Below are 72,089 nucleotides of genomic sequence, written 5' to 3'. Positions count from 1 at the left end.
TTGTCCTTAGAGATAAGGAGTGAAGTGCCAAACTTCCAGTGAGAGCTGCCTAGCAACTAACCCATCTAGTGAGGGTGATGCAGAAGTTAATCTCTTTAGTAAGCAAGTGTAGCTATTAATTTAATTAGTAAAGTCAGTGTACCATGAATCATCTTGGTACAACAACAACATTTTTAATGAAGATTTTGATATTCTAACCTTGAATGGGCACGTCAGGGATGGCCTCCCTGTTAGAGCAGTATAATAATACCTTAATACTGGGACAGTATAATAATACCTTATTAACAGGAAAGCACAGAGAACTATGCCCTAAAACGGGCTCCTTTGAGAGTTCCTGAAGTGAAATAAACTTTACTTACTGAAAATAATGAAAAGGGAATTCAAGGTTTTAAGAATGGGGGAAAGGGGTGGGGGAAGAGAGAAGCAGGAGGGTGGAAGTTGGGGAGGGAGAGAGGGGAAAGAGTATACCCACAGAAACATTTCTCTGGCTATTTTCAGTCTCTTTCATCATAAGAGTTCAAGGATTTTTTCCCTCCCATACAAACAGATCTACTACAAGTACTTTTCAGTCCTGATACTATATGGTGTATAGCAAATTGTTTAAGCTGGATAAATAGGTGAAGATTTTTAGCGTAGTTTGGAGGTCTATTTCCTTGGGAAAGTTTTCTAAGGTACCTCTATTTGGTCTGTTCTAAAGACAAAAGTGTTGGGTCTTTTTAAGTTATTTTTATGCGTCTCCTGGACAGTCTTGTTAGCTAAGGCAACTATCAGGAAGGGGATGACAGGGATGGGGAAAATCTCAATGACCTTCATTTCAGTTTGCATGGCTCACTGATTCTGTTTTTTGAGTTTTGTTGGAGAGCTCATTGTTTAGTAGGTCTCTCTTCCTTTCTGCCACTTCCACCTACATGTGTAGCCTTTACAACACACCAGGAAATGTCAATCCTTCAATGTAATTGAAGATATTTCTGAAAGATTAACATTTCAACTTTTACGGTAAGGGGTACAGAGCCTAGGTATATTTTACTGAACTTGGACATATGATTTATTTACTTTTCTGGAGGGTCCATTAAGAGATCACAGATCTTTGCACACTTACATCTGCTTTAAAAACAGAGGCAAATCCATCCATAACAATAGTAATGTAGGAACATTTTCAAATAGAAAAATGACATAATTTTCCTGTTTCTGAACAGAACAAAAAATCATCCTTTTCATTTCTCCAACTAGAACATCAAGGGCCATTCCTCTGAAGATTTCTCAAAGCACTTAAGAATAGAAATTAATCATGTTAGGTACTTGTAATTTGAATTTGAACAGAATCTGAATGAAGAATACCATTGGATTCATGGGATTAAAAGAAAGGAAGAAATAAACAATTGAACTGTTATTTTTCAGTAAATGTATGATGTATGCACATGAATACACACATGGAAGTATAAGTATATTGACATGCATATGCATAAATTCATTATTATCATACTAATTATTTTCAGATACATTAGTGTGTGGTACAGCTTTTGCTGGCAATTAATGACCTTTTTGCAAGTGGTGAAAATTATGTTTTAATTAAGCGGCATTAGCTATTTATATATTTAACTATCTAGTAACTACATAAAAGTGGACGGTCTTTAAGCCTGTAGGTATGTTCTTTGAGATTAAGATGAAATGGTTGTAAGAAGGTTCAAACACTGCTTTCTGTTCAGCTGCCAATTAGAGACTGCATGTATGTGTACCTCCTCTCCTTCCCTTTCTATCTCTCTTTCTATCTTGAAGACTGTGGGAATCAAAGTTTCTCATCACCTAGCAGGATGCACCAGCAATTCCCAGGGACTAGACCCTTAAGCAGTTTTTTAAATTCCTTTTAAAGATGAACGATTACAATGAGTATGTGATGAATTGTTATAGATGTGGGTTAAAATATTGAGGTTTATATCAGAGATGAATTTTAAAGAGGAACTTGAATGAAGAAAGGGATTAATTTTACTATACCATATGGACTTTATCGAGAAAGTTTTAGCAAAAGATAGGTGTAGAACAAATAATGGTATGAACTCTTTAATTACTCCTGCATATGTTAAGGCATATGTTGCAATTATGTCTGTTAAGGGTTTTAAGTGGGGAGAGGGCTTTGTGAGTAGGGTGACCATATATCTCGGATTGGCCAGGACAGTCCTGGATTTTGGAGACTGGTCCCAGCCGGCTGGTGAAAATTAAAATAAGTGTCCCAGGTGTGGGGTGAAAAGAAAGAGCAGCAGGAGCTGTGAAATAGGAAGCTCTGTTAACACTAATTGTTACTTCGCATAAGTGATTGTTAATACCTGTGAAGTAAAGAAGACTGGATCATTAGTGGGCCATTGATTCCCTGAAGCCTGCAATAGTGGAGCAGGGGTGGGGAGTGGCAGGCAGGCACAGTCTTGGATTTCACATTGTCCCATACATGTCACCCTATTTATGGGCATGATCCAGCACTTGCTAAAGACGAAGGTAGTCTTCTTGAGTGTGTAGACTTGTTTGCCGCATCTGGTCTACATACACACAGTTCAGTTTAAGCGGCATGAGCATAGACTAGGACTGGCATGTACAGATATTTGCTGTTTCCAGGAACTGCATAGGAAACCAGGATTAAATTACTAAGGGGGGCGGGAGGGAGGAAGAAGGGGCAAGTAGGATCAGGTTGTGGGGCTAATGGGTCCAGGGGGAGCTTGCAGGTCTGTGTTTGTGTGTGTCACAGTGTTTTCCATCTGGGGTTGTGGAGTCAGGGGCCTAAAAATAACCCAGTCAGGTTTGGGGGGTGGTCAGGGGGGTAGAAAGAACACATTGCTGGGGCTGGGGCTGAGCTGAGCAGCTAGGCTTTCCCAGCCCTGGGGCTGCACTCCGAATGAGTTCAGACATTCAATGGATTGGGCTAAGATGTTCCCAATCTAAATTAGTTCACCTGGGGAGGTGAACTAACTTACATCAGGCCCTAAAAATTTTAGGAGGGTGAATTCTGACGCCAATGAAATCAACTTGATTTTGTCTTGATTTGTATGGGGCAAGGATATAATTCTGTGCGTTACTCATTGTTAATGAAGAAATGTCTTTTTTTAAACTAATTTCTATTTCACAGCTGCAAATATTCGTCACTCAGGGTAAAGAATGTAACTTCAAAGTAAAGTTTTGAGATGATTTGCAGTGGTTCACGCAGTGAATGAAAGAATGTGTGTCTTGTCATTCCACACTAACCTTAAGGAAAAACCTTAGAGCCAGAAGTATAGTGTCACATAATACAAGTCCCTCCTGTTAGTCTTGAAGTGTGCTGTAATATTAATGAGGGTTAAAAATGCAAATACCGATATTGAAATTGTTATCCATCATGTATTTTCTTAAGCTGTATTCACAGTTATTTCATGAGCTGTCACCTGTTGCAGGCTTAACCCTTTAGACACCTTACAGCCAACACAAAGCTTTATAATCCCTTTCCAGTAATTTAGGATCAAATATTGCTCAGCATTTCTATGTACGTGCTTTAACTGATTGTAACTGGAGTATAGGTTATTTCAGAGAGTTTGGTGTTAGTTTAGAGGTCTTCTACTGTTATAAACTCATTTCTAGTAGTATAGGTATTGCTAGGGGATGAAACAACATGTTATAAAAAGTCATATCAATCAAAAAGTTTTACTTTAAATCTGGAATCACAACACCCAAACATTTTTCAGTCAGAGGAAGATAAAAAAGGGAAGTTTTTCAAGTATGACACTTTTATGCACACTTGGAACTTAAAGCCATTTCTTTTATAGAACTGAATGCCTCAAGGGTTTGGGACAAGAAGCAGAAGGGTCAAGATGTGACAGTGGTATATAGAACTATAATTGATGATTTATATTTAACAAAAACTAGTATGGAAGTGATAAAAAATCATTATTAGCTGACAACAGATCTCTGGTGCCTGAACAATATCAGTGCAAACAATCCACGTATGTACAGAACTCTCCAAGTTTCATATGCGTAACAACTCAGTGGCTATGTAGAGTACTGGAGTCTGTGACTGCTTAAAACATAAATACACAATTTTATAAATCTAGATTTCTTTTAGGCTGCTTTTTGAAAATATGACTATGCTGGTGTATGAGATGCAAGGGTGTTTTTTGTGATATATCTTTTATTGGACCAAAAGTATAGTTGGGAGAGGTGTTGAACAAACTTTTGGGCATAAAACACTCTTCCTCTGGTCCAAGAAAGAAGCAGACATAGGTTAAACCAAATAAAAAAAATCCTTTTTCTATTAAATCTATGTCAGTGAAAACACTCAGTTAAGTAATGGAGAATGACAGTGACATGGAAGCAAAAAGACGTGATCAGATGTCATTTCAAAACAAGGGAATTGAAGTTGAATGGATAAACTAATTATGTAGGAGAACAAGACCATTCAAAAAGTAGGGAGTTGCTACCTGTGGAATACACAGAGGTTGGCAGAAATAACAGGTAGGTTGAAATGGGTCAGACAGTCATTCTCTATGTTTAGACTATCATTTTTAGTATCCAGTAAGGTTATGGATTTTTTCACCCAGGCCCATCTTTTGAAGCTGTTTTGTAGAGTTCCTTGAGTATGAAGACTGTAAGGTCACAGGGGTAGAGGTTGTTCTTTGAAAATGATTTTCTTACTCGTGATTGTGTGTCTCTGTCTTTTACATTTTTTCCTGTGATTGTTCATTCTGGAGCATAGTTTTTGTTTAGTTTTACCCACATTGTTTCCACAAGGATATTTGGTACATTGTATGAGATATATTGCATTTGGTAATAGATTTGTGTAGGATAGTTTTATTAGGGGTGGGTGTTGATTGTGGTGACGGTGGAAATGTGTTGACATGTTTTGCATCTATTGTTAAAGCAGGGGTGAGACTCATTTTGTTTGTCTGCTGATCATCAAGGAGTTTGCTTCTGATGATGTGCTGTGTGAGGTTTGGGGACTGTTTGAAAGCCAGGAGATGGGGACAGGGGTTGGTAATATTTCTCTCAAGGTCTGATCCTCTTGGAGTATAGGCTGTAATTGTTTGATGATCCTATCAGTCCCAGCGTGGGATTGTATGTGCAACCAGGGGGATGTGGTCAGTGGGTGGTTCTTTTTATAGGTTATTGCCTGATGTTTGGGTGTCTTGTTTAAAGATGTGATCTATCTCTCTGCAGAGGCAGGTGTTGGGAATGTTTTTCTTGAGGCCTGATCCTTTTGTATAGGTTATTTCAGGATGTTGGGTGTCTTGTTCAGAGATGTGGTCTTCCTCTCTGTTGAGATGTCCCCCTAGATAAAATAGTATTAGAGTGCTGCTGTAGCCATGATGGTCCAAGAATTATGTGAGAGGCAAGGATTTATTAGGGTAATATCTTTTATTGCACTGCATCCGAAGCATATCTCAACTATGCAGTTGATCAAAAAATATATCACCCTACAAAATCCTCACCTCTCTGGGGTAAAGAAAGTTTTCAGTTTGAGGTGGGCATCAGAAGTATTTTCTTCAGAGCAGAAGTGGTGGTGTCTGAGGGCCTGACTGCAGATTACAGCTTTCTTAATATGTTTCGAATGATTGTTAGTTTTGCGGATGTAAGTAGAGTGGTATATGATTTTCTTGTATATATTGGTTTGTAGAGCAGCATCTTGGATATGGATCATGGTATCTAGAAAGGTGATGTTATTTTCAGAGTATTTTAGAGAACATTTGATTGAAGAGTGGTAGTTGTTTGAACCTCTGTGAGTCTAGATGCTCTGTTCGGGTACAGTGAAGGTTTGATGATGCAGTTTTCTAAAAATATTTTACAGGTGGCTCAAGAAAAGGTTGGCATATTGGGGGCTATCTGCCCATAGTAGAGATACTCATAGACTAGTTTGGAGGAAGATGCTGATTATTGAGATAAAGTTATGGATGAATATGATGTGGATTATTTGTGAAATATGGTGTGGTTGTGCTGTTACATATTTTGGTTAGGTTAAGAAATTCTTGAAAAACTCTAAGTTTGGAATAGAGGTGCACTGATACATCAGTCCCGTATCAGATTGGCACTGATATAAGGAAAATCAACTGCATAAGCAATCAGCTTTTCTTGGCTGATGTGGCCAATAATGTGGCCAATAGTTGTGCATGTGCAGCCACAGTGGTTTTTCATAGATTTATAGAGTCAGAAGGGGCCTCAATGGGTCATCTAGTCTGAACCCCTGCCCCTGGCAGGCAAAAAAGAATCACCAACCCTGGGATCATGTGACTCTAGCCAGGTACCTTGAAGACCCCCAAGGATGGGGTGAGCATCACCTCCCGTGGGAGCCCATTCTAGATTCTGGCAACCCTGACCGTGCAGAACTTTTTCCTAATGTCCAGCCTAAACCTTTTCTCTAGTGTCTTATGCCCATTGTTCCTTGTCATTCCAGGGGGTGCCCTGGTGAACAGGTCGTCACCTACTTCATGTTGCTCTCCCCTTATGAATTTGTACATCACCACAAGGTCCCCTCTCAGCCTTCTCTTGGTGAGGCTGAAGAGGTTAAGGTCCCTTAGTCTTTCCTCGTAGGGCCTTCCCTGCAGGCCTCTAATCAGGTGAGTGGCTCTTCTTTGGACCCTCTCCAGGTTGTTCACATCCCGCTTGAACTGCGGCATCCAGACCTGGACACGGTGCTCCAGCTGCTGTCTGACCAGTGCCACATGGAAGAGGAGAATCACTTCCCTGGACCTGTGTGTGAAGCACCTATGGATGCATGACAAGGTGAGATTGGCTCTGCCAACTGCTTCAGCACATTGGTTGACTCATGTTCATCCTGGAGTCAACAGTGACTCCAAGATCTTTTTTTTCTGGCTCACCCCCCAGCCTGTAGGGATGATGGCAGTTCTTTTTCCCTAGATGCAGCACCTTGTACTTGTCCTTATTGAATTGCATCCTGTTGCTCTCTGCCCACTTCCCCAGCCTATCTAGGTCAGCCTGGATCTGGTTCCTCCTCTCCAGGGTGTTATCTGCACCCCATAATTTTGTGTCATTCATGAATTTGGACAGGGTGCTTCCCACCCCCTCATCCAGATCACTGATGAAGGTGTTGAACAGCATTGGCCCCAGAAGTGAGCCCTGTGGGACTCCACTGCCCACATCTTTCCAGGTTGACACCAACCCATCCACTACCACCCTCTGAATGTGACCCTTGAGCCAATTTGCTTCCCAGTCTACCGTGTAATCATCCAAGGCAAATCCCCTCAGTTTATTTATAAGGATGGTATGTAATACCATGTCAAAGGCCTTCTTGAAGTCCAGATAGATAACATCCACCTTGACTCCTGAATCTAAACAATTGGTGGCCTTGTCATAAAAGGAACCTAGGTTAGTCAGGCAGGACCGGCCTGCTTAAAGCCCATGTTGGTTACCCCTCCTCATCACATTAGCCAGCGGGCTCCCACAGATGTGCTCCTTGATAATTTTTTCTAGGATTTTCCCAGGGATAAAGGTAAGGCTGACTGGTCTATAGTTCCCCGGGTCCTCCTTCCTCCCCTTCTTAAAGACTGGGATGACGTTAGCCTTTTTCCAATCCTCTGGAACCTGACTCGAGCACCATGACCGCTTATATATCCTCTCCAGTGGATCAGCTATGACCCCTGCTAATTCCTTCATTACCCGTGGGTAGAGTCCTTCCAGTCCCGGTGATTTGAATATGTCCAGTACCTCCAGGTGTCTTTTTACCATGTCGGCACTGACCGTTGGTCAGCTGATGTTCCCTTTGTTGGTGTCCATGATGTATGTTGAGGGTTCGTCTAGATTCCCATTTAAGAAGACAGAGGCAAAAAACTCATTGAAGAGCTCTGCCTTGTCCCTGCTTTCCATCACTAAGCCCCCCTGCCCGTCCTGTATGGGTCCTATGCTACCCCACACGATCTTTTTGCTCCTAACATACCTAACGCAGGACTTTTTATTGTCCTTAATCCCTGACACCTGAGTTCTAGAGCTACCTTGGCCTTCCTGACTGACTCTCTGCAGGTGCGGGCCAAAGAAGTATACACCTCCTTGATAGCTACCCCCTGTTTCCACTTCCTGTACGCCTCTTTTTTCCTTTAAGGTATCTTGGATGCCCCTGGTTAGCTGAAGGGGCTTCCTGGCCCCCCCTGCTCCCTTTCCTCTGCCATGGGATTGACTCACTCTGAGCACAAAGAATGGTTTCCTTGAGGAATGTCCACCCATCCTGGACCCTCAATGCATCTAAGTTCTTAGCTCCTAGCACCCTGCTAACCAATTCTCTGAGTCTATTAAAGTCAGCTTTTTTTAAGTTTAGTACCCGTGCCCTGCTGGGTATAATGCCTGCCCTTCGCTGCATAGTGAAGTTAATAATTTGGTGATCGCTGTCCCCTAAGTTACTTTGAATCTGCAGGTCCCCCACCAGGTCATCCCTCACGGCCAACACCAAGTCGAGCAAGGCGTTGCCCCTGGTGGGACACCTTACCTTCTGTGTTAAGTGGAGGTCCTGAATACCAGTTAAGAACCTGCGAGACTGGTTAGATCTAGATGACTGCTCCTCCCAGCATATGTCTGGGTAGTTAAGGTCCCCCATGACCTCTTTGAGCTGCTTAGAAAATTCCTGGTCTAGCTCATCCTGGTGTGGCAGCCTGTAGTAGACCCCCACCACTGGATCCCTTTCACCCCAAGCCCCTTGGATCCTAACCCACAGAGTCTCTGCTTGACCACCCTCTGACCCTAATTTGATTAGGGAAGATGTGTACTATTTTTTGACATAGAGAGCAACTCCCCCACTTTTTTTTCCCTACTCTCTCTCTCCTATACAACCTATAGCCCTCTATTCCCATCAACCAGTCATGAGAAGAGTCCCACCAGGTTTCAGTTAGTCTCACTAGATCAAAGTTGTTGCTCGCTAGCAAAAGCTCTAGATCCTCCTACTTGTTTCCCATGCTTCTGGCATTTGTGTATATACACCTAATTCCCCTGGTGACTGTCCCTGGTCCCCCCCTTAAACTGCTGTCTAATAGGATATTTGCTACATACCTGGGCTGATCTTGTGGATGTCTCTTGGTTTGGTGTTCTGTGGCTCCCTCTGTACTTGTCCTCCCTTTCCCCCAATGAACTTAGTTTAAAGCTCACCAGAGGAGATCAGCCAATCTGAAAGAGAGCACACGCTTACCTTTGGGGGAGAGGTGAAGCCCATCCCACCTGAGTGTGTCTCTTGTTCTGAAGCATGGGTCGTGGTCCAAAAAGCCAAAGCCCACCTCAAGACACCCTTTCCGAAGCTGCAAATTGACCTCCTTTATGCAGGTCTCATGGTGTCATCCACATCTGCTCACTGGGAGAACAGATGGTAGCCAGGAGTGCATCCTGGCAGCATGGAGAGCAGACAGTTCTGGCTGGTAAATCTGTTGGGTGTGCTGGCTGGGGGCGAGCCGGGCCCGTCTTTGCGCACGCGGGCTGTGGCCAGCAGCCCAGGCACACGGGGTTGGAGGAGACCGTGCGGCGGCAAGGCATGCATGGGCTAGAATTAGTCACAGAGGCATAATGGTTGATTTAAAGATTATTTACTTACACCGAAGATGGTCACGGTGCAGGCAGGAAAACTTGCTTGAGTTACAGTTGCAGATAGAAAAGAAGAGAGGCGGACTAGAGTTCCTTCCCGTGAACACTATTCTAGCCCATCCGGTTGGAGGCTCTAAACCACGAGCCTGTCACGCCAACCGAAGAAAGTACTCGAAACAAAACAAGAGCTCTGAATACACTCACAATTCACTCACACGAAGTTTGCTAGGCTCCATGGATCCTTTTTGCGTGCAGGGAAGAAGGATACGTTGGGATTGTGCTCGGTGACGGGGAGAGGCTAGAGGCTGATCAGACCTCTGTTGCCTGCTTGAAACGCGTTGGTTCCGTAAGGATCCACAGCGCTTAGAGATCTTCACACAGCATGAAGTCTCCTCCTCCTGGTGTTCGTGGAGTCCTCCAACTTGGGCGGAAACCACTCAAACTTTTTATACGGCTAGCAAGCCAATCACTAGCCGCCACATGTGAATAATTTAGAACTAGCCAATGGTGGGGCACAAATTTGAATACGAATGGCGGGAACTTCTTGCAAAGTGCATTTCTGTGCTGCAAAGAAGAAATGCACCCTGCAAAGAAAGCTACTAGTGGCGGGAATTCTTTTGCACCCGGGGTTCTCCTCTGCAGCGGAAAACTCCACCGTGCAAAGAAGCTGCAATTTGGCGGGAAATAATTTAGTGGTGCCAAAGCACACACAAAACAAAAATCACAACTTTGGGTTGTGACATTGGGGAACAAGGCAGATAGAAGAGAAGGAGAGAATGGAGGCATGGAAGGAGGTGGTGAGGGAGGGAGTAGGGCTGGGGCTGGGGCAGGGGCAGGCACTGCATAGCTGGGGCAAAGCGGGGGACAGAATCATGAGTGGCTCATCTGGGCGGGTGGCTCCCACTGCTGCATGCCTCTTGGGAGGGCATGAGGGACATATGCACCCAGATCTGTGCAGGGCACTCTTGCTGCAGGCTGGGGCCAGGGCAGGGCCAGGCTCTTTCCTGTGGGTGGGGAGGGAGCTGGGCCGGGCTGTGCTCAGGGAAGGCAGCAGCACAGGGAGGGGGGTTATGGCAAATTTTGGGGTGACTGCAGTTCCCCCCCCCTATAGCCCTTTCCTGGAGCTGTCACCAGTAAAAATAGGCCATTGGAATTGGCCCAAAAATTCTCTATTGGTGCACCCCTAGTTTAAAATGAAAAAGTTTGCTTAGTAACACATTTTATTAGGATTTTCTCCATCCCTTTCCTCCTCCTCCTTTCCATTTAAAGGCTTTTCCTTGCTTTTCAGAAGTTGAGAGAAAATAATGACCCAAATGTCAAAGGAATATCTATGTATTAAGATTTTTTACTATATCTTTTCATTCTTTGGGGAGTGGAGAGCTTGTTTTGTATGTATATAGCAAACGTGACATGCAGAAATTCACTGTGAACCTATTATCAGTTTGTTACATGCATTCCCAAGTGATGACACTTTTAAAATGCCTAAATTAATATTGGCTTATGTAGTTGTTTGGTTCCCCTGAGATAACTTGTTCCTACTTATACTCTGGTTCTAGTGGGCTTAAGCTTGGATATATAATTTATTTTGATTATAGCTTCACATGTATTACTAGGACTAGTTGAAATTATGATTTTTTCTAACCTGAGCTTGATGCCTTATTTTCTCAGATATAACAACTTGCTTAGGTCCTATTCCTACAAATAGATTAAAGTAACTGCATTTCATGTAAATAGTCCAGTTGAAGTAATTAGAATTACTCATGGAAATAAAGGTATTCATATACACAAGAGTTTGAAAACCCAGGTCTATATGTTCATCTTTCACATATTTTTCAAACAAGAAAGTGGCTTCATTAAGAGAACTTCCAGCATAAATGTATATTACACAATATTAAAATATTATATTCAAGTGAATCCTATTCTATCAAGCTCTGGAATGAGTAGTAATTATTATTCTTAATGCTGTTACAAAAATATGGTTTACTAAAATAAAAAAATGCTGGTGACAGCCTCCAACTATACTTAGCCTTTAAATTACTATTGTAAATATCAGTTTGAAGGCTCTTTCTGGATAATGAATGACTGAAAGAGGAGACAGATGCTTCAATCAAAGTTTTAACCTTGAGATTTATCTCTTCATAGTGCCAGACCTACTGGGAGAAGTCAGTGTTACAAAATGATATTAGAAGTGCTGTAGAGCATTTCTATACTGATATAATTTATGTCATCAACTTCATAGTAAAAAGGTTTAACTTCGCGCTTTAAAGAATGATCATCAAATTATCTCACTTATCCTTGAAAGAAGTTATTTTATTATTGTAAAGAATGTCTTAAATTTTTAAGAGGTAAATTTTAACGTATGCTGGGGTGGAAAAGTCAAACTTGATAAGACTGAGAAATGAAATGTGAAATTGGCTTAACAATATTGCCTGAAGGATAAGTTTTAAAAGTTTGAGAACATTTTTAATGCAAGGGGTCTGGTCTGCAAAATCTTATAAAAGCTCTGAGGTCATTTGAATCAGGTAGGCACTGTTTCACAGACCTTTTTGGCTAATCTTCTTTTTGAACATAGATTACATATAGGATGTGTGTGTATTGGTGTGAATCCATAAAAAAAAAATCCTAATTGTTAGAAACAAGTTGAATAAAGAGTATGCCATACCATATATACACATACATATGGATTTCTCTTATAGTCCCTTTATGCATGCAGGTAAAGACACAATGAGCACATCCAGATGAGCATGCATGTGCCTGTTGTGGCATCTCAAAGCAGTTTGAGATGCCCCAAGAGGCACTCTGGGAATGGAAAAACATTGCAGTGTGGACTCTAAATGTGATACCTGGAAATCCAGGTATCAAACCCCACCCCCCCACGGAAAAATGCAGGTCAAGGCATGGTCAAGGAACAAGCCCTGAAGCAAGCTGGGACCTGGGTCCTACAGAGAGATGCTCTTGTATCCAGCCACAGCATGCCTATGGTGCTCCTGCTGCTCCCGCAAGCACCCTTAGCATGCTGGGGTAAACAGAAGTGGGGAAAGGCTGGGGCATGACCCGGACCCAGGCGCTGTTCCAGGTAAGTTAGCAGGGACATGGGGTGGGGATGTTTATTGGCATGGGGAGTGGCAGAGGGATGTTGGGTGTGGGTGGGTTTGTGAGGGGCTCGAGTGGGGACTGATCCCCACCCGCCCCCTGCGGTGCTAGCAGCAACATCCAGCTAGGCTGTCGGGGCCATGGCCTGGCTGCAGGCAGAGCCTGCAGCAGTGTGGCACTGCCTGACATGGGCTCTGTGCTCAATGGACCAACCCATCCTGGCCCGTCCAGCCCCGCTAGTGCACAGCTTTTCCAGTCCTGTCCAAAGCCGTGCACTACCAGGCCAGGCTGGGTCAGGTCTGTTCAGCGTGTACACATCCTCTATGTGCGTCAGTGCTGTGCCACCATGGGGCTGTACCTGCAGCCAGGCCATGGCCCTGACAGTCTGTCTGGCTGCTGCTGCTGCCAGCACTGCAGGGGGCAGGTGGGGGGCAGGTGTGTGGCAGCCCCTGCTCAAGCCCCCCCACAAACTCACCCACAAACCCCACATCCCGTGTCCCACCCACAAACCCCACTGTGACAGCTGAAAATTATGTCTGTGTGATGATAAAGGTGCTTGCTGAAGGCTCTGAAGTTTAGACCAAGTGTTTTTCTGTCATTTGTTCAAATATTAAGCTATACGTTTTTGCTAAGAGCCTAATTAAAGTTTAAGATATAGTAAGGCCTTATATAAAGTAAGGCCTGGTAAATTTAGCAAAGCCTTGAAGTAGTAAGGCCCTGTGACAGTTAAAATTAACCTTATCAAAGCAGTACAAGCCATGCATTCCTATTGGTCAGTCTAAGGACAGTTGAAGTAAAAAGAATCTGAATGGTTGTAACTTATCAGCACAGCTCAGAAATTATAAATGGCCTGGCACATCCCGAAATCATTCAGAAGGAAGATACAGCTCTGTGAAAGGGACTAATTAGCTGTTGAACTGGATCAGTGGACCCGTGGATCTCGAGGAGCCCAAGGACTGAATACCAGGGTTCTTCCCGATACCTCTCAGACAGCGCTGATCGAGGACGCCTGACTTCGCTGAGCTTTGTGGAAAGAGAAACTTGTCGTACATCAGGCATCAGAGGGGACTGCCGATAAGTTGCCAGCATGAATTATTATTGTCTGTCATTATCTGTCTTAGGATACTACGCGTAGTCGTGTTTTTGTTAAGTAAATAAACCTTTCTTACCTTTCTACCCCCTGACCACAATCTCAATCAATCCCAAACCCTCCGCTGGTGGTTGGGATACCCCACACGCCCCCCACCAGCCTCCCCACACATACCCACCCAAGAATCCCATCCCCACCCCCCTCCTGCAAACCCCATATCCCCCATCTCACACCCTGCATGCCCAGCTGCCAGACAGGGTGGGGCATGCTGGCCTCAGCTTTGGCTGCAGAGGCAGCTTCCCCCACATCCTGGTTAGTGAAAGGGTCAGGGGGGATCTCTGATTTTTCTTTGATAAAAAAAAACCAAAAGCAAACACCAAAGCATATAGATATTTAGAATTAATTTTATTATTATGATAGAGGCACTGGTAGGCTTTCAAATTGATTTAAAGTTGTAAATATATCACTGCCCAACTGATCTATCTATCTATCTATCTATCTATCTATCTATCTATCTATCTATCTATCTAGATAGATAGATAGATAGATAGATAGATAGATAGATAGATATCTGTATATATCTATATCTATATCTCCTGGTGTTCCCTATTTAAACATTGCAAATTCTCTGATAAAAAATCCCAAATTCATTTTTCAAAATACCCCCAAATCCTTGTTCTGTCATGATTAAAATGAAAGCTTCTGCAGATGTATATTACTAACATCCAGTGATCTTTCTGCTGCATATATCACATTCATCACCCTTGCTGTAACACATGAGCTTTTCTTAGTTGTTGGAGGGTCTTGGGGCACAGCCTCTAATCATCTGAAGCAACAAGTTTCAATGATCTGACTTCAAATAAAAACATATTTTTGCTGTTCCCAGAGATTTTTATCTTAGAAACCAAAAATGAAAATAGCTAATCTCATTGGTCATGATATATCAAAGTGGGGAAAGATAACTTTGCAGTTCACAGGTCAGAACCAGACTTTTACAGATTGAAATGCACAGAATATACTGGGAGCAAATGGGTAGCTAGGAGTCTCAGTACCCTTTGAACACTGGCAGCTTGCCCATGATGTTGTAAGCAGCAGCATTAGACGCAAGCTGTAATTTTGTTGCTAGTGCCTCTTCAAGTTTTAACTGTCTGAAAGGGAGCACTAGTGTTGTTACCAGACATGCTCAGAAATTTCTCAGGAGAATGGTTTTCTAACAGAAAAGGTTATTTTATAAGAACTGAAACATTCTGTCACGGTGCTGAATTATCTGATTGACATTATATAAGATTTTGATTTTTCTTTCCTTCATTTTATCAACCAGACTTTGTGAATGTTCTTCACCTTGTTCATGGGCAGCCTAGCATACTTTTCAGTCAGGGTGTGCAAAGCAGGTCCTATTTGATTTTGATTTGGATTTGGCCTGAATTAAGGACAGTGATTCAATTAATTGATTTGGATCACTGTCCCTGATTTGATTTGGCTGAATCCGAATCTGAAAATTCAATGTGGATTCAGAGAATCAGCAATTCAGACATAGACATAGCTTTAAATGTTTTTTTCTACATACCATAAGGTACCAGCACGGCTTGTAAATGCTGTGATGCTGGGGTGCATGGAGCAACCCACAGAAGCATGGCGGGGGGGCCCTCCACGTGTTCAGCAGCGAACCTGGAAGTCGACCAGAAATACTTTTAGTCCGCTTCTGGGTCTGCCGGGGAGCATGCTGGGCTTCTGGTCCACTTCCGGGTCTGCTGCCAAGTGTGCTGGGGAGCCCCCTGCATTCCTGTGGGACACTCCATGCACCCTAGCATTGCAGCATTCACGGGCTGCCTGCTACCTAGACGTATGTAGAAAAAACATTTAAAGCTGGGTCTATGTCCGAATCTCCAAATCTTTCCGAATCTCTCTGAATTGATTCGGAGGGTTCTGATTCAATTCAGAAAGATTAAAGGGTCTCTTGATTTGATTTGGATTTGGAGATTTGGCCACTGAATTGGGCTGAATCTCTGCCAAATTGAATCAGGGACCAAAGCTTCAAACAGCCCTACCTTTCAGGTTGCCTTGAAGTTCCAGAATTTGTTACTCTGAGGCATCCTACAACATTCATTGCTTTAAAATAGGAGATCCAACTGCTTTCAGACTCCTGCTGTGCAGCAGGAGGCCTAGCAGTGAAGCCTAGCAGTCTTGCTGTCTTTCAGGCTCAAGGCTTTTAACTTCACAGCAGGGAATCTGTAAACCGTGGAAGTCACACTACAGTGGGAAGTTCAAAGCTGAGGCTCCTAAAGGCATTTTTGTTGTAATTTTTTTTTTAATTAAAGGTTTTGATTTATTTAAAAATGAAACTGCTTTTGTGGGGGGAATATATATTTTCTGCAGGAAAATCAAAAAAATCTGATTTTTATTCTGGAACTAGGGGATTTATTCCTCCCCCCCCCGCGCCCCCCCCCGCGTTCAGAATTGCCAAAAGAAGGGAATTTTTCTGACTTTCAGCCAGCTCTACCACTTGTGTCAGCAAACTGAACTCGTGAGATGAGGATTAAGTAGAATGTTGCCATTGCTTGAATGGCGATGGAGCAAGACCTTTGTAATTTGCATACTAGTAGGAACCTCCCAAAGGAATTATGACTACATTATTTGGGGGAAAGATTTTCAGTCACAGTGCAACCCATCCATGTCCCCACTAGCAGGTAAATTAGAATTTGACTTTTTGGGTAAAGACAGAGGGCTTCTTTGCATAACTCTTCCTCTTGCTTTGAGCTGCTTCCTTGGATCCTTACAAAAGCTTGGTCATTGACTAACTCCAAGTAGAGTATTAAAACATTCTGGAACATGACTTTCTTTCACTTTTTCTCTGTGCTATAAATGTCTTTGTTACCCTCTGTGAAGGATGATGCTGACTATGAGATTGATTTAAGGCTCTTATTAAAGGAGGGGATTGGGACCAGATCAATGAAACACCGGAGCTAAGACTTTGGTGAGGAGTGTGAATTATTGTGACAGGTTGTAAATATTAAAATTGATATGAGCTCAGAGACATCATTTTTTTGTTAACTGGAGCAAAAGAGTCAATGGAGAAACAGATTAGAAATTGAGCTGGAAGTAGAAAATGTTGTCAAGTTTACTTTTCTATGGCCTATCAGATGCATCTGTCATTGTCTTGAAAAATAAAACTGAAGTTATCAAGAACAAAGGAATACTGTGTAATTAAATGGTATAATAAGTGAAATAAGGGTGGAGGCAGTATCCATAAAGGACTAACATTTCTGAAATAAAACTGCTTAATACATTTGCTGGTCCAAAGTGAGATGATTAGGATAAGGCTATAATATCGGTTCTACTGAGTGAAAAGGAGTTTTGTTGTTTAGTTTGAGTTGAGGCCAAGGTTTCATTCATTCAAATTCCAGGGATTTTTTTTGAGGGATTTTTACTCATCCCTCAAAATTAATCTCAGAGATTGAGGAAAAATGTAAGCATCACATTACAAGCATTAGCACTGTCACTCCAAAACTAGATACAGGGTATCACTAACATAATAATTTCCAGGCAAGTCATACATTAGTTTCTTAATCTTTTTTTATTACTGTTTGAATATCCCCTCAGGCAACCCTTATTTTTTCTCAAAGAAACATTGAAACAAAATAGCTCAACAAAAATTTTGAGTTTTTTCTGAAAGTCCATTTTTAAATTTTGCTGAGAATATTTTTTCTCTTACTTTTATTATCCCTTTCCAATTTCTCCTGAAAAGAGGAGGGGAAAACTTCCTTTTAAAAATAAAACAAAGTATATTCTTTTCATTGTGTTTGTTAAAATAAAGAACAGCAAATAAAATTAAAATATTTTTTTCAGAAACTTTTCACAGAATCTTTTTTCAGCCATCTACTGATTGTCATGGCTTCAGCCAAATTGCTACCAGGAATGATCTTCATGAATATTGCTATTCTGATGGCACTGGTACAGCTCCTCTTTATTTGTTTACTGGTCCTTAAGCAAATTCTGTATACCACCTACTAGAACAGTCTCAGTTTGATTGACAGGTTTGACTCTTCCTCTTGGTTATACAGTATTATAAAATAATTTTTTATTATATAAAGAGATCTGAGATATTGCTAGTATTTTAGATAAATATCGTTTTTCCCCCAGCACGTGTGTTCATTTTCATTATATTATTGTGTGCATGTGTAAATTAATAATAGGTATTTCTTAAGCTTGCAAAGTAAGGAACATGTGTAGATATTAGATCTTTGTTATATTTTAACAAAATAGCACAATAAGAAAGGCTTGTTATATTATGTGCGCTTTTTGTGTGATTTTACTGGAATAGCAAATTTGTCAAGAAGAGGGGGTTTGTCAGTACCAGAGCTCAAAGAAACCATAAGTGGTATTTACTTGTTTAAGTAGAATGTTGTTATCCAGTTGCATGAAGGCATGTTGGGGAATTTAGAAAGAGCAATTAGGTGATCCGCAGGCTTCCTTGATATTTTCTACAGATGGAGGTCACTTGCCTCAATATGAAGCTTTTTTTTTTTTTTTTTTTTTAAACAAACCTTCAGAGAAATTTTCTATTCAGAAGGAGTGGTAGCAGTGATTGAGTGAGTGCGCCAGCTGATGATGTTTAGCTATTCAAAGGAGGAACAGCTCTTGAAGAGGACTGTGAATTAGGCCTGGCTAAAGCTCAACAGTTTTGAGAAGAACAGATTTAGCCAAGAGGAAGGAAAGGATAAGTGCTGTTGATGATTTAATGAGGCAGATGGTCTATTGTTTTGTAACTGAGCTACTACAAACAGCCATGTTTTAACTCCACATTAAAGACTAATTTACTGGGTTTTAAAAAACTGGACTCCAATCTTAGTAAATCTGTCAGTGTAATAATATTTATGTTTATAACAGATGACTGACAGCGTTTGAACAGAAATACTACAGAATTAATTTGGGTTAAAAGCAATATGATTCAATAGAAATTTATAGTTGAATTCAACAGAAACTACTTTCCTCTAAAAATGTGTCACTCAATTTTGTATTCCTGGATTTGGGCATTACCTACTTTATGGCTAATCCAGTTACTTTTGACAAGAGTCTATACAGGGTAGGAACGAGTAAAATGGCAGAAACTAGATAGTGGAATATAACAATAAGAATTAGTTTTCTTTTTCTAGTTTGTGTGGGTGTGTAACTTTTTAACCATGAAAGCCATTTTCCATTTAAACTCTTTATAAGACTTTTCCATATGCAAGAGACTAAGTTAAATTTGATATTTAATATAGTTGTACATAATCTTATACATTTGGTCTTGTGCTCATTTTTAGATTCATGCACAGGCTGTAAAGAAAAAAGGAAACCCCAAAGAAAAAGAAGCAGGCTAAAAAACAGCTGTATGTGAAGTCCATAAAAAATGGAACTGTCAGTAAACAACTAAGAAACACTGAGCTCATTTGAAGATCTGCCATTGCTGTTGGAATGATTCATGTATAGAAGGACAAATTGAGCAGATTAGTGGCACTTGATGTAAAAGCAGGTGGCTCAGTGCCTTGCAGGAAACTATCTGTCAGGGTTTTCTGGCTCATGGGAGCATTTGTAGGCCCTCCTGCTCCAGCATGTCCTGGCTGTCACTTGCCTGTAATGGCTGCTTAGTGGTGACCTCAAAGGCATGCAGGGCCATGTGACCCCAACTTGGACAGAACAGGGAGGGAGGCAGTACAGCTGGAACTAAGCTGAAGTGTTAGGAAAGTGGGTTGGTTTATGTGATGAGGGGTTCTTTCCAGGGGATGCTGGTGAGTCTGCCAGGGTTGGGAGGGGGTGGTGGGTCTGCAGGAATGGGGTGTCCATCTGCAGTGGTATGTACATTTAGGTTGGAGCGGGTACGTGTTAGCCCAATTTATGTGGTTCACCTCCTATGTAATTATAGTTAGATTGGGCTGGCCATTTTTAGCCTTAGCCAACTTTCCTGAATGTCTCTACAATTTGGTACTTAGGTTGACCTAACCCTAGGTAGGACATCTAACTAGGGTTAGGTCATTCTAAGTGTAAGGTCTGTACATGGGTGAAATAAGTTAGTTTGGGGAACCATTTTTTTGCCTGTTAAATCTCTCTCTAAACATGTGTACAGTTTGACATTTAGAGAAACCTAAACCTAATTAGGTTGATCTAAAAATGTCTGTGTATACCCTTAGACTACTTGTCCTAGAATGTCAATAAGATAATAATCTTTAAGCTTCAGTAAGGCTTTTCTGAGATGACTAAATTACTTCCCTTCTCTTGTATAACTCTTCCTGAAGGTCAGTTATATTGCAGTGGGAAAGAAAAGGAGGTTACCAAGCCTGAAGTTTCAGTTTTGAATTTAATTAAAATGAAACATCAGTGTTGGACATAATGATCAACAATGTTGAGTGGTTCTCTATCTTGGCCTCTCTAATGTTTTTTTGATACCAATCATAAAATAAAGCTTAGTAACCAATATGTCAGTTGTAAAATACAATACATTTAGCTGTCCTAAGGTTTTTAGTAATACTCATGGCAAGATCAAATCTCTCATGAACCACATTTGATAGGCCACAGTACAAAAAATGCAAACTTTTACATTGTAGATCTAAAGCATAACTTAGCTGTTAAATATTTTTAGAATTTTAAAACGTACAGTTTCAATGAAGTGGCCAGGCAAGGTCTCATAGAATCACAGAAAATTAGGGTTGGAAGAGACCTCAGGAAGTCATCTAGTCTAACCTCCCAACTCAAAGCAGGACCATTTCCAACTCTGTCATCACAGCCAAGGTTTTGTCTACCTGAATCTTAAACACCTGTAAGGATATAAAATCATGCTTAGCCCAGCAAAGGTCACCTGTAGCTAATAGTTATTTACACCTCAGCAAAGTTTTAAGTACATGTCTGTTTTTAATCCATTATTTCAATATGCAGTTCAGATTTGTTAACATAGAACATATTACTGTGGCTCAGGACAGATTTACTTGTTGGTGCTATGGAATATTAGGCCTTTCAAGATTTCTCTACAATAACCAAGGTAAATTATATACTTTGTGTGTTAAGTAAGTTCTTATTTGATCATGTGGCCTAAGGGCAAAATGAATTCTTTGTAATGAAAAAGGTAATGCTATTACAGGTATTTTTTTAGAATTTAAATTATACTTTTCTAAGCTGAAAATTTATTATCAACAAAATCTGTAACTGGACAAGGCTTTGTTTTTGTTTTTTGTTTTTTTGAGGGCTTTATATGGAGATATTTGTTCAAGTTAGGTTTTAGTGAGTCCAGTAATAATGTTGACCTGTGCATGGGTCAAATTCACAACATTTTAATTAGAACAACTAGTTTAATAGATTCATAGATTGTAGAGTCAGAAGGGTCATCATGTCTAACCCCCTGCCCCTGGCAGGAAAGAGGACCGAGGTCAGATGACCCCAGCCACGTGACTATCAAGCCTCCTCTTGAAGACCTCCAAGTTAGGTAATAGTACCACCGCTCTTGGAAGCCCATTCCATATTCTGGCCACCCTTACTGTAAAAAATTTCTTCCTAATGTCCAACCTGAATCTACTCTCCACTAGTTTGCATTCATTATTCCTAGTTACTCCTAGGGGAGCTCTGGTAAATAGCACATCTCCAATTCCCTGTTGTCCTCCCTTGATAAACTTATAGGCAGCTACAAGGTCTCCTCTCAGATGTGTCTTGTGAAGGCTGAAGAGATCCAGATTCCTTACCTGCCCCCCCCCCCCCGCCCATAGGGTCTTGCACAGTAATCATACAAGTGGCCTTCCTCTGGACCCTCTTCAGATTCTCTGCATCCCTCTTGAAGTGTGGCACCCAGAACTGGACACAGTACTCCAACTGTGGCCTGACCATTGTCGCATACTGGGGGAGTATCACTTCGCTCGATCTGTTGGTCATGCATCTGCTAACGCACGACAAGGTGCGATTGGCCTTGTTGATGGCTTCATTACACTGCCAGCTCATGTTCATCTTGCAGTCAACTATGACTCCAAGATCCCTCTCAGCCTCCTTGCATTTATCTTTGTTGAATTGCATCCTATATTGTTCTGCCCATGGATCCAACCTGTCCAGATTGGCTTGTATTTGCTCCCTGGCCTCCGGTGTGTTAACTTTGCCCCATAACTTGGTATCATCTGTGAACTTGGAGAGGGTGCTAATAAAGGACTGAGATGAAGAACACAGATTAGTTTCATATATCAGTCTTCATACAATATTTCAAATCTATGCATAAACACTGGCATTTAATTCTTCCAACACTTCATGTATGATCCTGGCAAACTAAGTTTTGAAAGGAATGAATTTCATTCCCTAAATTAACATTTAATAAACACCAAAGAAGAAAGTTCCTCTGAACATTTTTTAGAAAAGCATAGTTTAAGACTATTAAAAATTCAAGGACCTCACACTGTGTATAACGAACCACTGTGAATGGCCACAAAGGTTTTCTGTCATTTAGTTTCTCTCTCTGCTAGTAACAATGGAAAAAAAGAATGTTAAATTTGTGTTGCACTCCATCTGCCAAATGCCGTGTGTGTTGTAATATGGATTCTTTGTATCGGTACAAGATTTTAAGTATTTGGTAATAGCACATGTCATAGACACAGACCATACGCCATAGACACAGCTTTATATGTTTTTTTTATGTACCTTGAGGTACCAGATGTGGCTCATGAATGCTGATATGGTGGGACAGATAGTGTCCCATGGGAACATGGGGGAGTCCCCTGGGTGCACGGTGGTGGATCTGGAAATGGACCACAAGTACTTTTGGTCCACTTCTGGGACCACTGCGGAGTGTGTGGGGGACAACCCCCCTGGCTTGGTGACTGGTGCCTCCTGGGTCTTAGGGGGCACCCAGGGCCCCCCCCCCCATGGCCTATCAGCAAGCCAGAAGGGCTCAGGGACTGCCACGGAGCATGCAGAGGACCTTCCCTGCACTCCCGTGGGATGCTCCATCTGCCCCACCATGTCAACATTTACAAGCCATGCCTGGTATCTCAAGGCATGTAGAAAAAAATATATAAAGCTGTGTTTATGGCCAAATTGCTGATTCTCTGAATCAGAATCAAATCTTCAGATTCAGATTCAGCTGAATCGAATCGGGACAGTGATCCAAATCAGCGAATCACCATCCCCCAAATTGGACTAAATCTGAATTGAATACTGCCTGCTTCACACACCCCTAATGTTTGCACACTTAACAATGCTAACACTGCATTGCATCCAGCAGCACCTATTAAAAGATCTGAAAGCATACCAGGGTGTCATGGCATCCTGGTTGTGAATCATTGGTCTAGTCTGTCTTAGTAGGGACATCAGGCAAAGATTTTTGTGGGTGATAAAATTAAACTAAATGTATAGTTGGGATAAAGTTAGATAAGCTTTTGAATGTAAAGCATTCTTCAGATCTGAGGGGGAAAGCAAGCACAACCACAGCAATTTTCCATGCTCCACATTTGCTTAATACTTCTTTTTTTCACTCTTGTAACACTTTTCAGGTCCCTTGAAAAGTTATTTTAAAGGAAAGGATTATTTGGCTGGGGCCCGAAGACAGTGAAGCTGGGACGTGACTGAGGGAATTGCTTGGTTGGGTGTAGGGAATACCAGTTGTTTGAAAGTGAATTAGAGGAATGATTGACTGGGGACAAGGTAGAGATGAAGAAATAATGGTGGAAGAATGATTGGCATGGGCATCCAGTAAAAGGGAAATATGGAGGGAGACCATAGATTACTTTATAGAGCTTTGAGGGATCAATTGGATGGGGCAAAATTAATTTCCTGGAGGTGTTAGGCCCCAGCTCAAGTTTGGGTTCATGCCCGGTATGCAAAGGCCAATAAAGATACCAGGGGTGAAAGTATAAAAAGATTTATTGCTAGCAATAAAAGGTGCAAGCGGAATAATTTCACTCTACAAGCACAGCACATATGCGATACTGAGCCCCTTATATACAAGAGTTTGAATCTTCATAAGCATCCTTGTTTGCTAATTGGTTATAAAGGAGTGACGCAAGGAGTTCTTTACTGAGCATGTCTCTATACCTGTGTTTTAGCTATGTATCTCCTTACCATACATATATGTTTCATTAGCATATATCTTCTCCGCCTAGGGGTGTGATTTTTAATATTTTAATGAGCTCTTTGTTCCAGTAACTCTGATTCTGTTTTTGTTTTCAAGCTTCCTCTATCTAAGACTGTCTGCTCCTTATCATTGCAGATGGGCATTCGACACATAACATTCACTTTTGCTTAGGCTTTGCATAGTAGTTTCTAGGTCGAACCTTACAGAGGTAGGGGATTAACTGATAGGAAGAAGGGGTACACTGGGCATGTCTACATGTGAAATTAAGGTGAATAAATAAACTCTGGAGCATATTGCACCAGAGTTTATTGCTCCCAGGCACTTCATGTGTGCCTGGGACTACAGCTTGTTGAGCCAGATTGGAGCAGCCTCAGCTGGAAGGGGGCCCAGGGGGTCAGCCTGCTAGCCTGGGGCTGCTCTGATCCGGCTCAGCATGCTGCAGATGGGCTGGCTGGGGCACAAGAGCATTCCAGTGCAGGGCTAGCTGGCAGGCAGGTCCTGCACTGAAGTACCCTCATACCCCAGCCAGCCCTGTCAGCATTTACATGTGGGTTGCTGTGTACTAAAGAATGCCATCACAGGATAGTATTTATATTTACAAATACTAATACGCAGTGGAGTTACTTTGTTTCCTGTGGCCTAGTAAGGTCACATGTGTAGACTTTGAGACTTTATTGCAGAGCTAATTAGGCAGCTCCACAGTAAGCATCTTATGTAGATACACCCACTTAGTAGCAAAAGATGGCTTTTTGTAGCACAGAGGATGTGGTATTTTATTGTGATTGCCTAAGGGGCAGAGGATGGATTGTGTGGGGAGAGAGGATAACGAATAATAGGAAATAGAAAGACCTCTACCCAATACACAATTAATTTATGAAAATTATTGCCATATGATATGATTAAAGTGAGCAATTTATAAGGTTTCAAAAAAGGATTAGACATTTAAAGGGATACTGAATACATGTACGGTTACATTTTATGGGATAAAATTAATTAGACCTATAACCCTCATACTTCAAGGCACAAACAAACCACTAAGTGATGGTTTAGGAAGAAACCTCCCTAGAGACAATTTAACTGGGCTGAAATCTAAAATCTAGCCTTTAAGAGGTCATTAATTAACTTGAATCCCAAATCCTAGGCAGATCTAATAGACAGATGCTCCAAGAACCACATCTAATAGCACTGATTGGGGTCATCAGAGATGGCAATGTTGATGATCTGAAGTTGATAACTATGCATTGTTGATCAATTTTCCACTTTTCTGGTTGAACTAACTACCACCAATTCATTTTAAAGCAATAAACATTATTTACGGACTATTAATTCTGAGAGGAAAGAAAAACATGAGAGAAAGATAAGAGTCAAGGCTCCAAAAGGAAGTGTGCGCGGTGAGGGGACAGGGGGTGGGGGGCAGGGAGGAGGGAGAAGAATACCCTAGTTCTTTATATTTCCATTGTCTTAAATGTCTGGACTTCAAGAATCAATACATGAAATAATCACAGACATGCTTTTAATGTATTTATAGATATCACCGATAATATTATTAAACCTGAAAAGAAGTGGTTATTGAAACATCTTCATTTAATAGTACAGAGTCAAAATATTAAGACTCTTTTATCCAGTTTACCCAAAATTAATTATTCAGGTAGTTTCTCCCTTTAAATCTTAATGCTATTGCTTATTTCATCAGATGACATAGCACAGATTTTTCAATAAGATTTTGCCTTGTTCCTCTAAGCCATGCACACATAACTCATTTGCCTCCTGTGAGTAACACTCTTGATCTAGACTATAATTTATTGTTGTCCCCAGCATGTCCTTATAAAGGTAATATATTATTAACATGCTGAACAGTACATTTGGTGCTGGTTTCTATTGTTGTTAGAGACATTTAGTTATCCAGTAGCTGCAAAAATCAAATATACTAAAAAAATTCTAGTCTTCTAATATATAAAGCAACTTTAAACACTTGCTTCACATGTCAAAATATATAGTCACTGTGAATACTTTTAATTTTTGCTCTTTAAAAATTAGCTGAATGGCATGACCAAAACTAATTTCCAAAAATCGCTTGTACTAACATTCTTTTCTCTCACTTATAAGTAGGAAAATCTGTGAGAGATTATGTCAAATTCCTAAGATTATTTCTCAGAGTCTGAAAAACAAAGGTCAATGGGGATATTTTTCAGTAATTTAAAACCTACAAATATTCTCTAATAGAATTTAGCTTTACACCCTAGAAGAGTGGTTCTAGCCTTTTTAGACTCAAGACACCCATCAGAAATGCTGCCTCTTAGCTTCACTTGTTTTTCTGGCTCTTACAAAACAATAGAGCAATTCTTCTGTTGCAACGAACTCAGAAATGTCACAGAAAGTTGGAAAATTTTTGATGCTGTGGATTCCTACTTGAAAGTTCTAGGTTCATTTTGGGAAATCTTTTGGTTTGTTATATACTTGCACTCTGTGGAGTTTGCACCCTGAGCCCTTAGAAGGATCTCATGGCACATCTCATGGTTGTCACATGAGCCTAGCTGAGAATCACTGTCCTGTAAATATAAATTATACCTTAAAATTTCTTTCCACAGCATCTACTTTTCATAGTTTAGTTTGAATGTCATCCATTTTCATGACCTTGTTCTTCAATATTGTAGGGCAGGGTTTGTGAACCGAGGGTACGTGTACCCCCAGGGGTACTTGGGAAGGCCCTAGGGGATATGCATGCGTGGGCACGGACAAAACACTGCTACCCACCTCCTCACACTACTGCCTCCCAGGAGCAGGTCTGGGGCAGGAGGCAAGGGCAGTGGTGCCCCTCTGCAGGCTACATAGGTGCCGCCCAGCTGGCCGGACGTGGGAGTCGGAGGGGAAGCTTGCCGCTCTCCACCCACCACTGTCCTGCTGCCGCTGTCCTGCTGCCGCTCTGTGTCCGGCTGTGTGCTACCCCCCGCCCCCCTGCTCTGCGTTCAGCCACCAGGAGTACACTTATTAAAAAAGGTTGAAAACCCCTGTTATACGCTTATGGTAACAATTTGTGGTGGCATAGTAGTAACTAGTATAGTGGATGTCACTGTAGAATTAAAACAATGCTAATTCATTTGGTTTTGTATCAAGTTAATTGAGAGGGCAGTTATACATTAGTTCAGTTCCTTTATCTGATTCTTCGATCACATAATTTTCCTTCAGATAGGTTCTGTTTGCATGCTCTCTTTCTGTATCTCAACACCCGAATACCAGAGATTTGTGGTTCATAGAACAGCATTTACTTGTGGCACCTTCCTATCTATTCACCCCTAAACTTGCCATGCTCAGTGTGGTTCATCCTTACAAGCAGTACTGCCCTCAGAAGGCACAATTTGTGACATTCACATTTCACTGTCAGTGAACCATCATTTGTGACTGTTTCTTCAGAAAGGGCTTGTAAACTGTCACTTCAAGAAAAGGCAGAAAATCATGATCAGCATTCTGTGGGACAGAGCAGTAGTAGGAAGCTGGTTAGCATGCATTCTTATGCTCCTGAGTAATTGACTCACCATGGGCATGTTCTCCACATGTCTAACAAGCTCACTTTATCTCAAGTGATGTTGGCAGTGACCCCCACTTGATTTGTGAGCCAGTACACACTAGGAACCTCTGACTTCAGCAAGTGTTGGATCTGAACATTGTCATTACCTAAATGACCAGTCAACTTTTATGCCCTATGTGGATTTGGGATATTTATTGTTTAACCTAGAAAATCTTTTCTCATGTGCTTTTGGCATACTCAGCTTTCTTTCTTCTCAAATTTATATGAGACCTGTTTCAATTTGTTTGAATTAAACAAAACACATCTTATTGGTAAAGTAAGATCTCTCATATGCCTGTCAAAAATCCCATGTTTTTACTAGTCTAAACTCTTGAACATTAGTGATGTATACTCAAATACTCTCCAGACAGTTGAGAGAACAGCTTTTCACGCTGCAGGATAGCCAGTCTGAAGCAGGAACTAGCTTTTATGAAGTTACTGACCACTCTTTGAGCATAATTATTTAACTAGTTGCAGAGGTTTCATTTAGATTGTATTTCTTCAGATGATTAATGAAAATGTAGAAGACAGTATTGAAAGCCTTGCCAAAGTCAAGGTATAGCCACATTCATATCCACTTTTCTTTCCTCTCCTACAAAGCTACATTGTCATTATTTTAAGTGTTTATAAAGAAGAGCATCTCACTCGGGGGCTTAAATCTACTAAAAAGTTGATTGTCAAATAGGAACTCTTCTTATCAGTATGATGATATCGTTTGAAATGCAGAAAAATTAACCTAAGTATCTGAATGCATACCACATTTGAAAGTCTTTTGCCTGTCTCATGAATTCTGGTTTGCACTTCTGGTATTTTGAGCACCATACTGGAATTCTGCCACAAACTATCCTGAATATTTTTAACTCTATTTAAGCACAGATCACATTAATAGTAGTTATTTCATGTGTTGTTTGCTATTTTAGGCCAGAGTTAAAATAAAGTTTTTTAAATAAACTGACCTTGAAGCTCTTCTATGGCTAGAACCTAGACTCAGTGGGCATGTCTACATGTGCAGCTAATGCACCTGAATAAACTCCAGCACAGTGCACCTGGCTGGCAGAGAGCCTGAGAGGGTCAGCCTTCCAGTCCAGAGTTGCTGCACCCCACCTCAACGTGCTGCAAAGAGATGGGTTGGAGCAGAAAGGTGCTATAGTGTGGGACTAGCCAGCAGGCACCCCCCTCATGATAGTATCCTTGTGCCCCAGCAGGCTTCAATCACTGTCTACATGTGCATGGCAGCAGAGTAAATAACTGCTGTAGAATAGTACTTGTTTTGGACAGAACTATCCTACGGTGGAGTTAATTAATTTTCTCTAGCTTAATAGTGTCGCACATATAGACAGTGATGCTTTACTGCAGAGCTAATTAATCAACTCTGCAGTAAAGTGCATGTGTAGATGCCCCCAGCAATTTTTATGTGATCCTTTTACACATATGGGATATGTAAAATTAAAAGGGAAAACATATAAATCCAAGAATTGTTTTTAGTATTTCTAGACCACTAGGAAATCCCATTCTTTTCCCATCTGTCTTGAATAGACCTTGGTAAACTGGATCCTTTTAAGAACTGTAAGTGAGGTTTTGAGGGCTTCCTGTGCATAGGAAAAAGAATCCTGCAGTTCTGCTTCTACTCTGAAACATGCCCTGGCCACCATGAACTTCCTGAATTAAGTTTAATAAAACCTGTGTCAGGCATTTGCTCAGGTGAGAATCAGCACTTTAAGTAGTTACCTGTTTCCAGGTATCAAAAGTTTCAAGATGAAAATCCTTGCCAGTGACTTCAGAAAAGCTAGTTCCTACTTCAGATTAGCTATCAGATTGAGTAGTTCAATGCCTAACTGGGAGGAGGTATCAAATGGGGTTTCTCAGGGGCCTGTCCTGGGTCAGGTATTGTTTAATATTTTCAATAATGTTCTGGAAACTAGAATTGAGTGCCTACCTGGTAAATTTACAGATGGCACAAAGATGGATGGGTTAGCCCTTGATTCTTTGGAGAAATGGTTTGAAAAAAATTGGATGAAATTAAGTAAGTACAAGTTCAAAGTATGGCACTTGCAATCAAACAATAAAATGCACAACTATAACTCGGGCAATGGCTGCACAATAGGATCTGGGGTTCACAAGAGTCTATAAATACAAATATGAATATGAGTGAACAGTGTGTTATCACTACAAACAAAGCCCATTGCATAATGGGATGTCTTCACAGGAGCATCTTATGTAAGCTGCAGGAAGCGATTCTTCCACTCTATTTGGTGCTGATGAGGCATCACCTGGAATACTGTGTCTAGTTTTGGGCACTGAACTTGAAGGAAGACACAGACAAATTGGAAAGAATTCAGCAGAGAAAAATATAACTTACAAGGTAAGGTTGGAAGAACAGGACAAAGGAAGACTGAGTAGATATTTGTAACACTCTTTAAATACAAAAAGATTTGATATAAAGAGGATGGGGATTTGACTCCCTGTGCTTACATGGGACAGGACAAGGAGTAATCGTCTTAAATTGCAATAAGGGAAACCTAGGTTGGTTATTAAGAACATTCTAACTATGACACTGGTTATGGACTAAAAGAGTACTTGGAGAGGCTGTGTAATTTTCATTTTGGAAAGTGTTTAAGTGTAAGGTAGACAACACTGAGCTGGGATAATTTAGATAGAGATGATCCTGTCTAGAACACATGACTTCCTAAGGTCTCTTTCAGCTCTATTTTTCTATGATTCTGTATTGTCTTGCCATTTTTACTACTGAATTCATTCTGTATTATTTTGTTTTATTATTCCACTTGAAATTTTTTTACTTAACTATACTTGACATTTTAAATAAAGAGCAATTTCCATAAGCAAAGATCAGAAACAATGATAAAATATCATGTAGTAATAACAGTCTACAGAATTTGTAATACAAATTTTAAAAAGAACATTACTGCTACAGACAGAATCTTTTGTAGACAACAGCAACTAGTCTAGTTTTGTGAGGTTTGACCTAGAAACTACTATGCAAAGCCTAAGCAAAAGTGAATGTTATGTGACGAATGCCCATCTTCAATGATAAGGAGCAGACAGTCTTAGATAGAGGAGGCTTGAAAACAAAAACAGAATCAGTGTACTGGGACAAAGAGCTCATTATAATACTAAAAATCACACCCCTAGGTGGGGAAGAAATATGCTAATGAAACATATATGTATGTTAATGAGATACATAGCTAAAACACAGGTATAGAGACATGCTCAGTAAAGAACTCCTTGCGTCACTCCTTTATAGCCAATTAGCAAACAAGGATGCTTATGAAGGTTCAAACCCCTGTATATAAGGGGCTTAGTATTGAATATCTGGTGTGCTTGTTCTGTGAAATTATTCCGCTTGCACCTTTTATTGCTAGCAATAAATCTTTTTTATACTTTCACCCCTGGTATCTTTACTGGCCTTTGCATACCGGGCACGAACCCAGACTTGAGCAGGGGCCTAACAGTTTTTGGCGACCCAGATGGGACTGCCGTAGATAAACTTTGCCTGGACTAGCTGACGACCAGCTGATTTGCTCTTCCTTATCGAATGTCAGGCACGCCCCGGGATTTCTTTTCCCAGTGAGACTTTTGCTTCAGGAGGAGCTGGATCGCTGAGGCGGCAGTAGCCTAACGGTGCAATGCCACAGAGTGAAAGTATCAGTAACAGGCACCTGGGTGAGAGGGTAGAAAGGGCATAAGGCCTACCATCAGTATGTCTGCCTGGGATTATTTCTGTAAGTATTCTGTCTGGCCCGAGTCCAAGACCAGTGATTTTTCCCCTGTGAGGACAAGGACTAAGAACAGATCCCTGGATCCCAGGTAAGTCGGACGGTCAGAACCGGGAAGGCAGCCCTGAGATGGGTACTATTAACAGTAAGGTTAGGAAATGTACCCCCTCTCTTGTGTATTGGGACATTGGGCAGAGTATGGTGGGGATCCTATGACTAAGAAGAAAGCTAAATTCTTCTGTGAAACTGCATGGCCATGCTATCAGCTAGATGATCAAGAATATTGGCCTCGGGAGGGAAGTGTTAATTATAATACCATCTTGCAATTGATTTTGTTCTGCCGGCAGAATGGTAAATGGGAGGAATTGATGTATGCTCAAGCGTTTATGTCTCTTTGTAGAGATAAGAGGATTTTGGAGGAATGTGGATTGGGGGAGGGGGTTGGGATCTGTGAGATGGCTGTAGCTCGACCTACTGCAAATCCTGTCCTGGACTGTCCGGAGCCGGAGGCTCCCCCCCCCTCTGCTGCCTTTACCTTATTCTCTTCCTCTTCCCCCTCCTCCTCCTGATTCATCTGATTCCTCATTGGCATCTGCTCTTCCTGCTTCTTCCCCCCCCCCGAGGCAGAAGTTGGAATACTCCCCGACCCAGGGACCTGGAACAGCGCCAACCATGGCCGTCAGGTGCTTGGCAATCTCCAGATTCCTCGACTTCTCCTGATATAAGCCCGGGAGGTGGGTGGAGAGTACAGTTAGGAGCAGACTCCGGGGTTAAGGAAAAACATCACAGGGAATCTGATCCTGGCCGTGGGAAGGGAAATGGGGTATTTCCCCTAAGAGAACAAGTGGTACCCGGGCCTCTCGAAGATGACAGTGAGCCAACCTACCGTCGAACCTTTGTGCACGTTCCTTTCAATACATCAGATTTGTATAATTGGAAGAACAATAACCCCAGCTTGAGAGAGAATCCTGAAAAGGTACAAAACCAGTTTAAAACGATTTTCAAAACCCATAACCCAACCTGGGCAGATGTTCAGTCTCTTTTAGATATCCTGTTGACACTAGAGGAAAGGAGAATGGTAGTGAACAAAGCTCATGAGTACGTGGAAAAGGAAATTACTGCAGGGAACCTGCAAGGAAATAGAGACGATCATGTCCCCATCCAGGAGCCAGATTGGAAACCAGACCAAGATATGACCTCCATCCGTGCCTATCAAGAATATATCCTCTGAGGATTGAGAGATGCTGTGAAAAAACTTCAAAATCTCAGTAAGGTGTATGAGATTCGACAGGAGACTAATGAGACCCCGAGTGCTTTTTTGGAAAGAATTTACACTACTTTCAGGCAATACACTCGTGAGGATCCGGAGGATGCATCGAACGCTCGCATGGTAAATATGATCTTTATAGGTCAAAGTGCACCAGACATTAGAAAGAAATTGCAGAAGGCAGACGGAGCAACAGGTATGCCTATTTCCCAACTAGTAGACATTACTTACCAAGTATTTACTAACCGAGAAAGTGTTCAGGAAAAGAAACAGGACAAGAAGGAGGAGAGAAAGATGAAAATGCAGGCAGCCCTAGTGGCAGCTGCAATCACAGGAAAACCTAGAGATGAGGGATCCTGGAGACAGCCGCAGAGACGGGGTCCATTAGAGAAAGATCAATGTGCCTTTTGCAAACGAAAAGGACATTGGAAGCGGGAATGCCCTTATCGGAAAGTTGGGGAAGGTGAAAAGAAAAAAGAGGAGAGCAGTGGATTGTTCACTTTTGGAAGTGATTCAGATTGAAGGGGACCGGAGGCCCAGGAGGGAAAGATAACCCAGATCCCAGTGTCCCCTGATGAGCCTCTGGTTAAAATGCAACTAGGGGACAGAGATGAATTGGTAGATTTTCTCCTCGATACAGGTGCTGCCCATTCTGTCTTATCTCAAAAACTGAAACCTTTAAGTAAAAAGACTGTGCCGGTGGTAGGGGTTACAGGGAAGGCAGTAACATGACCCTTCCTACAGCCAATGACCTGTAATCTTGGGCAGGCTGAAGTTACCCATCAATTCTTGTACATGCCAGACTGCCCCGTTCCCCTTTTAGGGAGCGACCTCCTTTGTAAACTGAAAGCTTCGTTGTCGTTCCAGGATGGGCAAATGTTTTTAACAGTGCCTCCTGAAAAGGGGTGGCATTTGCAGGCTTGCCTTCTCGGCCTTCTCCGAGAGGAAAGTACACCAGATATTCCTCAAACCCTGCTCGATGCTGTTGTTCCATGGGTATGGGCAGGTCACCGACCCGGGAAAGCTAAAAATGCTGACCCTGTGAAGATTCAACATTTGCCAGGGGCCCAGCCTCCATGTGTGAAACAATATCCAATGCGGATGGAAGCCAGGAAAGGACTGAAGCCGTTAGTTGAACAGTTCCTGGAGTATGGCCTTCTCCGTGAATGTACTGTTACCAAATTTGCCCATTACTTTGAGGTGTGCTCATTTATTAGGGATAGTTTCTAGGGTCTTGGTGATTCTGTCAATGTGCTGCTTGTGTTACTATACGGAGCTGTATTTCTCCCTTCTGCAAGCCCTCACCCCCAGTGGAGCTATCTTGCAGGACTCAATCTCAATGGGACTGGGTTCCTCCAGTCACCAAATCAGTCATACACACAAACACACACACAAGTTAACGTGACACGCCTGATCTGGCCGGGCTGATCAGCATGGACAGGCTGACACCCTCATATGCCAAGAATCAGTTCATAAGAGCAACAATAAAATGCAGTCAGACACAAGCACACAGGTAAACAGAATCCCTCTGAATCCGGCTGGGTGTCCAGTTGACACCCTCATGGGCCAGCATTCAGTTCATAAGGGCACGTCTGAGTCAAACTGGGTCAATCAGCCTGTACAAGCTGATCCCCTTATGTGTTTCAAACTCAGCACGTCCCAATCTTTGGCCTCTTGATGAGCAGACTCCACAATAATTTAGGCTTCACAGGGATCTTTAGCATAGGTAAAAGAAGTGTTGCTGCAGAGCACAGGAGGAAAAAGAAGCAGAGAAGGAAAAATACACCCAATTACTACCAGTTTGCCTATAAAAGTTATTTATTGCTAAGCATATGAAATATATAATAGTACTAGTAGTAATAGACATGCAAAACAAACACAAACAATGACAATACTACCCTGGTTTCACTAAGTATTTGGGGAAATTTAGCTCAAGTTTAACTGATACAGTTCAGGTTCAGAAGTTTATGCCTAGAGAGGAGAGAGAGAACGCTGGGAATCTCACCGAGTCCACGGTACTCAGGCTGCAAAGCTGACAGGCACAGTCCTTGAAGAGAGAGATGATCTGTTCTTCCAGCGTCCCAAGAATGACAGGGGATGGTGTCAGCACAGGAGTTTTCTTCTTCTTTCCTTTTCTCCCTCTTTCCTCCTGCTTCTTCTTCTCCTTTCTTTCTTTCTTTTTTCTTTTAAGCACACTCACTTACAGATTTTTATACCCTCAGTTCAGCTGCTTCGAAGCCCCCTCAGTAGTGTAAATCATTGTCTTTTCTATTGACAAGGGGTTATCTGGTTTGGACCATCTCAGGAAACTGATTGATAATCAGGAAACACAAGATTAGGGAGTAACCCAAATACTTGGGAGCCAGCTTGAGATTCCTATGGATGGCAGATATCCTGATGGGATATCTCATGGTTTCTTTAGGAACAATAGATAGCTTGCAGCATCAGGATTTTGGATTTGTACTTGTTGTGCACAAGCCTCAGCTTAGCATGACTTTTCCAGATTTAAAGCAATTATTGGGGTGCTCATAACCTTTTGTGGAGAGGACTTCCACCAGTCGTCTCAGGAAAGATACGACAACACCTGGGATTAGGGCTCCAGCAGGCTGGATGCTGTGATGAACCCTTAACCATTGTTCAAATGTTGCCCATACCCCCTCTGACTCGGTCTCTTGCCTCAGCATTCCCTAACCCGGCAACCAAGTTTTAGTCAATCAAGTTTAAATAGGCCTCCCATAGTGGGACCGGGGAATGTATGGCCCGAGATGCCTATTAAATTTAGAGCTGTGTGTGTGTGTCTGGGGGGGAAAAAATCCTTAGCAAATCCAGATTAGAACTGGTCTGATAAATGCTGAGCTGGGTGTGTGTGAACATGGGTTGATTAACATTGGAAGCACAGATTCCCCATCATGCAGCGCTCTCCTGCTTCTCTGATCCCAGAATTCACTGCAATCTCTGCTTCAGGCTTTCTGTTTTCCATCTCTCATGTAAATGAATGGTCATCTGGTTCCATCTCGGATGTAAATGAGACCTAGGGCAGTTGTTCACTCTTATCACCCTTATCTAGAGAGTTTTAGGTGCGTCTCTCACTGCATCTTAATCAGTTTTGTTTAGGTAGAGGAGGGGAGGGAGGGGGGGTGAGTCCTTTGTGAGTCAGTCAGACTGCATCCTGTGCCAGGGTTGCCCAAGAATACAGAGCTGAGGCGTAACAGTACATCAGCTTTTAACACACCCATCTTGCCTGTGAAGAAGCCTAAGAGGAATGAATATCATTTCGTCCAAGACTTGAGAGCTGTAAATAAAGTGGTTGTGAGTATATACCCGGTAGTGCCTAATCCATACACCTTGCTATCTGCTTTGAACCCAGATCATAACTAGTTTACGGTTATTGATTTAAAAGATGCTTTCTTCTGTATACCGGTAGAGAGGGGATCTCAGGAAATATTTGCATTTGAATGGGAAGACCCAGATACTAGCATTAAGACTCAGTTGTCCTGGACTGTTTTACCCCAAGGATTTAAAAACAGCCCAACCCTATTCGGCAATGCATTAAACAAGGATTTACGCAGGCTAAAACTGCCATTGTCCTGTGCTCTTTTGCAATATGTGGATGACTTGCTTTTAACAGACACCACTGAAGCAAGCTGCCTGGAAGGAACAATTTGTCTCCTTAATTTTCTGGGTCAACAAGGATACCAGGTATCCAGAAATAAAATGCAGCCCATGTCCCAGAAAGTAACATACTTGGGATTTGAATTACAGCCTGGTCAGAGAGCCCTGTTGTCTGAAAGAAAAGAAGCTATATGCCGGCTGGCACCCCCAATAACAAAGAAACAACTACGAGGATTTTTAGGTACAGTAGGTTTTTGCAGGATTTGGATTCCAAATTTTGGGGTTATTGCAAAACCTCTGTATGAAGCAACACACGGAGATGAAAAGGTGCTCGAATGGACTGAAGAGTGTGAGCAAGCATTCTGCCAGTTAAAGCAGGCTCTCATTGAAGCACCCGCCTTAGGACTACCGGACATGAGTAAGCCTTTTTCCCTTTTTGTGCATGACCGAGGTGGGGTAGCTGTGGGAGTCTTAACACAGAAATTGGGTAGCTGGCAACGACCAGTGGCATATTTTTCAAAAAAATTAGACTTTGTGTCATGTGGATGGCCTGCTTGTCTCCGGGCTGTTGCTGCCACCTGTCTGCTAATACAAGAAGCTGAAAAGTTAACCCTAGGCCATGAAATGACTGTATATGTGCCTCACGCAGTACTTACAGTCCTGGAACAGAAAGGAGGGAACTGGTTAACTCTGGGACGAATGGCTCGATATCAGGCCATCCTCCTAGATAAGCCTGAAATAAAATTGGCCATTTCTCGCACTGTAAATCCAGCAACACTGTTGCCATCTATGGGTGACACACCAGATCTTGTGCATGATTGTTTGCAAACATTGGAAACTGTTTATTCTTCAAGACCAAATTTGAGAGACAGACCTCTTGAAAAAGCTGACCTGGAGTTCGACACTGATGGCAGCTCGAGTATAGAGAATGGAATTTGAAAATCCGGATACGCTATCGTGACTACACAGAATGTGATAGAAGCAGGACCTTTAAACCCATCTGTTTCAGCTCAAAAGGCTGAACTCATTGCTGTGACTCGGGCTTTGCAATTGGCGGCCAACAAAACTGTCAATATTTATACTGACTCTAAATATGTTTTCCTTGTTTTACATGCTCACGGAGCGCTATGGAGAGAGCGAGGTCTACTTGATTCAAAAGGAACGGGCATTAAGCATAGCAAGCAGATAAAAGCCCTCCTCAAGGCAGTCTGGGAACCAAAAGAGGTAGCGGTAATGCATTGCAAAGCACATCAAAAAGAAAATAATCCCTCCCCAAAGGTAATCGATTTGCTGACGCTACAGCAAAGAAAGCAGCTAAAAGACCTCAGACAGACTTGCTGCCCGAAGTAAGTAATCTGTTACCTCTCCTCCCAGACTTATACCAGCCTGTGACACCACAGTACGGGGAAAGAGACAAACAATTGATAAGAGAGTTTCAAGCAAAGGAGGGGGAGCACGGGTGGCTAGTAGCAAAGGATGGCCGCATTATCATCCCAGCTGCGTGGGTTCATGTGGTAGTGAAGAGAGCTCATCATGGCACCCACTATGGACCCAGGGCCCTGGTAAGGTGGATCAGTCACTATGTAACTGGAGTGGGATTAAGAGAGGCTGCCAAGAAGGTATCAGAGACATGTGAGGTCTGCCAGAGAAATAACCCAAAAGGAGGGAGAAAAGAAACTTCAGGACATCAGAGAATAGGCAATGGGCCAGGAGAAGAATGGCAGGTGGATTTTACTGAGTTACCCCGGCAACAGGGGATGAGATATCTCCTTGTCTTTGTGGACACTTTCTCTAATTGGGTTGAGTGCTTCCCATGTCGGACTGCCCAAGCCCGAGAGGTGGTCAAGGCACTCTTACGAGAAATCATACCTCGCTTCGGACTTCCAAAAGGAATAGGGTCAGACAATGGCCCACATTTCATTGCACAAATTACTCAGAAGGTTTCTGAGTTCCTGGGAATCAGCTGGCATTTACACACCCCTTGGAGACCCCAGTCCAGTGCAAAGGTGGAACGTATGAATCAGACCTTAAAAAGACACCTTGCAAAGATTTGCCAAGAAGCTCGACTCAAATGGCCAGAGGCCCTACCCTTGGCCCTGTTACGAGTAAGGGTCGCACCACATTCTAAATTGGGATTAAGCCCATTTGAGATAATGTATGGTAAGCCTTACCCTCTGAGTCTGCCCATGGGTACTGAACAACAGTTACATGTTTTAGGGGAGGGAATGATTAGAGAATATGTATAGTCTTTGGTTTCTGTTTTGTCTTCCATCCATCAGCAGGTACGGGACGTGCTGCAGACACAGGACCAGTCTCCTGCCCCGGAAAATCAATTATTACCTGGGAGTTACGCTCTTGTGAAAGATTGGAACGAGGAACCACTTCGAGCCAGATGGAAGGGCCCATATAGAGTACTTTTAACGACCCCGATGGCAGCAAAGCTCAAAGGAATCAAGACTTGGATACATTCCAGTCGCCTAAAGCCGGTGGCTGAACCAGAACAAGAAGAAACTCCTGCAAACTCCGGGACCAGAGGCAGAGAACAGTGGAAGGTGGAGCCAATAAGAGACTTAAAATTCCTATTCAAAAGAAAGGAACTTTGAATAATTTGTCAATCTTTGATCAAGTTTTACAAGCCTTATTATGAAATTGTTCAAGGTTTTAGTGTGGGGCACCCTGATCTGTCCACTCCTACTTATAGGAGGGGAAAATCTTTTACCACAAGAATTTGACCCTCAGGAAAATGTCTGGATTTATCTGGCCCAGGAAATATTAAATAGAACAGACTTCTGCTTAGCGGGAGGGATCAATGCTCATCTGGTTTTTACCTCATGCTTAATTGCAGTACCTACCCCTTTGAAAATTTTACAAAATTATACTATGCTGAAAGATGTAGAGAAGGAAAATACATATCAGGATATATATAAGTGGGGGACTATTGTAAAAGAGAAAAGCAGAGATATGTTTTCTGTACGGGTTCAGGCAACAGCTAATGCTTCTGAATGTTTCTAAATAGTTAATTGTACCAATAATTGCTTTGAATTGAACCAAGGTAGAAAAATCTTCTGTAATAAGACCAGTCAAATATCCTATGTATACACACATACGATCCTTCGTCGAGGATGGTTTCTGGCCTGCGGGAGAATGATATATTCATACCTTCCAGCGAATGCTACTGGGGGACCATGCACCATTGCCCGGGTAACTGCAGCTCTTCCAAGGAAATCTGACCTAATGCACATTGAACAAACCCGTCTTGGTGGGAGGTTTAAACGAGCATATACTACTCTCACTGCTGATTGTGACGAGAATGATTCCCCTGGACTATTATCTAAGGCAGAATACATAGCATTAGCTGCATCTATGGTGGGGGTTCCGGGTCTTGCTGTAAGTAATAGCAGAAATCTTAATGCAGTGGCCTGTGTTTTAGCAAAAGGACTAAATGCTACATCTCGAGCGCTCTCAGCCCTGAATCCTGAACAAAAACAACTAAGGGATGCTGTCTTAGAGAATAGAGCCGCTATTGATTATCTCTTGTTACAACACAATCTGGGGTGTGAAACCTTAAAAGGAATGTGCTGCTTCAACCTCACTGATAATTCTGTGCTAATTGAAGACAAAATTGATGCCTTACAATGATTGACACAGATGTTGAAAGAATCATCTGGTTTAGACTTTTCCTGGTTAACTTCCTGGCTTCCCAATTTTTGATGGTTGAAACAGTTATTTTGTTGAAACAGTTATTTTGTATGGTTGTTCTGTTTTGATTTATAGGAATTATGGTTTGTTTCTGTATCCAATGTATACCTGTTTGTATCACATCTATCTTCAGGCCTAAGGTAAATCAAATGATTTTGCAAACAAAGAAAGCTGAGAATACTAGGTTTGTGTTAAGTCAAATTGAATGGAGCAATCATAATTAATAATAATTAAAAATGCACCAGAGGAGGGAATGTGAGGTTTGACCTAGAAACTACTATGCCAAGCCTAAGCAAAAGTGAATGTTATGTGACGAATGCCCATCTGCAATGATAAGGAGCAGACAGTCTTAGATAGAGGAGGCTTGAAAACAAAAACAGAATCAGTGTACTGGGACAAAGAGCTCATTATAATACTAAAAATCACACCCCTAGGTGGGGAAGAAATATGCTAATGAAACATATATGTATGTTAATGAGATACATAGCTAAAACACAGGTATAGAGACATGCTCAGTAAAGAACTCCTTGCGTCACTCCTTTATAGCCAATTAGCAAACAAGGATGCTTATGAAGGTTCAAACCCCTGTATATAAGGGGCTTAGTATTGAATATCTGGTGTGCTTGTTCTGTGAAATTATTCCGCTTGCACCTTTTATTGCTAGCAATAAATCTTTTTTATACTTTCACCCCTGGTATCTTTATTGGCCTTTGCATACCGGGCACGAACCCAGACTTGAGCTGGGGCCTAACAGTTTGTCTGACGTGTTGTGCAACTTCCTTTTAGAAGTGCTAAGTTCTTCATAGTTTCATAGTTGTTCGGGTCGGAAGGGACCTAAGCAGATAATCAAGTCTGAACCCCTGCCATAGGCAGGAAAGGATGCTGGGGTCAAATGACCCCAGCTAGGTGGCTGTCTAGCCTCCTTTTGAAGACTCCCAGGGTAGGGCCAAGCACCACTTCCCTTGGAAGTTGGTTCCAGCTCCTAGCCGCTCTGACAGTGAAGTAGTGCCTCCTGATATCTAGCCTGAATCTACTCTCAGTCAGTTTATGGCTGTTATTCCTTGTTACCCCCGGTAGTGCTCAGGTGAACAGGGACTCTCCCATTGCCTGCTGGTCCCCCTTGGCAAGTTTATAGGTGGCCACCAGATCCCCTATCAGCCTTCTTTTGTGGAGGCTGAACAGGTTCAGGTCGTGTAGCCTCTCCTCGTAGGGCATGCCCTGCTGCCCCCTAATCATGTGAGTGGCGCTCCTCTGGACCCTATTGATGCTGTCCACATTCCTCCAGAAATGCGATGCCCAGAATTGGACACAGTACTCCAACTGCGGCCTGACCAATATTGCATAGAGGGAAGGATCACCTCCTTGGACCTGCTCGTGATGCATCTATGGATGCATGACAAAGTGCGGTTAGCCTTCCTGACCACGTCACTACATTGTCGGCCCATGTTCACCTTGGAATCAATAGTGATTCCAAGATCCTTCTCTGCCTCTGTGCTGATGAGAAGGAAGTCCCCCAGCCTGTACATATGCTGCTGGTTCTTCCTCCCCAGGTGCAACACCTTGCACTTGTCTATATTGAAACCCATCCTATTCTCATCCCTCCACCTCTGTAACCTGTTGAGATCTAGTTGTAGCCTGTCCCTCTCTTCTAGCGTGCTCACTTCTCCCCACATCTTAGTGTCATCTGCAAACTTGAACACAGTGCTTTTCACCCCCTCGTCCAAATTGCCGATGAAGATATTGAACAGTGCAGGCCTGAGGACCGAGCCCTGGGGAACCCCACTGTCCACATCTCTCCAGGTTGAAAATGACCCATACACCACCACTCTCTGGGTGCGGCCCTCCAGCCAATTGGTGACCCATCTGACTATGTAGGCGTTGACACCATAGTCACCTAATTTTTTAATGAGGATTGGTGAGAGACAGTGTTGAAGGCCTTCCTGATGTCCAGGAAGACTACATCCACAGCAACACCTGCATCCAAGGCTTTTGTGACCTGGTCATAGAAGGCTACCAGGTTGGTCTGACAGGACCTGCCTCTAATGAACCCATGTTGATTGTCCCTAAGCATAAACTCCCTTGCTGGCCCCTTGCAGATGTGCTCCTGGATAATTTTCTCGAAGAGCTTCCCCAGGACCAAGGTAAGACTAACGGGCCTATAGTTTCCTGGGTCATCTTTCCTCCCATTTTTGAAAATGGGGACCACATTGGCCCTTTTCCAGTCATCAGGCACCTCACCAGAGCACCATGAGTGCTCGCAAAGCTGTGCCAAGGGTCCTGCAATGACCTCTGCCAGTTCCTTAAGCTCTCTGGGGTGGAGATCATCAGGACCTGCTGATTTGAACACATCTAGTCCCTCCAGAAATTTCCTGACTAAGTCATCACTGACCCTGGGCTTGGCTGTGCCTCCCCTTCATATAGCACTTGTGTTATCCAAACTGTAAACACCTGCTGAACCTTATCGCTATCATGCATCAATCACAATCAGTCATTCAGGTACTTGATAATTACAAGGGGGTGGAACATTTCAGAAATCTAAAACTATTTTTCATGGTTGTTTCATGCATAAAATCAAATAATATACTTTTAAATTCATTATACCAACTCAACAAAATGATACCTACTGGTATGTTTAATATATGGCCTACAATAAAGCCTGTCATTCCTTCCAAGTACATCCTTGGGCTTGTGGCTTGGAAGAGGAGTTTATGATCAGGAAAACACTTAGGGATATGGGTGCCCAGAGGCCCATTTCTGTCCTTAGTTTCTGTGGTTCTTGGTAGGTAAGGGAACAGAAAACATGGGAACAGAAAACACCTGTTGTCACTGAAGCCACAGATTACTGATCTCTGGATCTAACTAGATCTGGAAAATATTTTGTTGTGCAATGGACAAAAGGAGGTGGGAATAGAATATCTCTTGTAGATGTAATGGTGGCCCTCAATGTTTCTCATTGTCTACTGCGAGAACTGAAAGAAATGTTATTATGCAGTAAACTCACATTTTCATTTTTGGTATTTCTTATGGTCATCATATGAAAATGCAGTCTCTGAATCTTAAGGAACCTCAGAAGATGTTGATAAGAGTCAGGCATGACCTCACTACATCTACCAATACCCAGCTGTCAGCAATATTTACAGACATTTGTCTGAAACTTAGTAATGGTACTATTTGTCATTTTCATAAAATATAACAGTCGATTCATTTATCTTTAGATGAATACTTGTTTCACAGGGACCTTTACACTATTCTAGTAGCAGACTAATACTGTAGTCCTTTTTGTTTCAGGAGGAACATATGGTATCCTCAATGGTCCTTCATCAGTCTCTCTTTGGCTTCCTTTTTGACATGATTCCAGGCTAGACCTGCCTGTGTTAGCTCATGTTGTTTTTGGTTTCTAACTTGACTGTATTCCCTAATGCCATAAAAGGGCTTAGACAGGGTTAGATATGATGACCTCAGAATACTTATATTATGAAGGAAAACAGAGAAAAGAGATAAAACTTATCCCAGGTGAAGATGAGCTGGCCAGAGGAGAGATGACAACTCCAAAAGAAAAAAGAACGCCCTGGGAACTGTGGGTTCAGAGCAGCTGCTTTGTGTGGCTAGAGCGGTCCTGGAGTGAGCGACAAATGCTGCATGCGCTGTTACGCCTCAGCTCTGTATTCTTGGGCAACCCTGGCACAGGATGCAGTCTGTCTGACTCACAAAGGACTCACCCTCCCTCCCTCCCCTCCTCTACATAAACGAAACTGATTAAGATGCAGTGAGAGACACACCTAAAACTCTCCAGATAAGGGTGATAAGAGTGAACAACTGCCCTCGGTCTCATTTGCATCTGAGATGGAACCAGATGACCATTCATTTACATGAGAGATGGAAAACAGAAAGCCTGAAGCAGAGACTGCAGTGAATTCTGGGACCAGAGAAGCAGGAGAGCGCTGCATGATGGGGAATCTGTGCTTCCAATGTTAATTAACCCATGTTCACACACACCCAGCTCAGCATTTATCAGACCAGTTCTAATCTGGATTTGCTAAGGACTTTTCTCCCCCCAGACACACACACACAGCTCTAAGTTTAATAGGCATCTCGGGCCGTACATTCCCCGGTCCCACTATGGGAGGCCTATTTAAACTTGATTGACTAAATCTCGGTTGCCGGGTTAGGGAATGCTGAGGCAAGAGACCGAGTCCGAGGGGGTATGGGCAACATTTGAACAATGGTTAAGGGTTCATCACAGCATCCAGCCTGCTGGAGCCCTAATCCCAGGTGTTGTCGTATCTTTCCCGAGACGACTGGTGGGAGTCCTCTCCACAAAAGGTTATGAGCACCCCAATAATTGCTTTAAGTCTGTTAAAAGACTATAGTAAAATCTGGAAAAGTCATGCTAAGCTGAGGCTTGTACACAACAAGTAAAAATCCAAAATCCTGATGCTGCAAGCTATCTATTGTTCCTGAAGAAACCATGAGATATCCCATCAGGATATCTGCCATCCATAGGAATCTCAAGCTGGCTCCCAAGTATTTGGGTTATTCCCTAATCTTAAGTGTTTCCTGATTATCAATCAGTTTCCTGAGATGGTCCAAACCAGATAACCCCTTGCCAATAGAAAAGACAATGATTTACACTACTGAGGGTGCTTCAAAGCAACTGAACTGAGGGTATAAAAATCTGTAAGTGTGTGTGCTTAAAAAAAAAAAAGAAAGAAGAAGAAGAAGCAGGAGGAAGGAGAAAGAAAGAAGAAGAAAAAAACTCCTGTGCTGACACCATCCCCTGTCGTTCTTGAGACGCTGGAATATCAGATCGTCTCTCTCTTCAAGGATTGTGCTACGGACTGTGACTGTCAGCTTTGCAGCCTGGGTACCGTGGACTCGGTGAGATTCCCAGCGTTCTCTCTTCTTTATAGGCATAAACTTCTGAACCTGAACTGTATCAGTTAAGCTTGAGCTAAGTTTCCCCAAATACTTAGTGAGACCAGGGTAATATTGTCATTGTTTGTGTTTGTTTTTCTTTTGCATGTCTATTACTACTAGTACTATTATATATTTCATATGCTTAGCAATAAATAACTTTTATAGGCAAACTGGTAGTAATTGGGTATATTTTTCCTTCTCTGCTTCTTTTTCCTCCTGTGCTCTGCAGCAACGCTTCTTTTACCTATGCTAAAGATCCCTGTGAAGCCCAAATTATTGTGGGGTCTGCTCATCAAGAGGCCAAAGATTGGGACGTGCTGAGTTTGAAACACATAAGGGGATCATCTTGTACAGGCTGATTGACCCAGTTTGACTCAGACGTGCCCTTATGAACTGAATGCTGGCCCATGAGGGTGTCAGCTGGACACCCAGCCGGATTCAGAGGGATTCTGTTTACCTGTGTGCTTGTGTCTGACTGCATTTTATTGTTGCTCTTATGAACTGATTCTTGGCATATGAGGGTGTCAGCCTGTCCATGCTGATCAGCCCGGCCAGATCAGGCGTGTCACGTTAACTTGTGTGTGTGTTTGTGTGTATGACTGATTTGGTGACTGGAGGAACCCAGTCCCATTGAGATTGAGTCCTGCAAGATAGCTCCACTGGGGGTGAGGGCTTGCAGAAGGGAGAAATACAGCTCCGTATAGTAGCACAAGGAGCACATTGACAGAATCACTAAGACCCTAGAAACTATCCCTAATAAATGAGCACACCCCAAAGTAATGGGCAAATTTGGTAACAGCGCTGGGAGAAGAGGGAGATGAGCACAGACAGTGCCAGGGATTACCATCCATAGCCCAGAATGCCGAACTGGACCTTCCCAGCTGGGAGAAGCCAGCTGCGAGCCAGCTAGGGAGCTCAGTTAAGCTTGGAGACTCCTGAGGCAACTCTCGGAGACATAAAAGCTAAAGAGGCGGTAGTCATGGGGGACCTAAACTACCCGGACATCTGCTGGGAGTCACAGACAGCAAAGTCCCACTGATCAAGAAGGTTTCTAACCTGTGTACAGGACCTCCACCTGACACAGGAGGTACATGGTCCCTCTAGGGGGAATGCCATACTGGATCTGGTATTGGCAACAGGGGATGACATGGTAGGGGACCTACAGATCGGTAGCCATTTGGGGGACAGTGATCACCTAATAATAGAATTCAACATAAGATGTCGAGTGGGTAAGGTATCTAGTAGGGTGAAAGTGCTAGACTTTAGGAAAGCTGATCTCAATGAACTCAGGCGATTAGTCAAGAACGCACTGCAGAGTAGGAGTTTTGAAGGGATGGGAGCCCAAGAAGGGTGGCTGTGCCTTAAGGAAACGATCCTTCGGGCACAAAGCAAGACAATCCCTGAGCAAGGCAAAAGAGGGAAAGGGGCCAGGAGGCTTCCATGGCTGACCAGAGAAATCCAGGGCAGCCTAAGGGCCAAAAGGGGAGCACATAAAAAGTGGAAACAAGGTGAGATCACTAAAGACGAATATACCTCCTCTGCTCGTGCTTGTAGGGAGGCAGTTAGACGGGCCAAAGCTACCATGGAGCTGAGGATGGCAACCCAAGTAAAGGACAACAAGAAATTGTTTTTTAGATATATAGGGAGTAAAAGGAAGGCCCAGGGAGGAATAGGACCCCTGCTAAATGGGCAGAAACAATTGGTGACAGACAGGGGGGCCAAGGCTGAACTCCTCAATGAGTTCTTTGCCTCAGTGTTCCTAAGTGAGAGGCACGACAAGTCTCTCACTGGGGTTGTAGAGAGACAGCAGCAAGGTGCCAGACTTCCATGCATAGATCCTGAGATGGTGCAGAGTCACTTGGAAGAACTGGATGCCTTTAAGTCAGCAGGCCCAGATGAGCTCCATCCGAGGGTGCTGAAGGCACTGGCCGACATCATTGCAGAGCCACTGGCGGGAATATACGAACGCTCGTGGCGCACGGGCCAAGTCCCGGAGGACTGGAAAAGGGCTAACGTGGTCCCCATTTTCAAGAAGGGGAGGAAGGAGGACCCGGGCAATTATAGGCCAGTCAGTCTCACCTCCATTCTTGGTAAAGTCTTTGAAAAAATTATCAAGGCCCACATTTGTGAGAGCCCGGCAGGACAAATTATGCTGAGGGGAAACCAGCATGGGTTTGTGGTGGGCAGATCGTGCCTGACCAATCTAGTCTTTTTCTATGACCAGGTTACGAAACACCTGGACACAGGAGGAGGGGTGGATGTCATATACTTAGACTTCAGGAAGGCCTTCGATACGGTATCCCACCCCATACTGGTGAACAAGTTAAGAGGCTGTGACTTGGATGACTACACAGTCCGGTGGGTGGCGAATTGGCTAGAGGGTCGCACCCAGAGAGTCGTGGTGGATGGGTCGGTCTCGACCTGGAAGGGTGTGGGCAGTGGGGTCCCGCAGGGCTCGGTCCTTGGACCGATACTCTTTAATGTCTTCATCAGTGACTTGGACGAGGGAGTGAAATGTACTCTGTCCAAGTTTGCAGATGACACAAAGCTATGGGGAGATGTGGACACGCCGGAGGGCAGGGAACAGCTGCAGGCAGACCTGGATAGGTTGGACAAGTGGGCAGAAAACAACAGGATGCAGTTCAACAAGGAGAAATGCAAAGTGCTGCACCTAGGGAGGAAAAATGTCCAGCACACCTACAGCCTAGGGAATGACCTGCTGGGTGGCACAGAGGTGGAAAGGGATCTTGGAGTCCTAGTGGACTCCAAGATGAACGAGTCGGCAGTGTGACGAAACCATCAAAAAAGCCAATGGCACTTTATCATGCATCAGCAGATGCATGACGAATAGGTGCAAGGAGGTGATACTTCCCCTCTATCGGGCACTGGTCAGACCGCAGTTGGAGTACCGCGTGAAATTCTGGGCGCCGCAATTCAGGAAGGATGCAGATAACCTGGAGAGGGTCCAGAGAAAGGCCACTCATATGGTTAAGGGCCTGCAGACCAAGCCCTACGAGGAGAGACTAGAGAAACTGGACCTTTTCAGCCTCCGCAAGAGAAGGTTGAGAGGTGACCTTGTGGCTGCCTTTAAGTTCATCACGGGGGCACAGAAGGGAATTGGTGAGTATTTATTCACCAAGGCGCCCCCGGGGGTTACAAGAAACAATGGCCACAAGCTAGCAGAGAGCAGATTTAGATTGGACATTAGGAAGAACTTCTTCACAGTTGAGTGGCCAAGGTCTGGAACGGGCTCCCAAGGGAGGTGGTGCTCTCCCCTACCCTGGGGGTCTTCAAGAGGAGGTTAGATGAGTATCTAGCTGGGGTCATCTAGACCCAGCACTCTTTCCTGCTTATGCAGGGGGTCGGACTCGATGATCTATTGAGGTCCCTTCCGACCCTACCATCTATGAATCTATGAATCTATGAAACCCTGGCTGCTAGGATACTGCAAGGAGGAGCAGTGCAAGTGACAGAGGAAAAACCCTGCCAGAGATGGGCCAGTCATGAGAAGAGTGGCCGCATATCAAAGAGATGCCAACTGTTTGATTTGCTTGGGTTTTTTTCCTCATTTATTGCCAGAGCCCAGAATGGGCCAGCAAGGGGAAGAGGCTTGGCAGGCTGAACCTTAGCCCCATGATGTCTCTAGGGAAATTAGACAGGGCTGGGGCCAATATACAGCTATATGAATAAATTACATTGTCCCTGAGAATTACACCGGGAGTCAAACACAGTCTCAAATATCCCCAGAAAGAAGATAGAACAATGATGGCTGATTTATAGTCATATTTGTTCCTACAACCTTCTATACAAGCCCTAAGCAACAAATGAAGTAACAGAATTGGGCATTGGGTAATATGACCCAATACAACCCTGATTTCCTGCACTGACATGTACAGTATGGCTGAATTAGGCTGTATATGTTTTTATTAATAATTTGTTTATATATGTGTGGGGGAAATTGTTAATTTTATTAATCTGAAATTCTATCATGAAAATATCTATTTTATAAATAGTTACATCTAAGCATGCTTTTAAAACTAATATTATTTGGGTTTCAAGGTAGACTCAGGAGCTGAGTGGACACTTTATCTTCTGTGCATACATAAAAATGAAAACAGAAGAGCAGAACCTTGGAAAATATAGTGATCCATTACACATGCATATTTCATGAATTTGCTTAATTTCCTCCAGTTATGACTTAATTAGGTAATTATTTTACTCTCTATCACTGAGCATGATTTCTTAGTCCTTCCTTTTGTGACCAATGAACAACCTTTCAAGTACTGTATAAATACAAAAAATCCATGAATTTGTCAATTAATATGGGCTAGATGGAATCTTTTCAGTTACTGGCAATCTTTGGGGAGAAAAAATACCCCATTGAGAGCAAAGGATGCTACTGGAAGCATGATTGTTTTGGTAGGGACTGACTGCATCTACACAAGACGCTGACTGTGTGTGCAGTTATTACTGTTTAGTCCATTTAGTACTTGCATACACAAGTACTAAATGACTGATGTTACTGCACACTAGCATCCTCGCACAGTTTCTTGGTGACTGACTGTGCAGCAGCTCATTACTACGGTGCAGTAGCATCACATCATTGTTCATGCCATGCAATGCTACTGCACTGTAGTAACGAGCTGCTCATGCAGATGTGGCCACTGTGACTTAAGTGTATCTATTGTGGCCATTGGGTTGAGGAGATATTCCTTTCCCACATCAACTTTTTGCTACTCTTTGTGGCCACCCAGGACACTTATATCTTTAGAGTTTTTTCTTTCAATTTATTTATATGGTTACACTTAGCTATGCACTTATGAAGAAAACAGCCATAGTGATGTCCTTTCAAAAGACATTTTCTCTGGTAGGTAGGGTACTGCACCAATCTTTTCACTTTGATAAGACTGGTTCTTCTGCACTTGCATTGGACCTAATCCAATTTGAAGTTAAATGAATGGAGAGACACACATACTTCAGTGGGAGCTGAACTGGACCCAAAGCCCTTGGGTTCTCTGAGAAAAATGATACACTAGTGCTTACCTTTGTGCAGGAGAGTAAAGTGCCTTGTATGTGTTCTTGTCCATTAAGTTTCACAGTTCTTAGGGTCAGAAGGGACCTCAATAAATCATTGAGTCTGCCCCCCTGGCCTGGGCAGGAAAAAGTGCTGGGGTCATATGATCCCAGCCAGGTGCTTATCCAGTCTCCTCTTAAAGACTCCCAAGGTAGGAGAGAGCAGCACCTCCCTTGGAAGCCCATTCCAGATTCTGGCAACCCTTACCGTAAAGAAGTTATTTCTGATATACAAACTAAATCTGCTCTCTGACAGTTTGTGGTCATTGTTCCTGGTTATTCCAAAGGGTGCTTTGGTAAACAGAGCATCTCCTATTTCTTGCTGCCTTAGCCCCCCCCCCCCCCGATGAATTTGTAAACAGCCACAAGATCCCCTCTCAGCCTTGTTTTGTGGAGGCTGAAGAGATCCAGGTCCCTCAGTCTCTCCTTGTAAGGCCTTACCTGCAGGCCCCTAACCATATGAGTGGCCCTCCTCTGGACCCTGTCAAGGTTATGCACATTCCTCTTGAAGTGCGGCCATTGTTCATCCATGTGGTACCAAGCGTAACTTGGCTATGTAGTTGCTAAAAGAACCATACATATACATTAGGCATATTATATTTGAATATTTCTTGAACATTGTACCATTCATTCATTTTAGTAATGATTTTGCTATGGATACTTTGATATTCTGGGTGTGTCTACATGTGTACTTTAATGTGCATTGGCTTATTTTAATGTGCATTAAAGCATCACAGAAAACCATGCTCTTTAGATAATGTGCATTAAAACAGGCTAACACACATTTTTCTAGTACCTTATAGTACAGGGTACCTATATATGAGCTGGGAGGCTGCTCTGACATGCTGTACTTACTGTGCATACTGTACAATTAATTGAGTCTGCTGGAGCATGGTTATTACCATCCTCCAACCAGCCTCTGAGTCTTGTGTATCAGCTCCCCCATGCTTCAAAATGACAGCAGGGGTGCTTTAACTAAAGCTTACCCCATGCTCCTCATTCACATGAACACAAATGTCATGGCTTGGAGAAATTCTGGGTGGGTCATGAGTGACTACAGGGCTCTAGAGACTGAACTTAGAGGGTTGGGGGCACAGGTGGTTTTCTCCGCAATCCACTTGGTTACAGGTCATGGATGCAGGAGGGAGAGATGTATTGAAGAAGTAAACAGAAGACTGAGGCATTGGTGCCACCATGAAGGCTTTGGCTTCTTCAACCACAGTTCGCACCTCAGAGAGAGAGGCAGCGGTCTGTTGGGAAGAGACAGTTTTCACCTCACTCCAATGGAAAAGAACCTTGTCTTGGCCAGATTGGCTGACCTGCTTGACAGAGCTTTAAACTAAGATCACTGGGGGATGGGCAGAAAACCATTTTTGCAAGCCAGGAAGTGATGAGCACATAATCAGCAGGTCAGGTAACACAAGGGAACTTACTCCGACCCGGATGGGACTTTCCTAAGTGCACAAAGAAGCCTAGAGCTTCCAATGGCAGGCTTAGCTGCCTGTACACAGATGCCAGGAGCATGGGGAACAAACAGGAGGACCTGGCCCTTTTGCTAACCAGTAACAAATATGATCTCATAAAGATAACAGAGACCTGGTGGGACTCCCCCTATGACTGGACCACAGGTATAGATGGCTATACCTCATACAGGAGTGACCATGTTGGGAGGAAGGGTGGGGGTGTAGCTCTCTGTGTCAAGGAGCAGTATACTTCCCTACAAGTAGACATTGGCACCCAAGGAGGGTGACTTGAAACCCTCTGGGTTAGAATACAGGGAGAACATGGTGAAGGGGATATAACTTTAGGAGTCTATTATAGACCTCCTAACCAGGAGGAAGAGTTTGACCATTAATTCTCTAGGGAACTAACAGAGGCTGCACACTCTTGGTGCATGGTCATCATGGATGACTTACTTCAGCCACCTTGACATCTCATGGGAAGAGCATTCAGCCAAATCTGATCGGTTGCAAAGCTTCCTCACTTGTATTAACGAGCTCTATCCGACTCAAGAAGTCTACGGCCCAACAATAGGTAAGGTACTGTTTGATCTGGTTCTGGCCAAAGGGGACAATCTAGTGAGTGACCTGAGGATTAAAGGGAAGTTTAGTGACAGTGATCATAATTGATCACTTGCTCTATCCATCACAAAGCTGGCAAATCGGTCAGCAATGCAGAAATCCTTGACTTTAGGAAAGCTGACCTTCACAAGCTCAGGAGATTGGTTGTTGAGGCCCTGAGAGATTGTCACAATCTGACGGGGAGGGGAGTCCATGATGAGTAGTCGCTCCTTAAGGCCACAGTCCTAAACACACAAGGGAAGTCCATTTCAGCCCGTAGGGAATGTAGTAAAAGGGCTGGGAAAGCCCTGCTCTTGGCTCAATAGGGTTCTCACGGACCTCAACCTTACAAGAGGAGCTTATAAGGGTTGGAGGATGGGAAATACCTCTAAGGAGGATTGGCCCATACCTGTAGGGAGCGGACCAGAAAAGCCAAGGCTGAAATCGAGATCAAACTGGCTACAGGAATCAAGGACAATAAAAAGTCCTTCTTCAGATATGTGGTGCATTGAAAGAAAAATCAGAGCAACATTGGACCCCTGCTGAACCCAATGGGGCAACTGACAACTGACACCCAAGAGAAAGCTAATCTCCTCAATGATTACTTTGAGTTGGTTTTCCACCAGCCCAAGGGGCCTGGCAGGTCACAGGATTACCAGGTTAAGGGTGACCATATGCCTATAATTGGTGAAGATCTTGTAAGGGAACACCTTGAGAAACTGGACATCCACAAGTCAGTGGCCCTGGATGGAATGCACCCAAGAGCACTAAAAGAGTTGGCTGACATCATAGCATGGGCAACGGTGAGGATATTTGAGAACTCATGGCACTTGGGAGAGATTCCTGAAGATTGGAAGACGGCCAACGAGGTGCCTATCTTCAAGAACAGAAGGAAGGAAAACACAGGGAACTATAGCCCAATCGGTTTGACCTCAATTCCTGGAAAGGTCTTGCAAAAAATTATTAAAGAATCTGTCAACAGTAGGCTAACAGAAGGCATCTTTCTGAGAGACCTAATATGGCTTTGTTATGGGTAGGTCATGCCTGACAAACCTCATTTCCTTCTATGACCAGGTGACACATTACCCGGACTGGGAAGGAGCAGCTTGATGAATATGAACCACCAATGCGATGCCACAGCTGGCAAAGTAAATAAAATCCTGGTTTGCATCTACCAATGCATCTGAAACAAGACCCAAGATGTCATCCTCCTGCTTTACTTGGCCTTGTTGAGGCCACAGCTGGAGTACTACATCCAATTCTAGGCTCCACACTTTAAAAGGATGTGGAGAAGCTTGAGAGAGTCTAGAGGAGAGTCACGCGCAGGACTTATAAAGAGAGGCTGAGAGGCATGGGACTCATCAGCCTGGAGAAGCGCATGCTCAGGGGGGACTTGGTGGCAGTCTATAAGTACATAAGGGGTGTGCATCTGGGAGAACATCTGTTCACCAGGGCACCCCAAGAAAAGACAAGGTCAAATGGTCACAAACTGCTGGAAGACCATTTTAGACTGGACATAAGAAAAATCTTTACCGTCTGAGTCTCCAGAGGCTAGAAGAGACTCACCCCAGGAGGGGTGCAAGCACCTATTCTGGACACTTTTAAGAGGCATTTGGATATTTATCTTGCTGGGGTCATCTGACCCCAGCTGACTTCCTGCCCTTTGGGCAGGGGGGTGGACCCAATGATCTCTTGAAGTCCCTTCTAGCCCTAATGTCTACGAAATCCATGAACATGTAGACATGCCCTCTATAGGGTTTTTTTTCTCTATATTCATGTTTTCTATAGCTTCTCTCTATATCCATGCTCTGTATATATGTAGTTTCTTTTTATACATGCAGTTCATACTGTATTAAGAGCAGTTTTCCTAGAAAACTTATAGTGAGGGTATCAGTGTAATGTAATATGTTGACTGTACAAAAAACATTATTAAAAAACCCTCCTATTCCCCAGATATTCACTTTAGCAACTGCAAAAGCATGAATATGGATGGAGTCTGCAGACTTGGACCCATGTTTAATGTCTAACTTTTTCCTCACAAAAATACAATGCCTTATTCCAATGGTTTTAGTATTTATAGTACACAATAAGAGTAACCTTAACTTTCAAGGGCACATTATTGAAAGAAAATTTGGGAAAACATGCATTTATATTTTAAAACCCCTTTTTATTTTAGAAAGAATACAGCTTGAAAGAACGTTTACTTCCATCTTCTCATGTTTTGGTGCTTTTTCAGATAACAGTTTGAACCTGAGTGGATAAAGGTGTCAGGAATATTGGTTTGCTTTCAAATAGGTAACTTTAATTAGGAACCAGTGCTTAAAGGTCAATATCTTTTATTCTAGGCTCTAGCTGTGTGGCACACATACAGTGCAGTGATTTCAGTCTAAATATCAAGGATTATTAAAAGGAAAGGGTGAGGGCCAAATCCTGACCACCTGACTTAAAAGAACTTTTTTTGTGAGTCAAGCAAATGAGATTTGGCTCTTGATTCTGTGTCTTACCACACATGCCCTCTCTGTCTATTCACTCTCCTCCACCCCACAGTCCTCTCTGCAAAATGTTATCCTAGCAGGTAGTTGAACAAAACAGTAGTTTACATAAATGAAACAAAGAAAAAAAAATCATGGATAATTTCAATAAGATTTAGGCACTGATCTGGTTAATATTTGAATATCCAAGTCCCCCTTTAATTAGTGATTTCTTTTTTTCTACCAAGGAGTCTCTTACACCACCTATTTGAGGAAATCTGTAAGTATTTAGTAGTAAAGGCTTCATTTGAAATAAGGAAGTAGAGTACATCACTCTTAGCTTGGTAGCAGAATTCTTAGATCCAGTGAGTGGATAGTCTTGAGGAATCTGAAATCCAGAGCTTGCTTCAGCTGGACTGGGGAGTCTTTCTGGAAAGTGAAGGGTTCTGCGTGTGTGCATTTTGACTGAATCATAGAATAGCTACTTCATGAATTATATTTTTAAAACAGAATTTATAAAATAGATATAGTATTTTTCCTGTCATTAATATAAAACAAACTGTGGAAAGTTCACCATTGTGAATTAATTTGTGCCCTCTTCACTTAAGGCTTGCTTTATCACAGAATGGCTAGTTGTCCTTTCCCTTTTTCCTCCCTGGACATTTGTCTTCCTCTTAAGACAGTAATCTTTCAATATGGAATCCCTTTTTCATAAGTTGGCAGAGGGGAATTTGGTAACTATTAACAAAAGATCATGTTTGTAACTTTCTTTCGTCTACCATCTTGTATAAATCCTATCGTTGCCCCCTTCCTTCTCTGTATGCTGCATGTTAGCCGCCAGCTGTTGCTCTGATTTTACCCAACCTTTCACTCAATGAATCAATCAAGAAATGGTCTCATTTTGAAATGCTAATGTTCAGCCTCATATGGCAGTGAGTTGAGACACTGTGACAATTCCATTTAGCTTATGGTAAATATTTCAGCAAAAAAAAAAAAAATCTTTTGCCTTGCAGCTTAATAAACTGTCACAGCAGACGCAGCTGTGTAAAATGGATTTGAAATCCTCTTTACTGCTCTTTAAATATTTTTATTTTTCTAGCTTTATATTGTTCATTTGTTTAAAGTTCCTTTGGATTTCCAGCATCTTGGTTAAATATCATGGAATCTCAGTCCCCAAATGAACTAATGCAATTGAAATGGCTTCAGTTTTCATTCAGAAACTTGCATAGTGTTCCAAGAGACCAGTGAAACCTTCTATATCTTGATTCATTATACATTACAATTTAGCAGGTGATTGAAAGCTGTTGTGGAGATCTGGTGAGGGATAGAAAAGCACTTGGGTATTTTCAAAAGGGAGTCATTGAATTATTAACTAGCTGGTCAGAAGAAGTTTTCCTTACGGTAACTATTCAGTCTTAGCTATTAAGTGCAAATATAATTAGAGTGCTGGCAATTTATGGTGCTGAAGGGCCAGTTGGATCTAATTAGGCATTAATCAATGAGAGACTGAGTAATAGTTGTAGACGTTGACACTTAATAAATTACATGGTACATTCAAATACTTCCAATGTGCATGTGAAATTTTAACATCCTGCAGTTCCCTACTGTCAGAAAAGGGAACTGAGCCAAGCCTTCTCTTGAATGGGGAAATACGGTTTGAGAAAATACCAGGCTTGTAGGCAGGACTGATGGATTTGGTAATATCAAAAGCATGTGTTATGTGTGGATTTTGGGGGGTCTGGGTTGAGAGAAGGAAATATCACATACATTCCCAAATGAGACAAAAACGTTGAGAGAGGCTTTTTAGATTTTGCCAGGTACTAGACAATTTACTACTTAAGTTACCTAATTAAAACTGAAACTTTGTAAATAGTTTTGTGAAAGGCTGTGGCTTAATAAAGGAAGAAAAAACCTATTATTACTAGTCATGGAAAGTGTGCTGCCTCAATTCATTAGAAATGTAAATAATCCATAAAGCACTGTCTCTCCCACTACCTCCCTCCCCCTTACATGCACGCACAGTTCAAAGCCTCAGGAGGATATATAAAAGCATTTTTGGAAGGGAATTTAATTATTTTGGTTATTAGTAGTATATTGAGTATTGTTGGAGATGTTGGTGGCATGTTGTCATTTTCTATTAAACCACCAAAAAAGTGGAAATTCACATTCACCTTTCTAATTGCTTTTCAATTGAAAATGACAGACTCTTATTTTAGTTTGGAGCAAAATAAATAAGTGGGAAGAGAGGAGCATTTAGAAAATTAGGATGATACAACATTGAGATTTGGACATGACAAATGATTCAGAGTTGATATTCCTGTGGGAATCTATTGTGTGCAAAAGCCAATTGGAACAGAAAGATGGGAACAATATGAATATTGTTTCTGACACGTTTCACTTGTATACATATTTCTTGTATGTTCCAGAATGTTCTGGAAACTACAATACTGGAACTTGAAGTGTTTGTAGAGAAGCCAGAGCCTATGGTTTTTAATATAAGACTAGAGATGATAAATAGGTTCAACAAGTGTGCGGGAACACAGAATAGCAATGGAAAAATGCTTATCAGCATCATAAGCATATCAATCGCCAATCATTGTCAGTTTAAAAAAAACAAACAACTTTATCTTTGAGACCAGTTTTAAGGTGTAAGTTAAAAAAGAAAAATGTACCCAGTGCAATCTCTTGCAGAAATTGACATTCATAGATGACAGCATGGAAGAGAAAAAAGTGCTTCATTTGAAAATTCAGGAAATGTGTTATGAAGGCTAATATTATCAGAGCAGAGCTGGAGGACGGTATCTAAATAAAATACATAATAGTAGGCAAAGCAGGAACAGGTTATAAAAGGCCTTTGAAGTGAAGACAAATATTTGTATCTGACATGATGAAAAATGGGGAACCACTGGAAAATAGAAGACTCAAATGACATCATCAAAGCCATGATCCAAGCAAATAATTTTTATACCAGCATTTTGATTGGATGCAAGTGAGGCAAGATGGGATTTCTCAAGATTGATTGAGAGAGCTAGACACAGATGAGACATGAGAGAAGAATAAATGAGAATTGAAGGTGTATGGACAGAGAGGAAAAGACACATCTTAGATATTATGTGGGAAAAAGCAGTGAGATTTAAAACCTGGTATGGGTGTGAGAGCCTACACAGAGTGGTCAAGATTGAAGTAAGCACCAAGGTTTTGAGTCTGAGTGACAGGAAGGCTATGATAATGCCTGCTGTGATTCAGGAGTTGGGTGAATTTGCGGGAGAAGACTTAGGCTCTCCGGTCTAGTTGGGGTTGCCCCTGCACTGCCTGTGCTTTCTAAATGTTGGTTTTCAGTGCACCTGAGTGGGAGTGTATGCAGGGCCTATTTTGTTTGCACCAAACTCAAGTAGGGAAGGTAAGGTACCACAGTAGACATAGTATGTGGTACATTTGTTTCTAACAATCGGGCCTTAGTGAACTTATTACCTAGGTGTTCTTGTTTTGCTTTGACTTTTAGTTCCTGCCAAATCTTAGAGTGGAGCTCAACCATCCCAAATTTTTACAGATACAAGTATATATGGGGAAAGAATTTATAAAATAATGAGAAAATGTAAAAGTTTTCCTTAACAAAACCCTGAGGGTAGCTGATGTTTAACTGGAATTTGCCGTTTTTCCTTGGCAATCTAGAGGTTCATTCAGTTCATAATCAGCAGATTCTTTGCAGCTTTAAGGGCAAGAAACTTTTTTTTTTTAAATGAAAGTTTAAACTTCTGCAAAAAATGATTGAGTCAACATACTTACAACATGCTGACACTTCTGCCAACTCAATCTGACTTGTGAATTCCAGGAAAAGTGCTACATTGCCTTAAAAAATAAGAGGCTAGATTCTTATACGATTTAAATCAACATAGCTCACTAAACTCAATGGAGCAATGTCAGCTTATATCAGCTGAGAATCCAGTTGAAAATTTTATCGAAAGTATAAATATTTGTGAAATACAAGTGTGAGTGAGGCTTTAGTCAGATTATAGTGTTGCTCCTGATGAGTTCACTTAGAAGCCTTCCTAGTGTGAAAACAGTAAAAAATCTGTTGATTTTGTTAAAGACAATCTCTTGTGTTGTCACTGTCTTCAGGTATATGCTGTTGCTTATGATGTTCCTGAGAAAGTCAAGGAGAAATCTGGCTTTCATCTTACAATGAACGTCAAAAACAAAAAATCCTGAATTGACAGTTCTAGGCTTACAGTGTATCTGTAACTTCAGATTTTTTTTCCTTACATTAAAGTGCTTCTTCAATCATTTGAGGACATATGGCATGACACAGTCAGATGTGCAAAGCTCTGAAGGAGCCAAAGTTTTATTAGCAAGTATGTTGAACAGCAGACTTATAATGACATAAACTATTTGATTGATCCCTTCAGTTGGCAATGGTGCTCGATTTGTAACCCAGAATTAGAGCCAGATGTGCAAACACAAATATGATTTTTGAAGAATGTGATTTAGTAGCAGTTCTGATGCTTTCTAGAAGTTTAGGCTTAAAAGTGTTTTTTTTTTAGCTCGTGGAGGGGGATAATATGAATTTTCCATTTTATAAGGTGTCCAGATTCAAAAAGTACTAAGTGCAAATACACAGTCTGAAACACTTAAGGGAAATTAGCAATATCAACCTTAAACAAGTCCTTCCTTCACACTCTCACTCTCAATCCAGAGTGTGCATGAACAAGTTGTTTTATGTTTTGGATTTCAAAAGGCTTACGTTGACTTATCTATGAGTCTCTTGGTGCATCTACATGTGCAATTAATTGACTGAATAAACTCTGGTGTAGTTCACACCAGAGTTTATTGCTCCTGGGCATCATGTGTACATGAACTCTTGGGACCGCAGCATGTTGAGCCAGGTCAGAGCAGCACCAGCTGACAGGTAGTCCAGGGGGTCAGCCTGCCAGACTGGGACTGCTCCAACCTGGCTCAACGTACTGCAGAGGAGCTGGCTGGGGCACAAAAATGTTCCAGTGTGGGGCTAGCTCGCAGGCAGCCCCCACACTGAAGCACCCTTGTGCCCCAGCCAATCTGGTCAGAGTCTATTCTGCAGCGCACTGAATAACACTATCACAGGACAGTACTTACGTTTACAAGTATGAACCTATGGCAGCATTTTTTAAGTTTACTGTGGCCTAATAGGATCACACATGTAGACACTAAGTCTGCTTGCAGATGTGGGGAAAAACATGACGCTTTACTTTAAACTCTGCATGCTCCTGCGCTGAGCCTAGTGCATGCCTGGAAGAAGCAGTGTATTAGTTGCACCAGACTTTCCCAACATCTATAGAGATCAGGTACCTTAGTGAGGCTTTTTGTGGGGCTTTTATCTAATAGCTGATTGAATCACTTTAGCTAAAAGTACCAAAAAGCCTTGCTGAAGTGCCTGATTTATACAGACACTGTGGTGCTGAGTTGAAGTAACATGCTGCTGCTTCTGGTACAGCGCGTGTAGGGTTTTTTTGTTTTTTTTTGTTCTCCCCCACCCCCATGTCTGTCAGTGCTCAAAGACTTTACTGCACAGCTAATTAGGCAACTGCAGTACACATCTGGTGTAGATGTGCCCTCTGATACTAGGAAAAAAAAGAGTAGAATCCTTCCTTCAGTAGGATGAAACCGAAAAGTTTAGTGAAGGAGGAGGGAATAATCCTAGCCGCTAGGCCAGAAGCTTTTTGCATTTGTTGGGCAGAAGGACTCCAAGAGGAGCAAGGGATTCACTGCCAAGTGTACTTTGCTTCCACTTTAAAAGGCTTGTGCCATTAACTCCTGACTATTGCATAAACACTAAGGCCAGGTACAGACATTATACTTTACTGGTATAAAATACCAGTCTATACCTGTAACAGAGTAAACATTCAGCACACATGGACTGGCTTAAAAATGGCAGAATCCAGTCTTAGATGCGCCCCCACCACCAAAGGGTGAATGTGTGTTCTGTTACTGGTTTAAACTATGCAACTTACAGAAAACTGCATAATTTAGATTGATTCTGCCTCAGGCTTTCTGAATAGCCTAAATGCAAACTGACAGGGGCTTACATACCTGCTTAATTTTGTGCATCATAAATAGTCTTTGTGATGTCTGTTAGGTTGCTCACATGTATGTGCAGTAGTATAGCTGGGAGGGGGAAAGAGTAGGGCATCAGTCCTGGGAGCTAATTTAGAGGGACACTGGACTGGCACCTCCAGAAGTCTTTGCAGTGGCAGGTGTAGCCCTGTACTGCCCAGACATTCTAGCCAGGTGAGTGAAACCCTGGGATGGTTGAGCAGAAATCTTTGTGATAGCAGGTGCATCTCTGCACCCAGTAGTGTATCAGGGGAGAGAGGAGTGAACAGGACACCAGGGGAGGCTCTGGGGAGCCCACTGTGGAGGAGCTATGAGCCTATTCTCTGGCTGCAGCATCCCAAGGCCACGCTGCTACAGCAGCAGTGCAACAGGGGGCAAAGTCTCATTTTAAGAAGAAATCCCTGTGCCTGGTAGAGAGACTGTGACTGGGAAGGGGGGGGGGGGGGCAGCCTTCCCTGTAAGGCTCAGCCTGTGAGTCAGAGTAGGTAGCTTGGCCTTGGAGCATAAAGCGCTCCTGCCAGCCTAAGCTATTAAGGAGAAAAAGCTGCAGGCAGGACCAATTGGGACAAAGCTCTTTCAGCAATAGGGGCCGGAGATAGGGTTTAAGTTTGAGTTAAAAACCCAGGTGATTTGCATTTGTGTTTGGGCCTGTTCAGTCAGAGGTTTGGGAGTGGGTGGAAGCCACAGAAGGTGCCTGGAAGGCACTGTATGCAAGAGCCAGGACCCAGAAGTGGGGGGCTGAGGTTTTGAGGGTGAGTCTTGTTAAGGGTCAAGGACTTGATATTTCAGGTTTTGGTCTAACTTCATTCAAGGCATGGGCATCACTATGGTGGTGGTGGGGGGTGGGGGGATGGCTAGAGGTCAAGAGTTGGCCCAGGAGGCCACATTTAGGGCCTGTATGGTCACACTTGGTGCCCATAAGACACTCCTAAAAATTGTTAAATGGGATTGTACCCTAGAGAGGCAATAATAAGGGGAAGGCACTTCCCGAGGCCTATGTTGGGGGCAGAGAAGCTCCAAGAACGGCGCTAAGAATGAAGACGCAAAAAGGCTACTCTGGCCTCTAGAGGCAGCCTCCCAAGTTCATCATTTTCATAGCAATCATGGCAGGCAAGAGACAGGAGGTTAAGGAGGCTGGAGACTACGCAGGGTATCAGACCCTGGGGTCTGAGCCCTGAGGCTGCTACAAGCACTTACAATAGTAGCAGTTGCCACTCAAGTGTAACTCTTACTCCCCAGTATTTGGCACAATTCTCCCCTATGTCAGGCATGGAACAAACTCATTATACCTCTAGCTACGTACTTTGCTGGTCTTAACTCAGTAGGGAAATGAAATATTCCTCTAGTGAGTAGACCAGGCCACCATAGGACCATGTAACACCATTAGAGAGGAACTTTGTTACTTATTGTAGGAGAAGCAAAAATGTCTTCCTTTCTAGCCAAACTATTCTTATAGCAGTTTACCCACCATCCTAATTGGTCCAAAGTGAAGGGGAAAAAATGAGCAGATTAAGTTCTTTTTAAACAGGGCAAAATGCATATTATCATCAGCAATGAAAAGATGGGGATTACATAGCCATTTTCTCTCCAGTCAAACATTTCAGATTTACTTTAGATATATTGTACATGACACCAGTCTAAACCTAGAATTTCAGTAATATGAAAATGAATTTACTTAGTGCTTGTAAACATCCCTGCACAACATTAATGTCATGAACCTGAAAAACATTTTAAATGGATACTCCATGACAGCAGAACGTTAGGTAGACCTGAATATGTTACACTATAACAGAGCTGTAATAATTGATATTGCTAAATTGGACACTAGTTAATGAACGTAAATCTTTGTAATGATTTTTTTTTCAATATAGTCTTTGTTCCTTTTCTTCTGGCACTCCAAACATCACTTACAAGTAAGCTGTGGATTTTCCAGTCCAATATACTACACAGCCTGTTTGTGTGCTGTGTCCCTTTTTAAACGCATGGGACCCCCAGAGCCCTGAGCTTCTCCCCAGTGTGCTGCCACTTGCCTTAGGGAATAGGCTGAGGTTGCCATTGTATAACTCCTTAACCCAGAAAGCCTCAGCTCCACTTATATGGGACCTTGCAGTGGCAGCAAGAGAATCTCTTCCAGCCCTGGGTTGTAGAAGAAATATGTTAGGTCCTCCTTTATGTTGAAAGGGACAGCCTATAATATCACTCATCCCACAATCACTACTTCCACAGGCTCTGTAAGGAGACAAAGCAGAAAAAGGATGCATTACTTAAGAGAAAAGAACTTTACAAGCAAAAGTGACCATTGGTTTGAAAATGGAAAAACAAAATAAGTCCAGTTTCTTACCTGCATCTGGCTACACCTACCCCTCCAGAGCACCCTGCTACTGTTTCTCAGAATTCAACCTTTCTGCTGATTCTACCAGTCTTGGCCACTGGGCCATTCAACCCTCAGAGCCTGGGATAAGGAAGACCTTGATTGTATAGACTCTAAAAAGCACCCAAAGAAAACCCACCCTCCTCAACATTACTTTAGTTGTTCATGTCATGAGTCACCAAAATCCTCCAGATATTTCTAGACTTTCTGCTGGAATGCCATTCCTTGGAGATTATTTCTACAGAGAAGTCGATTTCCCCATTGTAGGCAGACAATGCCTTAGGTGCATGCTAAATACCTCATTTGATCATTTTGCACTTATGTTATGAAATTCAGAAGGGCATTTATATCAAATAGCATATTAATACAGATACAACGGTGATAAAATGGAACCCAGCTTCATACTAATTACAGGGACTAAACATGATGGGATAAATCTAATATAGAATTTATTATGACATTTATGCATGCCATGTGGTGAAACCTGAAAGCAACTTGGTTTTGGGGTGAATCAATGACACATGCTTTAATTAATATTCAGATTATCTTAAATTGTTTTGACTTGCTGTATTTCATATTTCATATTTTATATTTTATAAAATATTTTATATTTTATATATATGTTTTGAAGGCTGCCAGGAATGTTTTAAATTCTGAATATCTATGACAGTGTTGCAGTCAATAAGAGTGAATCTGTGATTTTAAAATAGAGATATTTACACTAAAAGGTCTATATTAGAAGCTCCATATGCTTTTGATTTCTGATTGTTTATACATTTATAATTAAAGCAGTATTGTTCATTAATGTATTATTTTCTTTTTACATGCTGACATAAAGGATTAAAAATGGGTTATATTTTGTCATTGTTCCTTTTCAAAATGCCTTTCAATAGAGATGTTATGCTGTTTGTTTATTTTTGTATAGGTTTCAACTTGGACAAAGGCAATCGCTATTGTTTATGATAAGGTAGTTATTAGGCATGGCCAATGCTGCGATATTTTCAGCTGAAGACTCTGAAAAGACCTGCTCATTTGCTTAGAAAAGAACTTCCACTGATAATATTAAAATAATAAATGTTAATATTTATATTAGTCTTAGGGTTTGTTAAATATTAACTTGCATAAGACTAAACATTTTTACTTCATAGCATCCCTTAAAGTGAACAAACTTCAGTCCTTAGAAAGCTGGTCACTCATGCCTAACTTTGAGCCTGGAGGCAAAATTCAATTGGTGGCAGGGATATGCTCAAACACTTTGCTGAATCAGCATCTACGTTAGTTCAATAGCATTGCACCCAAATATATCCATAATGACACAAAGCCATATTTTGAAATGTACATTGTTGTATTTCCCATAACCTATCATTTCTTGAATTTGTTTTCCATTTTGTCATGCTACCAATATGTTTAAGGCACAGTGGGTGCATCTACACATGAAATTAATGTGATACAATAAACTCTGGAGCAGTTTGAGGTGGAATCCACTGCTCCCAGGTACGGCCTCTACACATGAGCCCAGGACAGCAGCAGTTTGAGCCAGTGCAGAGAAGCCCTAGGCTGGCAGCAGGCTCAGGAGATCAGCCCTGGGCTCCAGGTAGTGGGGTTGGAGCTGGCTAGGGCATGAGAGTGCTAAAGTATGGAGCCATGTGGCAGGCAACCCCTGCACTTTATCACCCTCGTGCCCCAGCTAGCCCGTCACCATCTACATATGTGTTTCATTGCATGTAATTATTCTGCTGTAAGATAGTACTGTCCCTGATAGTACTATCTTGTGGCTGAGTTAATTAATTTACTGTGCCCTAATACCGGTGCACGTGTAGGTAGTGATGCTTTACTGTGGAGCTTATTAGTCAACTCTGCAGTAAAGCCCATGTAGATGCACCCAGTATGTACAACAGAAGGCGCTGTATGTTGGGATAGTTTAGACATAAAAATATCTAAAAGGAAAACTACCATATAATCCTTGTGGATAGAAATTCCATACTTATATAAAAAAGTACATAGTACAATGTACAAGGTACATTGTATTACCAACCACCTGATAAGGAAGGTAAAAGAGATTAAAAAATGCTTAGTGAGATTAGAGCAGAAATAGGTATTGATAAATGAAGTGGATCAGCTGTGTCAGGATGCATCTTGGAATAGCTGATCTGCTTAATTTGATGAAATGCATGTTGCCTTTTGTTCTGCCCATCAGTGCTGTGGGACAGTGAGCACCATGTTCCCTCAGGGCTTGAGGACCCTGGTCCTGCACACCACAGGAATTCCCACACAGAATTGGGCCCCTGAAGCCCTGGGAGTTTATGTCTGGTTTTCCTCACTTACTGAGATGTACACCTGGATATCCAGGACACACTTCAGTAAACAGGGGAAAATGGAGGTTCTCCGATTACTGAGAAATACCCCTGGATCTCTGGGGCATGCCTCAGTTCATGGGGAAAAGTTGTGGTTTCCTTGCTCAGTGAGATGCTCCTATGGGATCTCTGGGATGTGCTTGAGTAAGCAGATAAAACTGGATAGTCAGCCACTTCCAGGGCCTGAAGCACCTGACCCTTCCCAGGAATTGTCCAGGTTGTGCTGGGTGCCCCTCAAGCCCCCAGCTCTGGGCTGCCCATGTTCTTGCGCCATAAAGTAAACAGATGTCTGCTGCTAAACAGTGACACAAATTGATTCCACCTTCATGACAGATGCTATTTGTGGCACAACAAAGGGTATCAACATATGTCTGCTTGGCCTTTTGTGCTGTCATAATTTTTTTTATGGAGACACAAAGGTGACATCTTTTTCTAGCCTTAGAGAAGCTGCTAAAATGAGACAAGCAATTGTAATGGTAGACTTCAACTATACTCATATAGACTAGGTAAAAACTTTGGCAGGGCCAGATATAGAGATAAAATTTCTGGATGTAATAAATGGCTATTTTCCAGAACAACTCATCTTGGAACCCAGAGGAGAAGAAGCAATTCTAGACATAAACTTGAGTAACATAGAGGACCTGGTTCAAGAGGTACCCATAAGTAAGCCACTGTGTAATAGTTACTGTAACATAATCACATTCAACATTCTGGCAGGTGGGAGGAAGCCAAAAAAATCTACCATGCAATTTTGGGAAGGGAAATGACACAAAAAATGAGGAAGTTAGTTAGAAAGAAGTTAAAAGGAAGAAACAAGCAGAAACAAAAATGGCTTGTAGGCAGCATGGAAGCTGTTTAAAGCTACCATATTAGAAGCTTAAGAAAATTGTATGCCACAAACTGTCCAATAAAACCCCTGTATGGTTTAGTAGCACAGTTAAAGAGCCAAGGCATCATTCAGGAAATGGAAGATGTGCCTGTGGCGGCAAGAGGCTGGCTGCCACAGAGAGAGATGAATCAGAAGTGCCAGGGAATGCCTAGCAGCGAGACCAGCTGGCACGTCTGATGCTGGTGCTGTGGAGAGAAGCTCTGGCCTCGGCCCCAGCCCCAGCTCCAGCATGCTTTGGCAAGGCAAAGCCTGGTGTCAGTATAAGGGCAGCACAGACAAAAGAGGAAAGGGAACTGGAAATGGAAGCCCGGAGCTGGAGGAATCAGCGTCCAGGCAAAACTTGAGCTAAGAGGGGTGAATGGTGGGAACCAAGGCTGAGTCCCATGAATAGAGGCTTGGAGGTGCCTGCTGACTTATTTGGAAAATGACCCTTGAAACTCCGAAACAGTGGATGGTCTCCAGAAAGCAATGACCCTGTTGAAAGAGGGAGAGAGAGAGCACGTAACCATGAGTGAAATGAGAAGTGAGAGATAAGCCCTTCTCATGACCCCATGCACTTTCTATGAGGCATAGAGTGTAGATATCATGTGATACAAGGGAATACTTCCTTAGTTGAAGGCAGAGGTTTTGTTTTGCACCTAACCTAACCTGGTGCTTTGAGACTTTTTTTTTTGTTTTTTGTTTACTAAGGCTCCAGGCTTATACGGGGTACCACGGAAATTTTGGTAAAGACACTGCAGATAGGCAGCTGGACCTACTTACCTGACTGTGACCTCAACATCAGGTTGGCACTATACCAGGGTGTAGGACAGGCAGAGCCCCAGTATACATAGCCTGACCTAGCCGAGTGGTGGTACAAGGAAACATAAGACCTTCCTTCCTCTCAATACAGAAGTAAATATCAAGACATGGCAGGAGAGAGCATCAGACACTGTAACATTCAGGCTATCAGGTCAAACTGTCCTTCATAAGAGTGAGGGAGTTGGGCACCATGCTGTGAGAAGTAGACATCCAACTAGAGAAATGCATGGACATCTACAGTGCCCAAAAGAGGAAAACAGGAAAGCTCTCAAACTCTGGGAGGTCCAATGCAAAAGCAAAATAATGTAATCACTTCTCAGGATGGAGGAAGATCAAAAGTGGGATAAAACAGGAATCTGTGAGAGGTCCAATTTTGTCCAATATTTTAATCAATTATCTGGAAATGGGGGTGCACAGTGAAATCTCCACTTTTGCAGATGATACCAAATTATTCTCTGTAGTCTAATCCCAAAGTGACTGAAAGGAGCTGCAGAAAGATCTCACCAAGCTAAGGAAGTGGACCAAAAATAGCAGTAGACTTCAATGCTAACTAGTACAAGGTAATACACACAAGGGAAAATAACCTGAACTACGTGTACTTAGTGTTGGGTTCTGAACTAGTTTGTTATGACTCAGGAAAGAAACCTTGGAGTTATTGTAGATAGTTCTCTAAAAAGATTGGCTCAGGGTATAATGATGACTAAAAAGAAGCCAATAAAATGTTGGGCTGCATTAAGAGAATTGAAAACAAACTCAAGAGCAGCATTGTGTCATTATACAAATCCATGATATGCCCACATTATGAATACTGTGTACAGTTACAGTTTCTGCATCTCCAGAAGCATGTTTTGGAATTAGAAAAAGTACAGAGAAGGCAACCAAAATGATCAGGAATATAGAGAAGTTGCCATACCAGGAAAAGTACACTAGGACTTTTTGGTTTGGAAAGGGGAATGCTGAGGTAGGGTTATTTATAGTGTCCATAAAATCATGAAGGGTGTGGTCAAGGTGCACAGGGAACCATTATTCACCAAGTCCTAGAATAGTAGAACAAGGAGACACCCACTGATATTGGTAGAAGACACATTTAAAACTGACAAGAAACAGTACTTTTTATTCAATATATTATTAACTTGTGGAATTCACTGCCACAGGATGTGGTGCAGGCTGATTAGCATAGGTTCAAAAAGAGACTAGACCAATTCATGAATCTATTAGTAGCTGTTGAAGATAACAGTTGGAAATGTTCCTTTTGACATAAATTAAGAATGTTGAATGCATGGAGGATACTGAATCACTCTAGATTGCTCTAGACCAGGGGAGCTCAACCTCTGGCCCACAGGCCAGATTTAGGCTGTGGCACTGTGTCATCCAGCTCATGGATCTCCCTATAGGTCCAGCAAGGGAGCAGTGGCTCTGCTTCTCTGCTGCCAAATCTACAGACCTGTGGGGAGCTCTGAGCCCTGCAGAGGCCCAGGATGGGGGCAGCAAGGCAATACTGGGTCCCAGGACCCAATCTTGACATACAGGGAGTGGGAGGGAGTGGTGCTGGGCTCCTGGGACTGAATCCCAGTGCGTGGCGGTCTGGAGGAGTCTGTGAATCTAAACCTGGTGCACAGGGCAGGGGGAGGGGGTGGTTCTGGGTCTCAGAGCCTCATCCAGCCTGCAGCCCAGCTCCACTACTCCTCTGGCCCATGGAGCCAAAAGGTTGAGTACCACTCCTCTGGACCTAGACCTATCCTGTCCTATGTTCTTCCCCTAAAACGTCCCATTCTGCTATTGTCAGAGACAGGTTACTGGGTTAGATGAACCATCTGTCTGACTCAGTATAGCACACGCTATGTTCTTAATGTACAAGTGTTATTTAGTAATTTTAATAATTGCATCTTCATGTAACACAATGGATGTAGAAAACCTTTAGTTTGTTTTAAAAAGTGACAACCTCAGCTACTTTTGATTACTTGTGTATTTATTTGTTTTCATTGTCTATGGCTATAGATTTAGCCAGGTTTTCAAAGCTGAATGCAAGAAGTTCACAGGGATTCTGATGCTTCTAAGACTGTCTGTGTTAACACAAACAACTGATATGCATGCACACGAAGTGAGGGAAGGAAGGCATGCATAAACTAGGCTTTTGCAAAAGGAGACTTGCATCCTTTTTGACCTATGATGTAATGTTGAAAATTTATATTCTGTTTTTGTTCTATTCTCACCAGAGTTTGAAGTTTTGAAGAACCTGATATAACATTTTTAGATGCTTCTAAGGAAAATAAATTACCTTCCTAATGTAACTGATTCCTGTCTCCATTATCTCACTGCTGTACACAGGGCTTCCCTAAGGCTCTTGAGAAAGGCAGTGAGAAATTTCTTGGTGTTCAGCTCAAATGTGATTGAATCAGTTTACACAAAATATATGTCTCATGGGGTGGTGGTTTGGATCTGAAGGTCCTTTCATCTTCTGAGTTCAAATCTGGACCCCAGCTGCTTATTACTTTGAACTAGTAATAGCTTTGTGAATGAATCAATTTTTCTCAGACTGGGTTCTCAAAAAATTGAGGTCTGATTCACTCAGTTGGATACTTCGGAAGTACTTTCCCTTCATTCCTACTCACTAGTACCCTCCTCACTGAGTGGACCAATAGAATCAAGACTACTTTAAGTAATGTATTACTTAATGCGTGAGTCTACATGAGACACGTTACTGCACAGTAGACTAATCTACTGTGCAATGAAAGCTACTGTGCATTTAGCTAGTACCTGTAAATACAGCTACTAGATTAACTGCATGATAGTTACTGCACAGTACCACATTCGTAGATGCTGACTGGGAACAGGGAGCTCTCTGTCCCTGGTCCTGGTGCTGCTCAGCTCCCAGGTCCCCCCAGGAGCTGATCACCACTGAGACTACAGAGGTCTCTGCCCCTTATCCCAGCTCCCAGCATGCTCCCAGGAGCAGCTCTGCACAGCACAGAGTTGAACTCCATTCCCTACTTACTCTCCTGAGTTCCCAGCTCTGCACCAGAGGGAGGGTTGGGGCTAAAAACCCAAGCAGGACAGCTTCTGGTGAGCCCCATGTCCCCCCACACTCAGCAGGGGGCTGGCTGGGAACTGTACCACAAGCAGGGCAGCTGCCGGTGAGCCCCATGCTGGGGGTGGGGGGGCAGGGTGGCACAGACCTGTCTGGCAAGTGCCCCAGTTATGGGACAACTCCCAGCCAGCCCCCTGCTCAGCAGGGGGCCCTTCCTGGAGGAGGCTTGCCAGCAGGTGCCCCACACTGAGGATAATTCCCAGCCAATACCCTGCCAGGCAGGGAAGCCCCACCTTGTAGGGAGCTTGCTGGTAGCTGTGTGTCCCAGTGGGCTCAGAGTCAGGAGAACTGTTGGTGGCAGCAGCAGCTGTCTCCCAGCCCCATCCATATCAGGTCCCATCCCAAAGTGCATAGGGCAAGGAGACAGCTGTCACTAGAGCTGGCAGAGCTGTTTTGGCCCTGTGAACATTGAGACTGGCCTCTGTGCCCCTTGTCAGTTTCTGGGCTACATCCAGGGGAGCCTGGAGCTCTCCTGGCTTTTGCAGGGGGCACAGTAGGATGGGAGCAAATCTTCTCCCAACAGGATGCATGTGTACATGTGCTCCTGGGACAGCTTACTGCACAGTATTTTACTGTGCAGTAAGCCTAAAGTGCATTAATAGCACATGCCCAGTATGAGTAATCAGGGGAGAATCTGGCTGGGGTTTTTTTTTAATGAAAAAGTGAAAAATGAGATTCTCCATTACATGTTTTGTTCTGGTAATACTGCTCCCTCTCAGATGCACGGACCTCGATGGGCCCTACCGAGTCTCATAGTTTCATGAAATGCAGATTTAATTTAGGGAGGGAGAGTACTCTGGTATAGCAGCAGGACTTTAATCAACATATTGGTTGGGTCCAGAATTTGTGAAGGCACTGGAACGATCATCTCTTTTGGTCTTTGTGCTGCTTCCAACACTCAAGTTCAATACAGGAGTGTATGGTGGTATGACAACATATTTTGTCTATGTACATTTGGTATACAGTCCTGTAGAGATGTACAGTCCTTTAGGGACCCTAGCTAGCTGATATATGAAGGGGATTCTTCATCCTGACCTAAATGAGGCCTTGTACAGACATTCAGTTTCTCCTTTGAGAGCTGCTGCTCTCCCAGGAGCACCCATGAGTGTAGAGATATTCAGGTTTTTTCTCTCAGTGTAAAAATGGCTATTCCAGGAGAAAAATAACTTGGGAACAAACAAGGTTAAATCACTCCCATGACAGTTTCTTATGGGAGAGCAAATGCCTGTACATGTTGACAACACAGGCTAACCAGTGGCTGTCTGGGTCAGCCAGTTGTGGCAGTCCTATGCACTGTAGCCATCTGTCACCAGGCTGGCTAAGGGAGCCTGCAGAGCATACTGAGATGTGTATATAGGCCCCCTGCTTCTCCCTCCCCATGGAACAATGTCAGCATTGCAAGCTGTCTACTTTTCAGGGCCTCAGTATTCAAATGTTCGTACACATTGACAACATGGGGAGGGGGGGCAGGGCATATGCCCCTCCTGAGATTGCTCCCTGGAAGTGGGGACACCAGAAGAAGCACTGGTGTGCCCCCCCCTTGCCAAGACAAGTGCTGGAGGCAAAACCAGAAGTACTGGTGGAAGTGCCATTGGCACTTCCTGTTTTGCTGCTGGTGGTTCCGGGCTCAGCTATTGGCTGCTGAGGGGACCGTGCTGCCTGAGTCGGTGATCGGTGGCAGGTGCTCCCCCAGAATCAGGAGGTACCAATCACCCATGTCTATACGCATGGCTCTGTAAGTTTTCCTACTAGAACAAACCTTGGAGAATTCTCTCTTTGGATGCCCCATATCCAATGTGAGATTGAAGTCACAGCTGTTTCCTTGATAGCTTTCCTTTCCACAAAAGCTTTGTTAAATAGAAGCTCTGCACACTATCCCAAATCATTTAAAGAAATCTGAACAAGCTTGGCTAACCTTTTTTCTTTTTAATAGAGAAAAGAGCACGCATGCTGTGAGTATCTGTTCTTGTGGCATTTCTGACCTAAAAGAAATTACAGGAAATATCATGGGATCTTGTTCCTGCAAGATTTCCTTCTTCTTTTGGCATACCTAGGAGAGTCATAAATGTATCTTAAGCTTTCCACACGTACCCAGGCTCCACCTCTGAGCTATATGGAGTTCCTACCTTACTATTTTATATATCTGCAAAGTGGTGGTTGTTTTTTGTATGTAAAATCTCTCACCAAATACATAATTCTAATCTTGCTACTTACTGGAATTTCAATCCAAAATAAGTGTGGAAAATTACAACACTTATTACTAGCCTGTCAATTATGTAATCTTGTATTTCACAGTGTAGGTCAAAAAGAAAATATTT

The sequence above is a fragment of the Alligator mississippiensis genome, chromosome 2 (genome assembly GCF_030867095.1).
Source record: "Alligator mississippiensis isolate rAllMis1 chromosome 2, rAllMis1, whole genome shotgun sequence".
Taxonomy (NCBI): domain Eukaryota; kingdom Metazoa; phylum Chordata; order Crocodylia; family Alligatoridae; genus Alligator; species Alligator mississippiensis.
Note: the sequence above shows the minus strand (reverse complement) of the source record.